This window comes from Hyperolius riggenbachi, chromosome 1 (assembly GCF_040937935.1).
Source record: "Hyperolius riggenbachi isolate aHypRig1 chromosome 1, aHypRig1.pri, whole genome shotgun sequence".
Classification (NCBI taxonomy): Eukaryota; Metazoa; Chordata; class Amphibia; order Anura; family Hyperoliidae; genus Hyperolius; species Hyperolius riggenbachi.
In genome coordinates, this window is record NC_090646.1 from 345,070,772 (window position 1) to 345,142,860 (window position 72,089).

At 44.0% G+C, this 72,089-nt stretch overlaps 1 protein-coding gene across 2 annotated transcripts; it reads left to right on the forward strand.

Annotated features, from left to right (window-relative positions):
- Positions 1-555: 555 nt before the first annotated feature.
- On the forward strand, positions 556-33,470 carry LOC137512291 (serine protease ami-like). Of its 2 annotated transcripts, none has more exons than XM_068234045.1 (5): positions 556-634; positions 6,548-6,704; positions 20,815-20,953; positions 28,019-28,276; positions 33,110-33,470. In XM_068234045.1, the coding sequence occupies exons 1-5, from the start codon at positions 583-585 to the stop codon at positions 33,299-33,301; spliced, it is 798 nt and encodes a 265-aa protein (XP_068090146.1). In that variant the 5' UTR covers positions 556-582; the 3' UTR covers positions 33,302-33,470. The 2 variants fall into 2 exon arrangements, with proteins under 2 accessions (XP_068090146.1, XP_068090147.1); XM_068234046.1 differs by having other exon boundaries at positions 567-634; positions 6,625-6,704.
- Positions 33,471-72,089: the final 38,619 nt, after the last annotated feature.

The window sequence follows — 72,089 nt, forward strand, 5'->3', positions numbered from 1 at the left end:
CAATAGTTCCACTGCCTTTATTATGATAGCCCAGTGTATTTATTACAGTCAGCAAACCTGCATTGAATTGGGAGTCAAGTAATAGAATGTTAGTTCGGTACTTCTTAAATTGAATTGGAATAGAGATTGCAATGACCAAATAGTATCACTTGTGCAACAGATCAGCCTACTGCCTGAAGTGTGTGTGGCCAATCTAATATACCCATAAGAAATTATACTGTGTATCCCACACTGTGATGCATCGTTGGAATCAGTTCAGCAATAGGACAGGGAGCCCAGGCCCTATTTGTGATTTACGTAATTTGAGTTTCCTTTTTTTCACTGAAAATCTATTCCTAATTTCCAACACTTTGCAGGACTGGCAACACCACATACCTATGCATGGCCCTTATGTGAACTTTCCTGATGCTAGGGAAATCGGTGACTGATAAACTATTGTTCTGCTTGTTTCCTGTTTATGTAGAATGAATTGTACAATCAGCACGGGGAGGTGTGAGATTGGGATGGGCCTTGTTGGGGCTGTTTTTAAATACTTGCACATGATTTGGAAGTGAGCCGAGTGAATCTGTGCCTGGTGTGACCATGTCCACTTTCCTGTCTGCTCTGGTAGTGGTGCTGAGTATCTCAGCATATGGTGAGTACCATTTAGAATAGGTCATTTTGTGCTAGTTTACATGTCTAGTATTGTAGATGTGTCTGCTTGTGTGATATACTGAAAATGATGTAGATTAGGCTGGATCTACACTTCACTTTTCTGTGTGCGGTTTATTGCATTAGTTGTCTGACAGTGCTGCATTATCGTCAATTGTTTTTCTGCATGTGAAAAACGCATTTAAATGTGAACTAGCCCGTTGATTAAAATTCGGTTGCAGTTTTCCTGTGCAGAAAATGCACTAAATGTTCTTTTTGAAGTTTTAAGGCAGAGTTGCAGAAATCTGTTATTTTGCTAATAAGCAGTTCCTTTTACAAACCCACCAACAAACAAAACACACATCTAGCAGCTAAGCAACAAATATATATATCTATTTCCAAAAAAAAGAGTAATTGAATTTGATCCTTTTAGCAGCTCGGCAGCACGGTGGCGTAGTGGTTAGCTCTCTCGCCTTGCAGCGCTGGGTCCCTGGTTCGAATCCCAGCCAGGGCACTATCTGCAAAGAGTTTGTATGTTCTCTCCGTGTCTGTGTGGGTTTCCTCCGGGCACTCCGGTTTCCTCCCACATCCCAAAAACATACGGATAAGTTAATTAGCTCCCCCTAAAAAATTGGCCTTAGACTACAATGCATACACTACATAATATATAGACATATGGCAATGGTAGGGATTAGATTGTGAGCTCCTTTGAGGGACAGTTAGTGACAAGATATATATATGAGGCACAGGACAAGACCCAGGCAGTGCAGGACATGCCCCATCCCCAAGGTTTCCGTGTAAGAGAAGGGTTTATTAAAATATTGGTATTTAATACTGATATTTTGCACTTTAATAGTAAAATATTGGTATTAAATAGGGAGCCCACATTTCCATGCATTCAATGTATGCTTCAGTTTAGGGTTACATTTAGTGTGAATCAACTACTCCACACAGTGAAGATCTGCCTGACTGGATAAGCTGGTGATTTTTGCTCTATACACTTGTGTGCTGATGCAAGTATTTTTAACAGGTGGACTATAAATGCTTCCAAAGTCTATTCAACTACAAAAAGGGTGTGATGTAAAATTACATTTTAAAACCCGATTTTAAAGAAACCTTAGAAGGTTTCAATGAACCCCCCAGCAGTGTAATTTATTGCAGTGTATTTTATTGAATCTAATAATCAGGGCAATAATCTCCAATAAGTTCTACTTCATTCATTTAGTTCACACTAGGGGCGTTTTCAACCTTTTTTTCAAGCGCAGGCAATTTTTAAAATCGCCCAAAAAACACTTGTTCAATGAATCTCTATTCGAAGATTCATATCAGCGCAGTTCGTGTGATGTGTGTTCAGCAAAGCTGTGCCTGTACCATTTTTGGGACGTTTTAGCTATAATGGAAGGTGTAGGAAGAGCGCTAAATGCTTACAAAGCGCTTTATGCTGCAACTGCGTTCGCGTTTTTAAGAATAAATACATTGTATGTATTATTTTCCGGGTCAAAGAGTTCACTTGCTGACTTGCGTCAGGGAGTGAGTTACAAAACCGCTCTGGAAAAGTTCTTAGAAAAGCACTTTTACCAGAAACACGGCGCGCAGTGGAGCGCCTGTAGGGGGAAAAAAACTGCACAAAAACGCAAAATGCTTGCGTTTGCGTTTTTGATTTTAGGTGCGAATGAGGTCTTATTCCTGCCCTTTAATAACAGGAGACTGGTTCCCATCATTCATCACTATGGCCTGGTTCACACTGTAAGGTCTTGTTCACATCATGAATCACAATCACTGACTCCTGTGTTTTGCAATTTTGTGCGCGATTTTTTTTATCTCCTCCCGGCGCTTACCTGCGAGTTAGAGATTTTAGGCTAAGCACTTTTGCAGAGCGATTCGTTTTTTTCACTTCCTGACGTCAGTGAGGAAGTGAACTCTTTCACCAATAAATGAATAAATACAATCTATTTATTCGTGAAAGTGCTGGGGAAATCGCTATACAAAGTGCTTTTTCAAGTACTTTGCAATTTCCCTATACAGTCCATTATAGGCAAATCGCCCCAAAAATGGTACAGGCAGCGCTTTGGTGAGCGGATCAGAATCGAACCGCTCATATGTAAACACTCTCGTAGGGAATCATTGCACAATCGCTTTTAAGGCGATTTTGAAAATCACCAGCGCTTAAAAAAAAACAAAAGCGCCAATAGTGTGAACAAGCCCTAATAGTTTTCTTAGCACTGCTGATTTGAAAAGCTCTTGCTAATGCAATTCTATGGGTTTTTTTAAAGATCACATGGCTCAAGTGAGAACAAACTCATAGCTTCACATTAGCAAGAGCTTTGCAAATCACAAGCGCTTTAGCAAAAAAAACTCTTGCAGTGTGAACCAGCCATGACAGTTACATGGCCTAAAAATGTCATATTAAAGTTACTTTGCAAAAGCAAACAAAAGATAAAGAAAAAACAGGGAAACTGAAGAGAGAAGCATATGGAGGCTGCCATATTTATTTCCTTTTAAAAAATACCAGTTGCCTGGCAGTCCTGCTGATCTATTTGGCTGCAGTAGTGTCTGAATCACACCAGAAGCCAGCTTGCAGCTAATCTTGTCAGATAGGACAATAGTTTCTACTACAAAATAGACCTAATCGAGTGGTAGCAATAGATGTAAACAAAGTAAGACTTATGCTGGGTACACTGGCGAACTGAGGGGGCTATTCCGGGTGTCTGGAACACCCCCCCCCCCCCCTGCACTGAGCTGTGTATTCAGCCAGGGAAGCCCACATAATATAAACAGCCTCATTCTCCCTCCCTTCTTACTTCTGGTGCCTCCATCCAGCTAATAGAATGAGAGAGGCAGCCAAGCTTCCCCCACAGCCTGCAGTGAGAGAATGTTGATTCTGGAGTCCCCCACTCTCCACATCACAGAAGTGTCAGACATGATGCAATTAGAGTGCAGGCAAGCTGGTAAATATGCACAGCACAATGCAGAGCTTGCCTGGACTCAGGGTCCATGGGCAAACATCTGTCTGGTCTCTCCCTATTGTTATAATGACTGCATGTGTGGATAAGGTGTTAAACAAGTTGAAAAGTTTTTGTCAGTCCCTAGACTCCATGAGGGCTTCTTTCTGACTTGTGTGAGAGACTGACAGGGACAGGAGTCCGATTACAGGCAAGCCTGTCTGATGTGGGACTGCAATACAGATAAGTTCTCTGCTCCATCTCAGGCTATTCTCAATTTCTCCACTCCTCCTCTCTCTGGGCTAGTGCAACGCCAAAATGACAATAGCAATCGCTAGCAATTTGTGAGTGTGATTTTGTGAAGCGATTTTCAGAGCGATTTTTGAATGAATCGCTCAAAAACATGCTACATGCAGTATACCTGCGATTTTGAAAAAGTCACAACGCTGCTGTGTTGTCCTCATAGGGTAACATTAGCCAAGCGCTTTTCAAATCACTGTTGATTTGAAAAACGCTCAGAAGCACTCTTGGTGTGCACCAGCCTCCGTCATTCACCTTTGTTTCCCTCTTCCCCTAGTGCTGCTGGCTGTGTCTTCTTGTCATACAGGAAAGCTAAATAAAAGTGCAATCCTGGTGAGGCAAAATATTATTATTTAGTATTTATATAGCGCCGCCATCTTCCGCAGATGCATATATCCCTACATCATATGGGTATCACTTGCGCTATGTGACACTATGTGGCATATACCACTGAATTGTCCAAACTAAATCTCCCGTTCCTCTCTCGGGGAGTTGTTCCAGCGCTGTACCCCATTCAAATTTGCTGCTACCAGAAGCCCTCAGAAACACTCGTGTCCTTGAGTACTTCCAAAGATAGGCAGCTCTGTAATACACTTATGTGCATGGGTAGTATGGAGCCACCGGTATTCGGAAGCACTCGAGGACATACCGTAGGTGCTTCTGGACCTTTCAGGAATCCCCCCCTTAAAAATCCTGCGTTTGCCCCTGGGGTACACACGATGCAATTTCCGCTCCGTTTGATGGGAAACGATTATTTCCGACATGTCCAAATGGCTCTAGATCGATAAAGCGCTCAATTTTGAACACCTATCATTAGAAAATTGATCGCTTTATCAATCGGGTGCACTTTGGACATGTACATATGATGTAACTTCCTGTTCGATCACCTATCGATGGGGCGGGAAATTGTATCATGTGTACCCAGCATTAGCCCTTCCAATCACTCACCCCAAATTTTGCAGTTGCAGAGAAGCAGGAAGCAAGTACTGAAGGTGTGGGGAGAATTGAGGATAGCATTTTGATTACTATACTTTATAAGGTTAGATATCCTTTAATTGTTTTTAATAACAGGTTGATATGACTGCAGCAGGCTGGAAAAAAAATTCTTCCTGTTCTGTACATAATGCTGACATCAACAGCGGAATGTGGTACCCATGCAGGCAAAACTCAGACAGCAGAAAGCAGCTAAGGGAAATAACTAACAGTGTAGGCGTAGTGTGGCAAGTGTGTCAGCTACTTCAAAATGCCCATAACACCTTATGTAGAGAAGCAGAAGTGTACCGATAGCACCTGCAACTACGTAAGGGCTCGGGGCTATCAGTGCTTGCTCCTCTTCCCTTGTGTGCAGAGTAGTCCAGTGGAGCATTATGTTCACTAGTTCCAACTGAGTGTCCTCTGCTGTTCATGGTATCCTGCATACTTGCCTCTGTCAGGTGACATGCTTTGGGAGCCGAAGGTATGTATGTAGAATAGACTGTGTGGCTTTAGGGAAGAGCAGAGGAAACTTTTGAAGTGCTGGTAAATATAATGCTCTGCTATGCTTCATGGGGGGAGAGGGTGTGAATGAAAGGGGCAGTGGCGGACAAAGCCAACAATGAGCCCCTGTGCAAAAATAAATGAAGCGGGCCCCATGTGAGTGGGTGTGGTCATAACAGATCATGGTTGGATCGAAATAATGCAGATAAGATAAAAGTACATGAACCTAGGTCACATTCTCTAGGCACTGTACTAATGTAGCACACATTTTAAACTTGTATATGACTGGGGTACAAGTTATGATCATGGTTTCTCTTGAGTTTCAGAGATAAGACAAGGAGAAAAGCTTAGAGGATAATCAGGCCCTAACTGGTCCAATGGCATGGGCCCTAGAGGACATGGGGCCCCCGGCTGCACAGCCTGCACGGGCCTATGTCCACCTCTGGAAAGGGGATATTACTGGCCAGATTTGCCTTGGGGGGAGGGAATGTGCTTCACTGGCCACATGTACCGGGGGGAAGGGGGGGGTAGGTAAATGTGGCCAGTGAAGCAATTCTGGTGTCTCCGACGCCTACTGCCCATCGTGTGTGTGTGTTGGTGGTGGGTTATTTATACCAACCTCACTTAGAGTTTATGGGGAGATTAAATGCTAAAAAGGAGGAGTGAGCCATGACATTTTCATTGGGGAGCCCCATAGTTATGCCCCTGAAATTAAGTCTTCAAAACTTTATTGCAATATATGCTGTAACTCCAAATGAGCAATTCTGAAATATGCCATCTAGTTTAGGCAACACTATAAGGTAAATGGAAAGTTTCACATTTGACTGGATCGTACTAATAGAATGTTAAATATTGTTAACTAACACCTTGTTCCTGACTGTAAAATACATGGGCTCATATTCTATGAACTTTTCTCCTTAGTTCTCCCCAAGAAGATGTATTCAAACCTTACCAATAAAATACCTTTAAAGGTCTCAGCATGCCAGAAATTACTCAAAATATGTTTGGTAGAACTTTTTTACATACTTTTTAGATAAGATGAAAAACGATCTCTTGGGAGAAAACTCAAGAGAAAAAGTTCATAGGATATGGGCCATAGTGTACTAGAATGAAAATTTGGGGGGATTTTATTGAATATGGAAACAATCTCAAATAAAGTTGTATGTAACTGAATGCTAATTCTTGTGCATTTCTTGAAGACTGCTATCCTCGAGGTCGGATCCTAGGTGGATCAGAGTCTGCTTCTCACAAAAGGGCTTACATGGTGTCATTGCAGGTGAATGGAGCTCATTCATGTGGCGGTTCCTTACTCAATGAGCAGTGGGTGCTTAGTGCAGCACACTGTGCTCCTAACAAGTAAGTTGACACATAAAAATAATCTATGGTGTGTAAGTACTCCTGGGTGACTAAAAGGAACTATAGTAAACAACCGCAGCAACAATTTACATGCAGGAATCCACACCCCTTATTAAGATTGTTAAGCTGATGTGTCCTGGACACACCTGGACAAGCTGAGGTTCAGGGCTTTATGAACATTGTAGAGACGCAAAGATGGTGGAATCTAAGAACTCATCCAGGCCATACATGTATTGCTCTTGTATATTTTTAGATTGGCCTAAATAAAAGCTACATTTTATTGAGAGATTACCATAATCATAAAATCAGCATCACAACTATTAGCTAACATGCTGCCACTAATAATACATTTAATTTAATCAGAACGCCATCCTTCATCTACCCCAACCTTTATTGCTGGCCACAAAGAATGGCAGAGCAGAGTTTCTCTAAGGCCCCTTTCTTGTAGTTGCTGTAATTGCAATAATACTTCTTGCGATAATACTGTGTTTTCACCCTTTCTGTTTGTTGCTGTCTCCTTTGGGTCTGGCTGCCGGGCCAGTAAAAAAGGGCGCACAGGGCTAGTGAACAAAAAGGGCGCCGCCATAGACTGCAATGCAAAATATCGGCAATTGGGCACCTGACAGGAAAAAAGGGCGCCCGAGAAATAGCGGTTGCAGGGATCGTGTTAACAAAAGTATTTGTTTACAGAATAAGGTTTATAACAAATATCGTTTACAAGTTCGTTTTGACTTTGTGTTATACTTATTTTCAGTTTTTAAATTTCGCTTATAGGAGCTTTTACTTATTTTCCCGTTTTTAAATTTCGCTTACAGGACTGTAACAAGTAAATTTTCGTTTACACTTATTTTTCATTTAAAATTTGTTTTCATACGTATAATGCTTGAATATCGTTTTCAACCTTATTCTATTAGAAATACATCGCTTTTGGTATTACAGTGGTTTGCAAAAGTTTTCAGCCCCCTTGAAGTTTTCCACATTTTGTCATATTACTGCCACAAACATGAATCAATTTTATTGGAATTCCACATGAAAGACCAATACAAAGTGGTGTACATGTGAGAAGTGGATCGAAAATCATACATCATTCCAAACATTTTTTACAAATAAATAACTGCAAAGTGGGGTGTGCGTAATTATTCAGCCCCCTGAGTCAATACTTTGTAGAACCACCTTTTGCTGCAATTACAGCTGCCAGTCTTTTAGGGTATGTCTCTACCAGCTTTGCACATCTAGAGACTGAAATCCTTGCCCATTCTTCTTTGCAAAACAGCTCCAGCTCAGTCAGATTAGATGGACGGCGTTTGTAAACAGCAGTTTTCAGATCTTGCCACAGATTCCCGATTGGATTTAGATCTGGACTTTGACTGGGCCATTCTAACACATAGATATGTTTTGTTTTAAACCATTCCATTGTTGCCCTGGCTTTATGTTTAGGGTCATTGTCCTGCTGGAAGGTGAACCTCCGCCCCAGTCTCAAGTCTTTTGCAGTCTCCAGGAGGTTTTCTTCCAAGTTTGCCCTGTATTTGGCTCCATCCATCTTCCCATCAACTCTGACCAGCTTACCTGTCCCTGCTAAAGAGATGCACCCCCCGAGCATGATGCTGCCACCACCATATTTGACAGTGGGGATGGTGTGTTCAGAGTGATGTGCAGTGTTAGTTTTCTGCCACACATAGCATTTTGCATTCTGGCCAAAAAGTTCCATTTTGTTCTCATCTGACCAGAGCACCTTCTTCCACATGGTTGCTGTGTTCCCCACATGGCTTGTGGCAAACTGCAAACGGGACTTATTATGCTTTCTGTTAACAATGCCTTTCTTCTTGCCACTCTTCCATAAAGGCCAACTTTGTACAGTGCATGACTAATAGTTGTCCTATGGACAGAGTCTCCCACCTGAGCTGTAGATCTCTGCAGCTCGTCCAGAGTCACCATGGGCCTCTTGACTGCATTTCTGATCATCGCTCTCCTTGTTCGGCCTGTGAGTTTAGGTGGATGGCCTTGTCTTGGTAGGTTTACAGTTGTGCCATACTCCTTCCATTTCTGAATGATCGCTTGAACCCGTAGGATGTTCAAGGCTTTGGAAATCTTTTTGTAGCCTAAGCCTGCTTTAAATTTCTCAATAACTTGATCCATGACCTGTCTTGGACCTGTCTTGTGTGTTCTTTGGACTTCACAGTGTTGTTGCTCCCAATATTATCTTAGACAACCTCTGAGGCCCTCACAGAGCAGCTGTATTTGTACTGACATTAGATTACACACAGGTGCACTCTATTTAGTCATTAGCACTCAAAAGGCAATGTCTATAGGCAACTGACTGCACTCAGATCAAAGGGGGCCGAATAATTATGCACACACCACTTTGCAGTTATTTATTTGTAAAAAATGTTTGGAATTATGTATGATTTTCGTTCCACTTCTCATGTGTACATCACTTTGCGTTGGTCTTTCATGTGGAATTCCAATAAAATTGATTCATGTTTGTGGCAGTAATGTGACAAAATGGGGAAAACTTCAAGGGGGCTGAATACTTTTGCAACCCACTGTAACTTAATTTTTCACACTTATAATGCGTCGATTATAGTTTTATTTAAGCGGAATATAACCCTGCATTTCAACTTTGCTCTAAAACATTATTTACAGTATATTATATGCAACCAGCATTTTTTTTTTACTTTTTACAATTGATGTATGTATCAACATACAGAATTTATCTTGGTATATACAAATACGAGATCATGCTGATTAAGGACATGTTGTAATGCATTTGGAGGATGTAATCATTCTTTTTTTATGATTTATGATTTTATCGATTGATTTTTATTGATTGAATTTTGTCTATTTTACTATGTCTATTGCTTTTATGTTGCATACATATATATACATTTTTTAGTCAATTAGATACTCCATGAGTATGTTTATTAATTTTTCAAATAATCACTTCTATTCATATGGATCTACTTTGTTTTCACCAACATGTAATGTGGGTTCCAGCCTTGAGAACCACATGCTCAGATAACAGTATCAATTGTACACCAGCAGGGGCCGACATCACTCTCCCCCTTAAATGTCTTTCTTTAATAAATGATACACGAAATTAGTAAATACATAAAACAACCCCCCTTTTTTCCCCCCCCCCCGACATAATAAGAACTCGATAGACTCATTCGCTAGTGGATATGCCAATGAGAACTGATGTCACAAATAAATACACCACCTTCGTGTGTTTATACGACACCCGTGCCCTCTACAAACATGGCCGCCAGCGTTACATAAGGGAACATAGGAGTCCCTCACCGCGCATGCGCATAAACCTGCTAATGTATCCCCACTCCCTCCCACAGCGCCATCTGACGTTCACTACGTGCCGTCAGCCCCGTACCACGACATCCCCGCCCACTCACATCCCATTGGCCACTTCATTTACCTCGCTCTTCACTTCCTTATCCCGCCCCGCCCCCTCCACGTCACTGCTCCACAGGCCGGCATCCCTATATCAATCAGGTCACTTCCCACGGACCAATACAGAGGTGCCAAGCTCCGTTTGGACCCCGTGCTGGTAAGTGACCTCCAAACAATCTTGCTCGCTCTTACTACAGTATGTATGGATCTCCGCACGCCTATACCTGCACCACAGGGTATACACAGATCCACGCAGCTGTATATGAAACCTGTCTGCCACCCTCCTTAACCCCTTCACCTCCTTTCCCTTTCACACTCCGCTACTCCTCACCATTTCAACCCCTACCTCAACCCGTCATCCCCCTTTTATTTCCCTTCCCCCATGCCGTCCAAATCATTTAGATAACCACTTAGGACGCCACATGTTCCCACCATTTAGTAAGAATAGTGAAATAGCACCACCCCCTAGCAGTTACACCATAATACCATATCACGCTGATTTAACACCACAGACCACATAAAACTATTATTGATATAATGTAAGCCCCATCTGATTGCAACAGGATATTCCCTATATATACCATGTGGATCATAACTATGTCAGTTTCTATACACTTGTTTAAGATCGTTTTGAGAATACTATGTGTAAAATTATTGCCACACACGCTGTTCCAATCACTGTTTTGTATCTCTGTCATTTCCAGTTGTTTGCTCCGGTTATTTACTGCCTGATGAAGCGGGATTTTGCCTGCGAAACGCGTTGCAACCTATACTAGGAGTATGTGATTAAAAAGATTGTTTTGACCATAACCGACAGTACCGTTGTCTGTGTTTGGGGTTGCTGGTCCACCACCGCTTCCCAAAAGTTTTTTAGACATTTTAGAACATTTTATCCTACTGGCGCCTCTGTATTTTCTTACTCATCAAGAATCCACCCTTGGTGGAAGGGTGGCATACCCTAATTTTCCTTCTATCCGCAGAGAGCGACGTTTTATTCCTGAGTGGGGACAGGCTTGTTCTCCCCACCTGCTCTTACAGTGGTTGCCTTGGCGGCAACCCTGGTTTGTGAGTATAATCTTTATACTTTTCATTTATTCCACTAATTCCGGTACGTACTGCACTATATTGGGCTCTCGGTTCTTTGTTTTTACATGTTTACAAGCTTGCTTGGCCGCGTCAACCCACGAATACACGGCGACCCCGACCTGATTGCAGCCCTAATCATCATGGATCCTCTTGAGGAACACATCGCATACAGGAATAATCTCCTGGCGCAATTTAAAAAGAAAACACAACCTACAATAGAATCTCCTGACAATCCTTCAACCACCAACATCATCTACAATATAGACTTAAGACCCACTTTCCAAAAACTCGAATCTACCCTGAAAGATGAATTCTTCAATTTAGCAGATATAGCCATGCAAGAAACATACATTAACGAAAAAATTTCTCCTGATGGCATACGGATAAAAACCTTATCTGCATTTCCGAAAGATGTCCCATTCACTACAGAATTTTACGAATACCTTGAGTGTTGCACACAAGGCATCATGGAAAGGATCATTAAAAAGAGAAAATCCATAGTCTTAGAACTCCAACCCACAATCATGGAGTGTAAAAACTTCCTAGCCCAATACAATTCAACCCCACAGTACCATCCCCTTTTATCCAATCTCACCATGAGACTCAAAAAATTTGAACAGGACACTACCGAAACCAAAATCAGAAAACTCAACCGGGACAGATTAGCTTATGCAGAACATAGGGAAAGAGAACGGAAACCGCGACCCACGCCCACTCCAACACCTCCACAAGCACCCCACACACTCCCAGCCGCCCCCCCACCACCATTAATGAGCCTCTCAATACCAAAACCTACACCTCACCAATACCCACCCTACCCACCCCCTCCCCTCTGCTACACTACTCCAAACACACTACCTCCACCACCACCCCAACCACTGAATCACGCTCCCCCAGCACTCACCAAGGACAAATTCTCCAATCAGATACCACCACCTCACAGTTTCAATTACAACAAATCTGCTACAGATCATGTAGCACCCAAAACGCAACGTTCTAAACCCCGCGCAAATTCCAAATTTAAGTCCAAACCGGTTCTTAACGCACATAACCCACATATTGAAGCAGAGTTGAACATTCCAAACAATCATACCCTTCCCTCCACATCCAGTTTCAATTTCAAGAAATGGGTCATCTGCAACACACAAACCAGCCACGAGCCCACCTTACAGAAACATGGTGCGGATGACAATTCCTCCCCTTCCCCCCCAGACCGCGTCGAGTACACCGACCCACTCACCAATGACTTAAGGATATCCCAAATCAGTACCTACTCTTCCGATCTAAACTCTTCCACATCACCAGATCCACTCACCACACCGGCCACCCCCTCAGCTTCCCATCTCTCACCAAATATTCCTCAGCAAAACATTACGAGCACATTAACAGAACCCACCATACCTAATCCAATCTACGACACCCTAAACCTTACAAGGTCTTCCTCTTTTTTAGACCTACCAGCCTCGTTATCGCACAATCCTTTATCGGCCCAATTACCCAGCCCCATCTCAGCCCGCACAATTATGCAACCTGTAAAGAAAACAAAACGCCCTTTGTCAGACTTAGGAAACGGGGATGCAGAGGGAAAAGAAAAAAGGAACAAACATTAACCAACTCCACCATGGGTAATACGGCCTCTACACAACCAGACACAAAAAGAAGCATCTACAATTTGTCCAATCATACTTTAACAAAACAAGAGTCCAACTTACTTCAAAAAGGTCTCTCGTTCTGCCCCACTAATCAATCCGACCTATTTGAACTGTTCAGTGATTTAAATACGTACATCCGCAAACTCACCCTCAAACGCCACTTTGCAATAAAAAAATTAAACGCTACACACCCCACAGAGCCCCTCAATCTGATCATCACAAGTGATGACTCGAGTCCTATAATAACAACATCCACAGCTGAAATAGAAGTTGAGAAATATATTAACACCAACCTTAAAGGTCGCTCACGCTTCTACCCCACAGCCTCCAAGGGCAATTTCCTAGATACATTTTATACCTTAGTCCTGAACGACCTACAAGAGCTCCTCACTCCAGACAGTATCCCCCCTTCCAATCTTACATTACCGGAAAAGTCAGCCCTTAAGGCTCTACGTAATAATCCCGACATAATCCTCAAACCCGCCGACAAAGGGGGAGGAATTGTCATCCTTAACCGAACTGACTATCTTAACGAATCCACTCGACTCCTCAGTGACCCCAAGCATTACATACAACTAGACACGGATCCCACCTTAGAGCTAAACAAAACGCTGAAATGTTTTGTCAACAATGCCCTAGTCAATAATATCATCACGAAAAACGAAAGGAATTTCATCATCAACCACCACCCCAAAACTCCGTTCTTTTACTACCTGCCTAAAATACACAAAGATATTCATAAACCACCCGGAAGACCCATCATTTCAGGCATCGACTCCGTTACTAGCAATCTCTCCAAATTTATAGACACACATTTACAACCCATTGTACAGTCCCTTCCTTCCTTCATAAAAGATTCCCAACACCTCATCAGTTTTCTGCGTTCCACTACATGGGAAAAAGAATATATCTGGTTGACCTGTGATGTGACCTCTCTATATACAAATATACCACATTCTTTCGGACTCACTGCCCTACAACACTACCTACAATCAAACCCACTCATGCCCAAAGCACAACAATCCTTCCTCATACACTGCACAGAGTTCATTTTGCACAATAATATTTTTACCTTTCAGGACAATATTTACCAACAGGTCAGTGGTGTGTCAATGGGGAGTTCGTTCTCCCCTTCCTATGCAAATCTGGCCATGGGATACCTGGAACAAATCAAGATGTATAGTAATAACCCATTTTCCAATAATATTATTTTTTACAAACGTTACATTGATGATTTAATCTTCATATGGAAAGGCCCCACAAATCTAATTCCCTCTTTCATCGATTTCCTAAATACCAATCCAGCAGGCTTACAGTTCACCTTTCACCACGATCCCAACTCCATAGAATTCCTAGACCTAGTTCTATACACAGATTCGACCCACATAAAAACCAAAACTTTCTTCAAACCCGTAGATGCAAACAATTATATCCACTACCACAGCTTTCATCACCGCTCCTGGACCAAGAACACCCCTTATAGTCAATACAGGAGGATTTTTCGCAATTGCACAGATGTACAGACATACAACACCCAATCAAAAATCCTCACAAGAAAATTCTCAGATCGCAAATACCCCAAAAAATTACTATTAGATGCACAACATAAAGCAAAAATCACCAACCCCCCGCCACCGGCTCCTAATATCCCAAACGACAGTACACCTCGTTTCATCACCAAATACAGTTCACAGCATCCATCCATACGCAAGATTCTAAATAAAAGATGGGAAATCCTCCTACAAGACCCCCACCTTCGTTCAATCATACCCCCCAAACCATCCATCACCTTTAGACGCGCCCCTAATCTTCGTGGCCTCCTAGCCCCTAGTAAATTACGCCAACCACACACACAACCCAATCACAATCCTACCAATTCATCCTTAGGATGCACTGCTTGCAACCATAGGAGATGTTCCGCTTGCAAATATATCCACCAGACCACATCATTTCACTCCCAGGTTACCAACATAGAGTACCAGATTAAAGACTGTATCTCCTGCGAATCAAAATTTATCATCTACATCATTTCATGCCCATGCCTGCTTCAGTATGTGGGTAGAACTACTCAACACGCAAGATCCAGAATAGGACAACACAAAAGAAATATTTTAAACAAATACCCTCTTCACAGTGTATCACGTCACTTCACATCACATCACAACAGCGATCCCGACCTTTTTCGAATCACATTGATAGAAACCATTCCACAAAACCGTTCAAATTCTTTTGAGCTCTTAAAGTCACGGGAAATGTACTGGATACAAATACTCAAATCCTTAACTCCAGGCGGTCTTAATGAACAGCTGGAGAAAATCTACTAATGTCATTTCCACAATTATTGAAGTCTCTCTTTTTATTCGTCCTCTCCTTTTTATCGTTTAACTTTTATGTATTTTACTCCAATTGATGTATGTATCAACATACAGAATTTATCTTGGTATATACAAATACGAGATCATGCTGATTAAGGACATGTTGTAATGCATTTGGAGGATGTAATCATTCTTTTTTTATGATTTATGATTTTATCGATTGATTTTTATTGATTGAATTTTGTCTATTTTACTATGTCTATTGCTTTTATGTTGCATACATATATATACATTTTTTAGTCAATTAGATACTCCATGAGTATGTTTATTAATTTTTCAAATAATCACTTCTATTCATATGGATCTACTTTGTTTTCACCAACATGTAATGTGGGTTCCAGCCTTGAGAACCACATGCTCAGATAACAGTATCAATTGTACACCAGCAGGGGCCGACATCACTCTCCCCCTTAAATGTCTTTCTTTAATAAATGATACACGAAATTAGTAAATACATAAAACAACCCCCCTTTTTTTCCCCCCCCCCGACATAATAAGAACTCGATAGACTCATTCGCTAGTGGATATGCCAATGAGAACTGATGTCACAAATAAATACACCACCTTCGTGTGTTTATACGACACCCGTGCCCTCTACAAACATGGCCGCCAGCGTTACATAAGGGAACATAGGAGTCCCTCACCGCGCATGCGCATAAACCTGCTAATGTATCCCCACTCCCTCCCACAGCGCCATCTGACGTTCACTACGTGCCGTCAGCCCCGTACCACGACATCCCCGCCCACTCACATCCCATTGGCCACTTCATTTACCTCGCTCTTCACTTCCTTATCCCGCCCCGCCCCCTCCACGTCACTGCTCCACAGGCCGGCATCCCTATATCAATCAGGTCACTTCCCACGGACCAATACAGAGGTGCCAAGCTCCGTTTGGACCCCGTGCTGGTAAGTGACCTCCAAACAATCTTGCTCGCTCTTACTACAGTATGTATGGATCTCCGCACGCCTATACCTGCACCACAGGGTATACACAGATCCACGCAGCTGTATATGAAACCTGTCTGCCACCCTCCTTAACCCCTTCACCTCCTTTCCCTTTCACACTCCGCTACTCCTCACCATTTCAACCCCTACCTCAACCCGTCATCCCCCTTTTATTTCCCTTCCCCCATGCCGTCCAAATCATTTAGATAACCACTTAGGACGCCACATGTTCCCACCATTTAGTAAGAATAGTGAAATAGCACCACCCCCTAGCAGTTACACCATAATACCATATCACGCTGATTTAACACCACAGACCACATAAAACTATTATTGATATAATGTAAGCCCCATCTGATTGCAACAGGATATTCCCTATATATACCATGTGGATCATAACTATGTCAGTTTCTATACACTTGTTTAAGATCGTTTTGAGAATACTATGTGTAAAATTATTGCCACACACGCTGTTCCAATCACTGTTTTGTATCTCTGTCATTTCCAGTTGTTTGCTCCGGTTATTTACTGCCTGATGAAGCGGGATTTTGCCTGCGAAACGCGTTGCAACCTATACTAGGAGTATGTGATTAAAAAGATTGTTTTGACCATAACCGACAGTACCGTTGTCTGTGTTTGGGGTTGCTGGTCCACCACCGCTTCCCAAAAGTTTTTTAGACATTTTAGAACATTTTATCCTACTGGCGCCTCTGTATTTTCTTACTCATCAAGAATCCACCCTTGGTGGAAGGGTGGCATACCCTAATTTTCCTTCTATCCGCAGAGAGCGACGTTTTATTCCTGAGTGGGGACAGGCTTGTTCTCCCCACCTGCTCTTACAGTGGTTGCCTTGGCGGCAACCCTGGTTTGTGAGTATAATCTTTATACTTTTCATTTATTCCACTAATTCCGGTACGTACTGCACTATATTGGGCTCTCGGTTCTTTGTTTTTAAATATATCACTTTTAATATTACCATTATTTTAAGAATTCTAATGTGTACGTGATTGTAAGGCTATTTATTCTATTATATATACCAGGCATGGGCAAACTTGGCCCTCCAGCTGTTACAGAACTACAAGTCCCACAATGCATTGCAGGAGTCTGACAGCCACAGTCATGACTCATAGAGGCAAATGCATTGTGGGACTTGTAGTTCCGTAACAGCTGGAGGGCCAAGTTTGCCCATGCCTGATATATACTGTATGTATGTGTATATATATATATATACACCTTTTTCTATTTATAATATTATTAATGTGTACGTGATTTTAAGGCTATTTATTCTACAGTATTACAAATATATAAATTATTCTATTCATGTTACTTATAGTGCAGTATTTTAAGGATTAAATATATTATTATTTAGATGTGTGTAAGGGTGTTTGTGCAGTGGGGATGGTTAGGGTTAGGCACCACCAGGGGGGTGGTTAGGGTTAGACACCACCAGGGGGGTGGTTAGGGTTAGGCACCACCAGGTGGGGTGGTTAGGGTTAGGCACCACCAGGGGGGTCTTAGGGTTAGGCACCACCAGGGGAGCTTTAGGATTAGGCACCACCAGGGGGGTCTTGGGGTTAGGCACCACCAGGGGGGTAGTTAACGTTAGGCACCACCAGACGGGTGGTTAGGGTTAGGCACCACCAGGGGGGTGGATAGGGTTAGGCACCACCAGGGGGGTCTAGGAGTTAGGGATAGGTACATGGACGGTTCTGTGTGAGAGTAGGGTTAGGTATAGTTACAGTACAATATACACCACCAGGGGGGTAGTTAAGGTTAGGCACCACCAGGGGGGTCTAGGGGTTAGGGATAGGTACAGGGAGGGTTCTGTGTGAGAGTAAGATTAGGTATAGTTACAGCACAATATATGTAATATATACAATTTATTAAATTATGTATATGTAAACAAAGAGGGGGTCTAGGGGTTAGGGATAGGGAGAGATCTGTGTGAGCCTACAGCTAGGTATAATTGCAGTAAAATATCTGTAAAATCTACCATTGTATTACAATGCTTAATACAAATGTAAATATCGTTTTTTGTTATAGACGCTATTTGACGTTTTATTCCAGAATTTGTTTGTTGTTAAAGGCGGTATTTTGCCGTTTAATTTCCGTTTATTTAACCTATTTAGCACTACAATTTCGTTTGCAAGCTATAAACGAAAATTATTGTTTTACATTCCAACCTATAATTACATTACAACCTATAATTTCGGCTATATCCCGCGCCCTTTTTTGATACACAATGTATTCATGTGATTACATTGGTTAGGTGTCCATGCCTGTGCTTTTCTTGCTTTAAGTGACACTTTTTAACTTGATAACTTTTGTCTGGTGCTGTAAAGTGACCTCTATAATCCACATCCAATGTGTTTTGATTCGTCCCTTAGGGCCCGTTTCCACTTGTGCGGTGCGGAATCGCTGCGGATCCTCCGCTGACGAAATCGCATGCGGGTGCGATTCCGCATGTGTATTTTACCGCAATTTTGCATGCGATTTCACATAGGTTAGTATTGATGCGATTTTAACCATGTCACTGCCTGTGTGATTTAACGTTACTTTCTATTCGAAATCGCATGCAAAATCGCGGTAAAATACGCATGCCAAAACCGCATGCGATTTCCCTAATAAATACATTAGCGGCGATTCGCATAGCGGTCTGCGGGGTCTACCGTGCAGATTTTTTCTGCACAGAAAAACGCTCAGAAATCCTGACAAGTGGAAACAGGCCCATCCACTTGTATTGTCTATGCGAATCTGCATGCAGGAAACGCATGCAGATTCGCTCTAGTGGAAACGGGCCCTGACAGTATATTGATTTGCATGACCTTCCTTAATTCCGTACGTAGTGGCTTTGCATGTTTTTTTGGTTTCTGATCACCATGGTGGCAGATGTGTGTGGCTGCCCCAACCCATATCCCTATGTGTTGACACATAGATGTTAACACATGCAAGTATGCCTTTGCTAATATGCTGACATGGCTTCTGACTGCACCTTTTTCTTGAAACCCTATGCTGCTGCCTGCTTCACTTGTCTGCCCATTAGATTTGTCACTCTTTGGTGCAGCCTGCATGCTATTTGTGTTTGGTCCACTGGTCTAGTTTTTATTGCATAGAGTACTTCCTTGATGCCAATATCTGGAAGATTTCTATGTGCTTCTGCTTGCATACTGTTGGGTTGACATTACCCTGCATGTACTCTGACATTCCCACAATCTGTGATCAGTTTCATAAGGTCGGAGCCTTAATACCCTAACCGGGCTATGGCTAAGGAACTATACTAGGGACTAATGGCTGTTATGGAGCAGTGCAATATGTTTATAGTGGCTGCTCTGTAGTTGCCTATTGATTTGATATATTTTGAATGTTTTGGTATATGTCTTGTATTATTATCTAAATGATTAAATAATTTGTCTGTATTCATGCAAGTACACTTACTGCATGCCCCTCTATTTCCCTCATCCCCTTCCCCATCGGTTTCTAATGACATTTAGGTGGTACAGTGAGTGATCAATGTATATGTTAAATAGGTATTGTCCACATTAGGATTGAGCAACCTCTTCCCATACCCTCTTCTTTTCTATTGGGGAGAATAACCCTAACTTCCTGTCTCTGAGACAGCTATTGGATTGGAGAGATAAACCTTAACTTCCTGTCTCTGAGACAGCCATTAGATTGGAGAGATAAACCCTGACTTCCTGTCTCTGAGAAAGCCTATAGATTGGAGAGATAATCCCTAATTTCCTGTCTCTGAGACCACCATTAGATTGGAGAGATTAACCTTAAAGCGGATCCGAGATGAAAAACGAACTATAACAAGTAACTTGTCTATACAGTATATCTTATCTAAAGTTTAGATAGTTTACACAGCAAATCTAGCTGCAAACAGCTTCAACAGAATATGATTATTTCTTCCTGTGATACAATGGCAGTAGCCACGTTGTTTGTAAACATTACACACAGGCAAGCTGATCTGCATCTCCAACACTCGGCCTGTGAAAACCTAATTTTCCCTCCCACCTCCCCTCTGCCTCTGAAATCTCTGGCTAGTAACACCTCCCCCTCCTGCCCAGACTGAGCTCCCATAAGCCCTTGCTACTGTCTGAAAATGCCAAGGCAGTCTGAAAAGATGTGGGCGAAGCTTGTTTAGTTTATAGGGAATTAGAGTATTAAAACAAAAAAGCATTTGGCTTGAGGGATGCCCTATAAACAATATGAAAGGAACACAATTATGCAATGAGTAAAAAATTATCTCGGATCCACTTTAACTTCTTGTCCTTGCTATCACCCCATGAACTGTGATGCTCCCTGTCACCTCCTTTCAACCAAAAAGATGGCTGCCCTCATGAGAGATTATATTACCTATCTATTTTAATTAACATAACTAATGTAACTTAATGACAGTATGTTTGTTTAGGCTGAAGTTCCTCTTTAAGGTTAAAAAAAAGCATCTTAGTTGAAGTTAAAAAAAAGCATTTTGTCTCCATTTTATAAGAACACCATTTGTAGAGCATTATTACCAACATAGGGCATACAACAAACCCTCCACAAAACTTTGGCCAGATAGGAGTAATTGTTAGTTAAATTATGACCATTATTGTCAAGTCAGTGCATCATAGAACTAAAATAACAATCAATATGTTTTTTTTGCAGTCCTAATCAGACGTTCCAGGCCATGTTAGGGTCCAACTCTCTTTCTGACCCTGATAGGTTACTTATTGACATTGTGAAACTGGTTGTTCATCCTCTGTACAATCAAACAACCAAGGAACATGACCTCCTTCTATTGAAGGTAAGATTAAGTCTAGTTTAAACCACTTCAGTTCAGAATGTGATATTGTGTAACTGTCGGGCATAAAATAAAAAATCAATTCTTTATTTTTATCTGGTAAACAAGTAATAAGGATGCTAACCAGGCAATCCAAAAGTTAAAATCACTATTACTTTTCTTGTTGATAAATGATCATTCCCCAGTTTACCTGACTCTTATTTGGTAAACACAAAATTTGGTACACAAAAAGGAAGTTGCAGGGCATGCTGGTTGTCCCTTTTTGCTTCTCTACTTCTCCTCAGACTTACCTAATGCAGCCTGATTGGCTAAAGTCTCTTTCCCTCCAGTTTTCCCCTCCCACACATCTGTTCCTCTCTGATTGGCCAATATTTCTCATGATGAGACAATGCACTTTCTATAGTGAAAAGGGGGGGGGGGGGAGGCATACACAATCAGGCAGATGAGAGTAAGGGAGTAAATGACATCAGGATTGGCTTCAAAATGTCCACAGTTAAAACAGGAAATGCTAAGAAGGATTTTCTATTTTTTAATGTAGAAAAATCGCTAAAATCACTAAAATGAAAACATAGACAGTGCAATACACATGTTATGTAAGTAGAGCAAGTATGTATCTACTTATATATGTGTTTTTTTTTCTGAGATAGTATGGCTGACAGTTCCTCTTTAAGAAACCCTATAGAATTAATTCTGGTTAAGTACAAATAAGTATGCAGAACACAGTGTTGCACATGTCACTCTATTGTACAACATAGGTGGCTTACCTGGGAAGGCATTTACCACCTTGATGCAGCAAAGACAGAAGCCAAATCATAGTTTGAACTTGTAGCTCTCATAATTAATAGGATCCAAGGTAAACCAAGGATCCAAGCACTACTCCAGAAAGACCTCCCTGTGTAGTCTTAATGGACTCCTTAACTGACAGGGATATGGAGGCTGACATATATATTTCCTTGTAAACAATATCCGTTGCTTGGCATCCTGCTGATCTTTCATACATATTCTGCTTGTCATCACACAGGGAAGCAGCTCTGTATCTCTACCCCTCAGCCTGTGAAAACTCCACCCCTTTCTCCTCCCCTCTCCACCCCCTTGCCTCTGAAATCTCTAGCTGGTAACACCTCCTCCACCTCCTTTGGGAAAAACCTCTTCCTCCCCAGACTGTGCTCCTATGAGCATTTGCTACACAGGGTTCAGAATGCCTAGGCCAGTGGTTCCCAACCTTTTTGAAGGTGTGACACATCACACCAAAAGCTCAAACCTCCGTGACACATCACATATGTACAATAAAAAAATACTAATAAAAACCACAAAATGAATGAAAGAGTGCATTATCCTGAATACACTTAAAAATAAAGGCTGGAACATTTCAGAAATATTAATAGGGATGGTTAGCCCCCCGCCCCCTCCCCCCCCCAAATTTGGAATGATTTTACAGCACCGACAATTTGCACCACGCGATTAAGCCGTTGTGCATCCCCCGAAAAAACGCCCTTAGACTCAGTTAAGGTAGCGAAGTGTTGGTGCTCTCCATGTAGGTAGCCAGGTGAAGGTGCCCTCAGTGTAGGTAGCACTGGCGTACCAATAGGGGATGCAACCCCCGCCGTCGCGGGGGGCCCGGGGCCTCCCTAGGGCCCGCTCAGGGACTTTTTGGGGGCAGGAGGGGTCGCAGCATAAGAGGAGAGCTGTGGCCGCAGATCGGTGAGGAGGGAGGAAATTCCCCCCCCCCCCCCTCACCTTGGGCTCTCCTCTTATCGCTCCCCTCCTGCAATCAATCATTGGTGGTGCTCGTGGCAGCCGCGGCGGCGGCAGGCAAGCTGAGCACATACCTCCTTCTGGCCTCCGATCACTAAGCGCTTCATAGAACTTCCCGTTTACACAGGAAGTTCCATAAAGCACTTAGTGATCGGAGACAGGCACACCGGCCAGAAGGAGGTATGTGCTCAGCTTGCCTGCCGCCGCCGCGGCTGCCACGAGCACCACCAATGATTGATTGCAGGAGGGGAGCGCTAAGAGGAGAGCCCGAGGTGAGGGAGGGGGGGGGGGGAATTTCCCCCCTCCCCACCGATCTGCGGCCACAGATCTCCTCTTATGCTGCGACCTCTCCTGCCCCCAAAAAGTCCCCGAGCGGGCCCTGGGGGGCGGAATTTTTATTTGCAGGGGGGGCCCGGGGCTTTCTAGGTACGCCCCTGGTAGGTAGCCAGCTATAGGTGCCCCCAGTACAGAAAGTCAGGTGTAGGTGCCCTCTGTATAGGTAGCCAAGCATAGGTGTCCCCAGTGTAGGAAGGAAGTCAGGTGTAGGTGCATCAGTATAGGTAGCCAGCTATAGGTGATCCCAGTATAGGAAGTCAGGTGTAGGTGCATCAGTATAAGTAGCCAGGCATAGGTGCCCCCAGTATAGGAAGTCAGGTGTAGGTGTATCAGTATAGGTAGCCAGCTATAGGTGATCCCAGTATAGGAAGTCAGGTGTAGGTGCATCAGTATAGGTAGCCAAGCATAGGTTTCCCCAGTGTAGGAAGTTAGGTGTAGGTGCCCTCAGTATAGGTAGCCAAGCATAGGTGCCCCCAGTATAGGAAGGAAGTCAGGTGTAGGTGCATCAGTATAATTAGCCAGGCATAGGTGCCTCCAGTATAGGAAGTCAGGTGTAGGTGCATCAGTATAGGCAGCCAACTATAGGTGATCCCAGTATAGGAAGTCAGGTGTAGGTGCATCAGTATAGGTAGCCAGCTATAGGTGATCCCAGTATAGGAAGTCAGGTGTAGGTGGACCCCGTATAGGTAGCCAGGCATAGATGCCTCAAGTATAGGTAATCAGGTGTAGGAGCCCTCAGTGGCATGTGTTGGCAGTGGAGGCTGACTCACCAGCTCCACTCGTTCTAGCGCTGACGTCACTCTTCTCTCCACGCCTCTGCTTTGACTGCAGTTAAAGCAGGGCTACAAGAAAATGGCCGCGGATGTCCGCATTCATGAACATTGACAGCCATTTTCTTGTAGTCCTGCTCTTACTACAGTCAGAGTGGAGGCGGGGAGAAGTGAGGAGAGACAGCGGGACAGCAAGCGGCGATACATACCATGAATGTGTTGCGACACACGGGTTGGGAATGTGTGGCCTAGGCACTGGAGGAGCTGTGGGGGAAGCTTGTTTAGTTTATAGGGAATTAGGGTATTAAAGCAAAAAAAAATATTTGGCTTGAGGAATAAACTATATGGAAGGGGCACAATTATGCAATGAGTAAAAGTTTATCTCGGATCCACTTTAAGGTGTCCTTTAAATATTGCCTTATTTCTAGGTGATGGTCCAGTAACTGGATTCATTTGCCAACTGAATAGACACTTGCAATTCATGACTATGCTGTGTCATTTTCTGCTTTAGACTCTTGATATGGCACTGTCTAGCCAGATACTTTATCACCCTAGCTTTGATCACCTACACTATTGGTGGAGTGAAGTGGGAGATCCAACTTCATATATTAAAACTGAATACTCTGGTCTACATATGGTCAATGATACACTAATAATTATGAATTGATGCAAACACAGTAAATGGTGATTTTGATTAGTCAGATTCCAAGATGCATAAACTTGCCTAAAATAAGAAAATAATTTACATCAACTCAATAAACTGGTCACAGTTTATTATGGATAGGTGTACTTACAAGTGGATATGCACCTGTCTTTTTGCTCCCTCCACTTTCCCCACTATTACCTTCCTTTCCCATATCAGCATAAACAGCTGTACACACATGCAAATTAAGTCACCTGAAGCGAAAGTTTAAAATAAAACACAGAATAGGGACACCAAGAGCCAGATATAGTGTAGTAAGTACTGGTAATAGGAATGAAAATGGTAGAGTAAATAAGCTATACTCACAAAGCTGGGTTGCTTCAAGGCAACCACTGAATAGACAGGTGGGGAGAATAGACCTGATCCCACTCAGGATTCAGAAGTCGCTCTCCGTAGATGAGGAAAAAAGGGGATAACACCCCTTCACCAAGGGGGGACTTGCTATAGCGTAGTATTGATACAGATGCGCAAATAGGATAACAATATCTAACATGTATAAAAGTTGAGGAGGTAGTGGTGAACTTGTGTCCTCCAAGCAGACACAAGAATTGCCAATATAGTAATCAATAGAACAAGTTTATTTACATAATCCAGCGGATAATGCAACACGTTTTGCAGGTGTGACCCCGCTTCTTCAGGCAATGAGTGTGGAGTACATAATACAGGTGAGAGACAGGTGGCTAAGTAAGACTTACATCAAAATCATAAAACAGAATATTAAAACATATCAAAATATATTGCTTATAGGTAAAGAGGTAAGTCCACCACTACCTCTTCAATTTTAAAACATTTTAGATATTTTTATCCTTTTGGCACCTTTGTATCCATACTACGAAAGTTTAAATCGTTTTTTTGTTGTGAAATGTGTATAGGTGTCTCCAAATGCCCACTAATAACTTATTAGTGACCAGACTAGTATAAGCTTTTGGTGTTTTTAAACGAACACTATCAAACCAAGTCTTATAAAATAACAATGTACGAATAACGTCTAAGTAGCTGTGTAAACATTTTCCTACTTTGCATGTTAAATATCAGAGGCAAAAGCTTTAATTCATTGTGTGTAGATTTTAGCTACGTTTCGAATGTCTCATTTGCAGAGGTAGATCTCTGCAGTCTAACATGCTAAGAATAGCGTAATATTAAAGCAGAGTAAGATGAAAAGCCTGTCAGGTGTCCGTTTTCACATACAAATGTTTATGTTGCCCATTCTGTAATACTACTTTTACTGACAATAAAGTTGAAAGTGAAAAAAAAATGTTTACATTGCACATACGTTACATTTCCTCTGCTCTCTGCAGACAATGCAGTCAGAGACACAGCAGCTGCAGTGCTCAGAGCTTTCTCTCACACACACAGGATTAACAAATACACTGTGAGGGAACTCCCCCTCCCCTCACGGTTTACACTGCCTTCAGATTAGAGCAGACTGCCCTCAGTTAAGAGTGAAAGGAATTTGATACAGTAAACAAAAGAGATAAGCAAATGAAATGTATACATCAGTATTTACCAGCACTTCAGGAGGACCTCTCTCAATCCCAAGTTAAATAAACATGTTAATCGATAGTGTTACTTTAAAATTAAGATACAACAGCTGTCTTTTTTATTTTAATGAAATTGGGTCATTAAATTCTCCATTGATCCCTATGATGGGTTAATCGTAAAGATCATTTTTTCTAAATGATTTCTACTACATACAAAATCATGTAAGATGAAACAGGAAGCAGAAGTAACACATGATCATGTGATGATCACCAAACAATCACATGTGAAGATGTTTACATTTCCTTCATCCAGATCTCTGTTAACATTTTCCATTTCTATTGATCATTTTACATGTTCTATTCTACCTAATTGAAATACCTCTAAATGTACATTTATACTTCATGCAAGCAGCTTAATAATGCCAGATAAAAATGCAATCAGTGCATTTTCAGTAGGAAGATGATGCTAAAGTGAAAAGAGTTTATGGTTTAAGGTTCGCCGAGGGCTTCTAACTGGCACACATAACAGCTTGTAGTTGAACTCAGATACATGGCAAAGATTGACCCATGTAGTGTGCTGCTGTGAAAAGTGGTGTGGCTTAAAGGGATCTGAGCACCTATGTCACAAATGATATAAAACAAACCTGACAATAAGAGAGGTTGGTATTTAGGGTGGGCCATTGTGCAAGGGGGTTGACAGACATTACTTACCTTTGGGGCGCTGCCTCCTTGCTTCTGTCTGCATTCAGTCCTCCATCTTCTTTAGGAAGACACAAAAGTGTTGCATTTTCAAAATTAATGGACCGATCGGGAATGTGCCTAAACCCCACTGCACTTCAAGCTGCGTCAGCAGCGGATCTGCCTGGAGAAGATGGAGGGGCACATACAGACAGAGCTAGGGAGCAGTCCCCATGAAGGTAAGTAATGCCTGTCAACCCCCCCAATGGACCACACTAGTTACTAACTTCCCTATGGTCAAGTACATTTATATATTTTGTGACATACAGTAACTGCTCAGATCTCTCTTTAAGCCATAATACTTTTCACAGCAGAATACTACATTGGTAAATCCCTATTCCCTATCCCACTGTCTGTATGTGCTCTTCCATCTTCTCCAGGCAGATCCGCTGCTGCAGCAGCTTAAAGTGCTGCGGGGGTGACGCACATTCCCTGTGATGTGAGTTTGAAATTGCAACACTTGAGGGTCTGCCCAGAGAAGATGGAGGACCAAATGCAGTCGGGAGCCAGAAAGCAGCCGCTCAAAGGTTTATCTCGTTAGATTGCTGACTGGACTGTCTTGCCTTGCTAGGGTAACCAGACTTGCTGAGCCAGCGGGCCTAACCAGGCTAGCAAGGCTTTCTTTGCTGTGGTACTTTGGCTAACTGCTATCAGTAGCGTAGCTACAGAGCCATGGGTCCCAATGCACATTTTGTTTTCACTGCCCACCCATCCCTTCCCTCACCATACTGAATCAAAAATAATCACAGATGCAGCGACCAAAACGGGCTTTCAAAGACAGACAGTTTATGAAAGGATTGTAAGCAGAGGTAAAGCAATTGTTAAAGTATACCTAAGATGGGGGAACAAGTTCTATTTTAGTTACCAGGGGCCTCTTTTAGCCCTCCAGCCTTATGCTGGGAATACACAATGATTGTTTTCAGCAGATTTACTTTCTGATCGTTTTTCCAAATGATTTTCTGATCGTTTTTCAGATCAGACCTGTCAGGAATGATCTATCGAGCCATCTGTCTGGCAAAAAAACTTGTGTATTCCCAGATGTATAGGTTCCTTGTCATGAGATGTAGTCTTTCAATGTTGCACCCTCTGCCACTGCTAGCTATGTAGCTAGGCTTTTATGCTTGCTATGCTGTGATCTTAAAAATAAACATTTATAAACCAATTCCGCAAATTAAAACATGTTTGTTGAGAAACATTTGTCACATTATTTGCTATGTCTAAATATTTGAGCACAGAGCTTATATCAACAATAAATTAACTATTTTTTCTCCTATTTGTCTCTCAGTTAGCAAACAATGTCACTGAAAGCAATAAAGTGAAGTTTGTAACATTACAATCTGAAGATGTAGACTTTGAGGCTGGTAGACTTTGCCTAGTAGCTGGCTGGGGTAAAATTAAAACTACAGGAAAGAAACCAGACAAGCTGTATGAAGTGATGGTACCAATAATCGACAGAAAAATATGCAATGGCAAGGGATACTACCAAGATGAAATCACTGAAAACATGATGTGTGCAGGAAGCCGTAAAGAAGATTCATGTGAGGTAAGTGTCTGCTTTTGCTTGCAGTAGACGTTCGGAGTACTGGAATGATGGGATGCAGGACTGGATTTAGCACTAGGCACACTAGACACAAGCCTAGAGATGCCAGTGTGCTGAGAGGTGGCTGTCACTGGTTTGCCAACCTGTGTTCACCATCTTGGGACTGCGTTGACATCAATGCCCTCAAAGCATAAAGAGCTGGATAGGCGGTGTGTATGTGACTGACTATCAAACCTGCCCATCCTGCTCTCTATGCTTTAATGGTGGTGACATCAGTGCAGTTCCAGGGTGGTGGGTGTAGGCATGCCAGGCATGGGAAGGGGTGGGGGCAGCCAGCCCGCTTGCGGAGTGGTTTGCCTGGGGGAGAAACCACGTTGCCGCCAGGAAGCATTTGCAGGTTCAGCAGAGGGCAGCATTTAGGGTGCCAAAGCTTCTGTGTCTATTGGCTCCCAATATGTAAATCTGACCCGGATGGAATGGGTTACATTTTCTTAAAGAAAACGTGCCCTGAAGGGACAACATATACACAGGGGCCCAAACACTTACAGTTGAATTGAATTATAGCACCAATGTGTAGTATTATGTTCCCTATAAAGATATCAGTAGTAGCACCATTGTTGATGTGATGTGACTGTCACAAGGAAGTATAAGAAAATGGTGGAGACGTTCATGTACAATCCCTATTGCTCACAGGAGAAACATTTCCTCTGTGGCCATCTATGCCTTAATACACCCTCAAGCCACACGGCACCACACCAGCTGTGCAGGGGAGATGGCTACATAGAGAATGATGTGGCTCTACAGTTCTGAATGGACCTGCTCAGCTGTCAATATGGGGAATACTGTAGGTCGCTGTATGGAGCTAACAAAGAGATCAGGAATAGGTGGGGGAGGAGATTGAGCTGGGATTCCATTGGTCACCCCTATCCCACCTTCAAATGACCCTGGAAGACTTGATTCATAAGAGGTGTGTGGAGTTGTATAATGTGACTGTAGCCCATCAAGAGATTTGCTGCAGGGCCACATGATATGTGGATACTCCCGTGCTTGGTGGGGCAGAGATGAGAGTGGAAGTAGTTAGGCTGGAGAATGATTGGCCTGAGTGATAAGATGCTCCTCTGCAAATAGTTCAGTTTTTTTCAATTACAGGCACTGTTTTGTGATTTGTGTTTTGCGAAAAAGCAATGGCCGCACATGTAAGTTTTTTCAGTGCTATCATCACATTGTATTTCAGATCATTTGCAAATCTGCATGTACAATTTTTTGTTGTAAATTCAGATGGTGGCTCTGCTTTTTTCTAAATGTGCGATTCTTGTGTAAATACAAGTCAATGGAAACACAGGAAAATCAAATTTTGTACAGAGAACCATATGTGAGTTTGATGTAAATTAGATGTATTTTTAAAGGAAACATCCAAGGAGTTAAAAAAAAATCCAGTTACCTGGGGCTTCTTCCAGCCCGTGGCAGCCGTCCTGTGCCCTCGCCGCAGCTCTGGAGGCTCCCGGTCTTCTCCGCTGCAGAACCCGACCTCGGCAGGTTGGGTTCCGGGTCGGCCTCTTCTGCGCTTCACCACGCTGGCCACGTGGTCCGGCCGACGTCATTAGGACGGTACTGTGCAGGCGCAGTAGTTCTGCGCCTGCGCAGTACCGTTCTGATGACGTCGGCCGGACCACATGACCCGCACCGTGGAGCGCAGAGGACGCCGACCCGGAACCCGACCTGGCTAGGTCGGGTTCTGCAGCGGAGAAGACCGGGAGCCCTCCAGAGCTGCAGCGAGGGACAGGATGGCTGCCACGGGCTGGAAGAAGCCCCGGGTAAGTGGATCTTTTTTTTTTAAACTCCTTGGACAATCCCTTTAATGTTAATTAGCTTTATTGGTAGTCATAAAAGATTTGCATTGTGATTTTTTGCATACAAATATATTTGAAATTCACAAAAGCACATAGGAAACTTCACCAATAAAATGAATGCAAACATTTTCAAATGCAGAAACATGTATGTAGAAAAAAAATCTCTGTATCCTCATAGCAGTTTACATTGCACTCTATGCAAAATACCAGTGCTGTTTGAGTTAAAGGGATACTTAAGCCACCTAAAAAAAATGTCACTTACCTGGGGCTTCTACCAGCCCCCTGCAGCCGTCCTGTACTCACACCGGTTCTCTATGATCCTCTGTTCCCCTGCCATGGCTTAGTTCCGGTTTCACTGACTGGGAGTTGGCTGGCAACTGCGCCTACGTGGCTCTGGCCATGCATATCCTTGCTCGCGTTCCCTTCCGCAACAGCGTTCTGCGGATGTGAACATGGGCAAAGATACGCATGGCCAGGACTGCGCAAGTTGGAGAAACCGAAACTAAGCTGTGGCTGGGGGAACAGAGGATCGTAAAGAACCGGTGTGGGCAGAGGACGTCTTTTTTTTTTTTTCTGTTGGCTTAAGTATCCCTTTAAATGAATACGTCAAAGCTAATCATGCAAGGAAACATATACTACTAGAGACCCCCAAAAGTGATCCTCTGGCATATTACATTTATCTCACAAGGTAAAGCTTCTTTCTATGCAGCCCTCCCACCACAGTTGCACTTCCTGTTGTCAATAATGGACACTCATTAACCAAAATATTAGTCTTAAAGGACTTGCGAGGCCAAAATCCGGCCCCCAAATGTAAAAAAGTTATCTACCTGTATGACTTTCTAAGGCACGGAGGACGCCGTCCGCGCCCTCCGTGCCGTTCCGCCGGGTCCCCGCCTCTCAATACGACCCCGAATGGCTCCCGACCCCACGGCCAGGGTCGGGCTCTGCTGCCTGTATAAAGATGGCCGCCGACCCTGGCCGCGGCTGCGCACTCCGCATGGCCGCTACTGCGGCTGCGCAGCACTAGGGCCAACCCCCCGATCCACGCAACAGGCTGTTTCCTGTAGCGTGGATCGGGGGGTTGGCCCTAGTGCTGCGCAGCCGCAGTAGCGGCCATGCGGAGTGCGCAGCCGCGGCCAGGGTCGGCGGCCATCTTTATACAGGCAGCAGAGCCCGACCCTGGCCGTGGGGTCGGGAGCCATTCGGGGTCGTATTGAGAGGCGGGGACCCGGCGGAATGGCGCGGACGGCGTCCTCCGTGCCTTAGAAAGTCATACAGGTAGATAACTTTTTTTACATTTGGGGGCCGGATTTTGGCCTCGGAAGTCCTTTAACACAGATTTATGTTTCAGCAATGCACTAAATACTTTAAAACAAACCTGAAAACAAACTTAATTTTAAAGCTTACCTGAAGTGAAAATGTAATAACCATAAATACCTCAGTAGTGGGAAGCCTTTGGGTAGTCTGGAGGCTTCCCTGATCCTCTTACATCCCAATGTTCCCGTGCTGGGTCACTCTAATTATAATTGACAAGGGCTTATCCAATATGGTGGCCACGCACAAAGTGCTTGTGCACATAGCAAGCAAAAGAGCTGTGGGCGTGCAACTTCGTTCTACTTGCACATGCTCAGTAGATTGAAGTCACTCATGCACTGCTTTTGTCCTCCATGCATGAGTACTTAGTTCTACTGACTATGCACTGAGCATGCCCAGTACGGAGAAGCTTGTTCAAGTATAGGAGCATGGCAACAAGAAGAAGATGGTCTGGGCCAGCACAAGGGGACTAGAAGAGGATCTGGGAACTACAGTGGTTAGTATCGAGTTGTTAACCTCTGCCTTGCCATGTCTTTGTTTTACAGCGAACCTGAACCCAGAACCTCCTCTCTGTTCTAAAAGATACGCAAAAGCATAAAAACCTTTAAAAAAACATGCCTTTGTTACAGCTGATACAAATCCTAAAATATATCTACACTGTTTCTACTTCCTGATTCATGGAAGTAGACATATTTTTAACATCCTGTGCTTTCAAATGAGCTTATCTGCCATCTCTGCCATGGCAGTCATGTGACACAGGGTAGAGATTAAATTACAACTTGTGATTATACACAAATGAGGGGAAATTAGACAGGCTAACCTCTCTAAATACATACAGGGTGCATTTCTCTATATTTTCCTTGTGTCCTGTGCAAGAGTTCAGGGTTACTTTAACCACTTAAGTACCAGCAATCTCTGCCCCCTTAAGGACCAGAGAGCACTGGTACAAGAAATGGCAGAACACTGACGAATCGCCACACATACCCGGCGCAATCGCCGTCACTGCCGCACGTTGGGATTCTGGGACACCCACTCTGCCGTCTCTATGAAGGCAGAATTCCTGTGAGCCAGTCAAGAGCTGCTTTCATTGGCTCCTGACCCTGTCTTTCAATGTAAGCCAATGGGAGTTGCTTCCATTGAAAGACAGGGCCAGGAGCCAATGAAATTGGCTTCTGACCCACTCACAGGGCTCTGTGACTACTAACTACTAACAGGGATCACACAATTCTTATGTACAGGATTTGTTAGATTCAAGAAAATCAAGAATCTTTTTTGGATTTGGATTCAAAGAAATTTGGGATTCATCCTATCTCTAGTTTTAAGGAAGACATTAAGATTGCACTAGATGGAGAGAGAGTGCACAAAAGTGGAGAGAAATGCAGCATGCAGTGTGCAGCCTAGGCGGGATGCTACAATGGGCTTCTTATGACAAACTGCATGCCTGTACAATTTTGAAGGCATAGACCAAATGCTTGCACTTATAAAGGTTCATAAAAGGAGCAGGAGAGGATAACATATTTATCAAGGTAGTGTACTGTAGCTACTGTACATCACTGCTTCCAATAATTTCTCTAACAAAACTGCCATCTTGCTTTATTATGCAAGCCTAGTTTAGCAGGTCTGTTTTTTTTACAAAGGTGATACTCTTAAACCATTACCTTTTGCTTGACAGGGAGATTCCGGGGGACCTTTACTGTGCACTCATGTACAAGAGGCTGTGGTGTCTTCTGGATTCCGTGTCTGTGGAAACGTTAAGCGGCCAGGCATCTATACCCGTGTCTATCCCTACATACCCTGGATCCATGGCACCATGCATAATGCCACAGTGTCTGCCAAAGAACATAATAAAGAAGAGAAAATCTAATTCAACCTCACACAATAAAGCCACACACTACATCCTTTTTTGTTTTATGCATGAATGTATTGTTGTGTTTAGAACATGAGTAATATATCTACCTACCGTGTGATGACAAAACTGAAAATAGAACATAGGTGGAATCAGTAAAATACTAATAAAGCTCTCAGCAGTCTTATCTGTATTGCTTATAGTAAAATTTAATCCACAGTGCTATTTGCAAAGTATTAAAACTTCTTTATTGTTAAAGCAACAAGCAAAATGTGTCTCCTGGGTCCTTAACCCTTTTTAAACCATCTACAATTAACATACATACAATTCACTACAGCGAATGAATATTAAATGGAAAGAGAAAATGTTGGGCCCAAAACAAAAACATGCGCTAGTTCAAAACTTAAAAATGATAAAAAATTAAAAATGATTAAATCAACTGTGAAAAAAATGAGCTTTCCACAACTATTAGGACAGTCTCCTGTCAAAAAACTGGAGGCATCCAGTCTATCAGAGGCAAGAGTAGTAATTCCATAAAATTGCATTGGTAATTGATGTATATGCATGCAGTCTCTTTGAATCCAAATGATACAGCCGCTATAGTAGATCCTGTGACATGTATGCAGTTCAAAGACGGCTGCTTAATCCTGCATAATCAAATTGCAGATCAGCTATAAACTGGGTCAACATTCATACATTACCCGTCCAGAGAGAATGGCTGGTTAGGTGACAGGTATCTGTGTCTCAATCCTCCACAAGAAGACGGCCGTTCCAACAAGCAGGGAGAGACTAGCGTTCGCGCAGCCCCAGGTATCTAGCGTTGCGCACGAATACTGAAGTGCCCGCTGATAGGGTACAGAATTGTGCTGTTCAAAGTGACGTCACTTCACACAAAGTAATGAATGGCTGACGTTTCAAGGGGTCCGCCCCTCTTCTTCAGAGCTGTCTGTTTCTGTGGAAACCTTAAGCGGCCAGGCATCTATAACCGTGTCTATCCCTACATACCCTGGATCCATGGCACCATGCATAATGCCACAGTGTCTGCACAAGAACATAATGCAGAAGAGAAAATCTAATTCAACCTCACACAATAAAGCCACACACTACATCCTTTTTTGTTTTATGCATGAATGTATTGTTGTGTTTACAACATGAGTAATATATCTACCTACCGTGTGATGACAAAACTGAAATTAGAACATAGGTGAAATCAGTAAAATACTAATAAAGCTCTCATCAATCTCCTCTGTATTGCTACCTATTCCTTCTTACAGTCACATTTCCACACTAGGTTTTCCAGGAAGCTGTGTAGACTATCATGAATTGTTTTAGATTTTCTTTAGTCAATACAAGGAAGAAAAAAGCAAAAAATGTCTGGCACTGTAGTTTAATGCAAAAAGCAGCAGGTGTACATGCATATCAGTGGATGGTACACATGAATATGTCCAAAAACTGGTGGTACTTATCGTGCTCTGGTTGGAGTGGGGAGGCACTGTGGGCGCCAGTGGATGCACGACCTTACGACCGTTTCACAATGGGGTGAGCCTTGCTTCTTCGGAGGCCAAACGTGCACAGTGTGCTGGACGGAGAAGGCCATTAAAATAGCCTTCTTCCGTGTAAGGTCCCGCCCATCCTTCCTGCATGACGTGGGGCCAGGCCATAGGATGAAACTAAAAGTGTGTCATCACTAGCGGTCGCCATGGCAACACTCCCCTGCTCCAACCAGAGCACGATAAGTACCACCAGTTTTTGGACATGTTCATGTGTACCATCCACTGATATGCATGTACACCTGCTGCTTTTTGCATTAAGCTACAGTGCCAGACATTTTTTTCTTTTTTCTTCCTTGTATTGATGCAATGTTTGGACTTTTGTCATGAGCACGTAGTTTTGATTGGAGTTGCTAATCACAGCCACAGCCACCACATCTGCAGTCTACTGAGTGCCTGCCTATTTCTCTTCTAGTTTGCTCCACTGAATTGTTGTTTTCTTTGGCATTGAGCACCAGACATGTCTAATATAGACGAAGATCTTTCTCCAGAGGAGTTAGAGTCTGCAGACGAGGCTGTCAAAGTGCAGGGCGATCACGTTACTGCAGGGAGGTCGGACATTACTGTTTTTTTCACCTATACCAGTGGTCCTAATTGTTCTAATTCTACTGTGGGCACCAAGGTGCTGGAGCAGAACCTAGAGAGACTCTGTGAGAGAGAGGTGGGAGTCTTCTGGACAGTCACCACCCTTGAGAAATGTAAGGGGGAAGGTTTGGTGGCCAGGGGATTCAGAAGATATCAAGAGCCTTCTGAATACAGACACGATCCTAAGTTTCTGGAGACCTGGAAGCAGGAGTTCCTGGAACATTCAGCACGTTTACAGAACATAGTGCTGGACAGAAGTAAAGTTGAGCTTAACCTTATTACATCTGCCATCTCAGAACGCAAGTTAGAGTATAAGAATTTGGTGTCTGAGAATTCATATAAAGCTACATTGGAAAAGATTGACAAAAAATTGGTACCTTTACAAGATAACATCAAAGCTCGTAAGCTTAAAGTGACTCTGTAACAAAAATTACAACGTTTTTTCTACCATCCTACAAGTTCCTAAACCTATTCTAATCTGTTCTGGCTCACTGCAGCACTTTGTACTATCACGGTCTCTGTAATAAATCAATGTATCTTTCCCCTGTCAGACTTGTCGGCCTGTGTCTGGAAGGCTGGCAACTCTTCCGTGCTGGTCTGTTCCTCTATGCACACTCCAGTGTGTGTTTTATTTACATAAGCCAGCAGCTTCTCTGCTATTTTATCAGTGATAGAAGAGAGCTGGATAAAAATCCTCCTCTGTTAGGCTGTGAAAGTAGCTGGCTGACACATACTGAGGAATTACAAACACAGGCACAGGCAGAGCTGTCTGCAGGAAGCCTGTAATGTTCAGTGCATGAGAGAAGAAGGGGACAGAAGGTAAACACACAAATGATCTTTTGAGATTCAAAAGGAAAGCTGTATACAGCCTGCTTGTGTATGGATGTATTTTCTATGTGTGGACATATTGTACATCAATCTACTTCCTGTTTTGGTGGCCATTTTGTTTGTTTATAAACAAACTTTTTAAAACTGTTTTTGACTACTTTTAATGCGGCGGGGAGCGGCGAAATTGTGACAGAGGGTAATAGGAGATGTCCCCTAACACACTGGTATGTTTACTTTTGTGCGATTTTAACAATACAGATTCTCTTTAAGAAGTATTTACGTGATAGAGAAGATTACAAATTTGGTAGAATCTTCACCTGGGGAACATACATCAACCAGGGACCGAGGGGTAGACCTCGCTCTCCAAGAAGACCTAAGGGATACTGGACAACTGAATCAGAGTCCAGTGGAGAGGACTTACCAAATAAAACATCTAGACAAAAAACACGTAAACCTCAGAAACAGCCTAAACCGCAAAAACCTAAAAAGTCACAACAGGCCCCTTTAGAAAACGAATCCGGCGAGGAAGAGGAAAAAACAGGAGAAAAGCAAGTCTCTTGGGAGGACAAAAAGAGGGGGAGCAAGAAGAGGAAGACAAGACTTTAGCAATGCCTTCTAATAATAAGACCGATCTGGTGAATCTCACTTCTGAGATCTTACCAGAAGGAGTGAAAGACCTTTTGAACAAGGGCCTGAACTATTCTCTATCCACACAATTTGACTATTCCAGCTTTAAGGTGGACTTATACAAGGGGGTTAGGAAGCTAAATATCCGGCATCATTTTGAAAAAAAGAAAAAAAGAAACTAGAAGAACAAAATGTAGATAACAATGCACAATCGGCAGGAAAGCCAACAGTAGGAGCCCTTGGTTTCAGCGTGTCAAAAAGCTGGAATGACAAGGACCTAGAGACTATCTCGGCCTTGAATGAACTATTAATGGAGTCAGTTCTGACTGATGTGTCGTTACATGACCATAAGAATTTCCAACCTTGTAAATCTACCATGCCCTTTCCCACGCAAGCTGGCTCGGCCATTGATATCTTTGAACAACAAGTTGATAGAGAAGTCAAAGCCCTTGTATACCCTCAGTCACGACCTAACCTTACCTGTGCTGAATCAAAAGCTCTCAAATTGTTAAAGAATCGCCCAGATCTTACTATAAGAAAAGCGGACAAAGGGGGCTCAGTTGTTATATTATCCACCATAGATTATAAAGAAGAGGCATTACGTCAGCTTTCAGATACCTCCACTTACAAGCCCCTTAAAGGAGACCCCACTGTGGGGTACCAGTCCGCCCTAAGATCTCTTTTAAGACAGGGGGTAGAATTAGGTTTTCTCACTCCTAGACTAGCTAAAGATCTCTTACCGGAGTTCCCAGTTAACCCAGTCTGGTATTATTTGCCAAAAATCCACAAGTCCCTGACCGACCCTCCAGGCCGACCCATTGTATCGGGCCTGGGGTCGGTCACGGAAAGACTATCTAGGTACCGGGACTACATCCTCAGATCTCTCCTGTCCCATGTCCCATCCCACCTTAGCGACACCCTCGATGTTCTAGAGGGCTTGGGGTCCACATCGTGGTGCGATGGAGACCTGCTGGTCACCATTGATGTTACAAGCCTTTACAGCAGAATACCACACTTAGAGGGTCTTAAAGCTGTCAGAATGTATCTTGACAGAGGTGATAAAGACCCCCTTTTCAATGAATATATATGTGACTGCTTGGCTTTCATTTTAACTCATAACGCCTTTATGTTTGGCGACACTTGGTACCAGCAGGTCTCTGGTACAGCGATGGGGACTCCTGTCGCTTGTACCTATGCAAACCTTTTTCTTGGGGCCTGGGAGGAGAGGCACATCCACGCCTTGGACAATCCCTTCAGGTCGAACCTGAGGATGTGGTCCAGGTATGTGGATGATGTCTTGGCCTTTTGGTCAGGAGATAGTGTATCTCTGTCCAAATTCTTGGAATTTATCAACACTAATAATGTTAATATGTTGTTTACTATGGAACATTCTGCAGAAAGTATATATTTCCTAGATTTGGAAATAATGATCAAAGGAGGTACTGTTGTAACAAAGGGCTATCGTAAATCGACGGCCTCCAATACAATTTTACATTCAGACAGTTATCATCCCCGGCACATCATGAAGTCTCTCCCATATGGCCAGTTCCTGCGTCTACACAGGAACAATGCCAGTTTGGATGACTTCATAGAACAGGCCATGGAGTTGAAATCCTGCTTGCTTTTGAGAGGTTATAATGCTGAAGATCTTGAATTTGCTATGAACGAGGCCTTAAAGAAAGATAGATCCGACTTAATTAAAAGGAGGGGGTACAATCCAAAATGGTCGAATAAAGGCTTAGGGGTCTTCATTTTTAATTTCTCACCAATGGAGAGAGAAATTAAGAAAGTGGTAACTAGGAATTGGCCCATCTTGCTTCAAGATTCAGTACTTAAGGACTGCCTACCACCTAAACCTTTGGTTGCCTTTAAAAGAGCACCTACTATTGGCGACTTCCTTGTCCATAGCGACTTTCATGAGAATCTATGCCGCACATGGCTGGACGGCATGGCTACCACAGGCAACCATCGGTGTGGGGCATGCAAGGCATGCCAGCACATGAAGACTGGCAAATATTCCCAGTTAGGTCCTATTTAATTTGAAGTTCCTTTTTTTGCTACCTGTAGCCCAATTTCTTATTTTTCCTGGACAAAATGGTCAAAAAATCTGGACACCCCAAGGTTTGGACGGACAGGGGGTGGAGTCAGGGGGCGGAGTCATTAGTGGGCTTTTTTTAGGAAACTTGTTAATTTTGAGAGGAGGGAAACATAGCTGAAGCAGGTGATTACTGCATAAGGCTCATGTGAAACAGTCCTACTGAACTGACACACAGTGCCGTCCCTCAGAGGTCTGCCACTTACACAATGCTGCCCTGCAGTGGTCTGTGACACACAATGCTGTCCTGCAGAGGTCTGCCACACACAATGCTGTCCTGCAGAGGTCTGCCACACACAATGCTGTCGTGCAGAGGTCTGCCACTCACAGTGCTGTCCTGCAGAGGTCTGCCACTCACAGTGCTGTCCAGCAGAGGTCTGCCACACACAATGCTGCCCCGCAGAGAGGTCTGCCACACACAATGCTGTCGTGCAGAGGTCTGCCACTCACAGTGCTGTCCTGCAGAGGTCTGCCACTCACAGTGCTGTCCAGCAGAGGTCTGCCACACACAATGCTGCCCCGCAGAGCAGTGGCGTACCTAGGGCATTTGACACCCGGTGCTAGGTATTGAAAGACACCCCCCCACCCACGGTCCACCACCTGCGGCGCGCAAAGCGCGCCGCGTTGAAAAAATGGGCGTGGCTATGACCGGATGGGGCGGAGCTAATTTAAAAGTGCACCCAAGTTTTAGTCAACCTTTCTTTAGAAAATTCACATCATTGCGCAGCTTTTCTCCAGAAAATACACAAAATGTCAGAAGCTTTCAACATAAAATACACGTAATGCGAGAACATTTCACCAGACATTACACGTTATGTGAGCAGATTTCACAAGAAAATACATTCAATCATGTCGGCAGATTTGACCAGAAAAAAATCATTCAATCTTGCGGTAGATTTGACCAGAACATACACAATGTCAGCACCAGATTTCACCACAAAATACACAATATCGGTAGTTAAACTGACCACAAAATACACAATGACGGTAGTCTGCAGTCTACTGAGACATCTGCAGTCTACTGAGTGCCTGCCTATTTCTCTTCTAGTTTGCTCCACTGAATTGTTGTTTTCTTTGGCATTGAGCACCAGACATGTCTAATATAGACGAAGATCTTTCTCCAGAGGAGTTAGAGTCTGCAGACGAGGCTGTCAAAGTGCAGGGCGATCACGTTACTGCAGGGAGGTCGGACATTACTGTTTTTTTCACCTATACCAGTGGTCCTAATTGTTCTAATTCTACTGTGGGCACCAAGGTGCTGGAGCAGAACCTAGAGAGACTCTGTGAGAGAGAGGTGGGAGTCTTCTGGACAGTCACCACCCTTGAGAAATGTAAGGGGGAAGGTTTGGTGGCCAGGGGATTCAGAAGATATCAAGAGCCTTCTGAATACAGACACGATCCTAAGTTTCTGGAGACCTGGAAGCAGGAGTTCCTGGAACATTCAGCACGTTTACAGAACATAGTGCTGGACAGAAGTAAAGTTGAGCTTAACCTTATTACATCTGCCATCTCAGAACGCAAGTTAGAGTATAAGAATTTGGTGTCTGAGAATTCATATAAAGCTACATTGGAAAAGATTGACAAAAAATTGGTACCTTTACAAGATAACATCAAAGCTCGTAAGCTTAAAGTGACTCTGTAACAAAAATTACAACGTTTTTTCTACCATCCTACAAGTTCCTAAACCTATTCTAATCTGTTCTGGCTCACTGCAGCACTTTGTACTATCACGGTCTCTGTAATAAATCAATGTATCTTTCCCCTGTCAGACTTGTCGGCCTGTGTCTGGAAGGCTGGCAACTCTTCCGTGCTGGTCTGTTCCTCTATGCACACTCCAGTGTGTGTTTTATTTACATAAGCCAGCAGCTTCTCTGCTATTTTATCAGTGATAGAAGAGAGCTGGATAAAAATCCTCCTCTGTTAGGCTGTGAAAGTAGCTGGCTGACACATACTGAGGAATTACAAACACAGGCACAGGCAGAGCTGTCTGCAGGAAGCCTGTAATGTTCAGTGCATGAGAGAAGAAGGGGACAGAAGGTAAACACACAAATGATCTTTTGAGATTCAAAAGGAAAGCTGTATACAGCCTGCTTGTGTATGGATGTATTTTCTATGTGTGGACATATTGTACATCAATCTACTTCCTGTTTTGGTGGCCATTTTGTTTGTTTATAAACAAACTTTTTAAAACTGTTTTTGACTACTTTTAATGCGGCGGGGAGCGGCGAAATTGTGACAGAGGGTAATAGGAGATGTCCCCTAACACACTGGTATGTTTACTTTTGTGCGATTTTAACAATACAGATTCTCTTTAAGAAGTATTTACGTGATAGAGAAGATTACAAATTTGGTAGAATCTTCACCTGGGGAACATACATCAACCAGGGACCGAGGGGTAGACCTCGCTCTCCAAGAAGACCTAAGGGATACTGGACAACTGAATCAGAGTCCAGTGGAGAGGACTTACCAAATAAAACATCTAGACAAAAAACACGTAAACCTCAGAAACAGCCTAAACCGCAAAAACCTAAAAAGTCACAACAGGCCCCTTTAGAAAACGAATCCGGCGAGGAAGAGGAAAAAACAGGAGAAAAGCAAGTCTCTTGGGAGGACAAAAAGAGGGGGAGCAAGAAGAGGAAGACAAGACTTTAGCAATGCCTTCTAATAATAAGACCGATCTGGTGAATCTCACTTCTGAGATCTTACCAGAAGGAGTGAAAGACCTTTTGAACAAGGGCCTGAACTATTCTCTATCCACACAATTTGACTATTCCAGCTTTAAGGTGGACTTATACAAGGGGGTTAGGAAGCTAAATATCCGGCATCATTTTGAAAAAAAGAAAAAAAGAAACTAGAAGAACAAAATGTAGATAACAATGCACAATCGGCAGGAAAGCCAACAGTAGGAGCCCTTGGTTTCAGCGTGTCAAAAAGCTGGAATGACAAGGACCTAGAGACTATCTCGGCCTTGAATGAACTATTAATGGAGTCAGTTCTGACTGATGTGTCGTTACATGACCATAAGAATTTCCAACCTTGTAAATCTACCATGCCCTTTCCCACGCAAGCTGGCTCGGCCATTGATATCTTTGAACAACAAGTTGATAGAGAAGTCAAAGCCCTTGTATACCCTCAGTCACGACCTAACCTTACCTGTGCTGAATCAAAAGCTCTCAAATTGTTAAAGAATCGCCCAGATCTTACTATAAGAAAAGCGGACAAAGGGGGCTCAGTTGTTATATTATCCACCATAGATTATAAAGAAGAGGCATTACGTCAGCTTTCAGATACCTCCACTTACAAGCCCCTTAAAGGAGACCCCACTGTGGGGTACCAGTCCGCCCTAAGATCTCTTTTAAGACAGGGGGTAGAATTAGGTTTTCTCACCCCTAGACTAGCTAAAGATCTCTTACCGGAGTTCCCAGTTAACCCAGTCTGGTATTATTTGCCAAAAATCCACAAGTCCCTGACCGACCCTCCAGGCCGACCCATTGTATCGGGCCTGGGGTCGGTCACGGAAAGACTATCTAGGTACCGGGACTACATCCTCAGATCTCTCCTGTCCCATGTCCCATCCCACCTTAGCGACACCCTCGATGTTCTAGAGGGCTTGGGGTCCACATCGTGGTGCGATGGAGACCTGCTGGTCACCATTGATGTTACAAGCCTTTACAGCAGAATACCACACTTAGAGGGTCTTAAAGCTGTCAGAATGTATCTTGACAGAGGTGATAAAGACCCCCTTTTCAATGAATATATATGTGACTGCTTGGCTTTCATTTTAACTCATAACGCCTTTATGTTTGGCGACACTTGGTACCAGCAGGTCTCTGGTACAGCGATGGGGACTCCTGTCGCTTGTACCTATGCAAACCTTTTTCTTGGGGCCTGGGAGGAGAGGCACATCCACGCCTTGGACAATCCCTTCAGGTCGAACCTGAGGATGTGGTCCAGGTATGTGGATGATGTCTTGGCCTTTTGGTCAGGAGATAGTGTATCTCTGTCCAAATTCTTGGAATTTATCAACACTAATAATGTTAATATGTTGTTTACTATGGAACATTCTGCAGAAAGTATATATTTCCTAGATTTGGAAATAATGATCAAAGGAGGTACTGTTGTAACAAAGGGCTATCGTAAATCGACGGCCTCCAATACAATTTTACATTCAGACAGTTATCATCCCCGGCACATCATGAAGTCTCTCCCATATGGCCAGTTCCTGCGTCTACACAGGAACAATGCCAGTTTGGATGACTTCATAGAACAGGCCATGGAGTTGAAATCCTGCTTGCTTTTGAGAGGTTATAATGCTGAAGATCTTGAATTTGCTATGAACGAGGCCTTAAAGAAAGATAGATCCGACTTAATTAAAAGGAGGGGGTACAATCCCAAATGGTCGAATAAAGGCTTAGGGGTCTTCATTTTTAATTTCTCACCAATGGAGAGAGAAATTAAGAAAGTGGTAACTAGGAATTGGCCCATCTTGCTTCAAGATTCAGTACTTAAGGACTGCCTACCACCTAAACCTTTGGTTGCCTTTAAAAGAGCACCTACTATTGGCGACTTCCTTGTCCATAGCGACTTTCATGAGAATCTATGCCGCACATGGCTGGACGGCATGGCTACCACAGGCAACCATCGGTGTGGGGCATGCAAGGCATGCCAGCACATGAAGACTGGCAAATATTCCCAGTTAGGTCCTATTTAATTTGAAGTTCCTTTTTTTGCTACCTGTAGCCCAATTTCTTATTTTTCCTGGACAAAATGGTCAAAAAATCTGGACACCCCAAGGTTTGGACGGACAGGGGGTGGAGTCAGGGGGCGGAGTCATTAGTGGGCTTTTTTTAGGAAACTTGTTAATTTTGAGAGGAGGGAAACATAGCTGAAGCAGGTGATTACTGCATAAGGCTCATGTGAAACAGTCCTACTGAACTGACACACAGTGCCGTCCCTCAGAGGTCTGCCACTTACACAATGCTGCCCTGCAGTGGTCTGTGACACACAATGCTGTCCTGCAGAGGTCTGCCACACACAATGCTGTCCTGCAGAGGTCTGCCACACACAATGCTGTCGTGCAGAGGTCTGCCACTCACAGTGCTGTCCTGCAGAGGTCTGCCACTCACAGTGCTGTCCAGCAGAGGTCTGCCACACACAATGCTGCCCCGCAGAGAGGTCTGCCACACACAATGCTGTCGTGCAGAGGTCTGCCACTCACAGTGCTGTCCTGCAGAGGTCTGCCACTCACAGTGCTGTCCAGCAGAGGTCTGCCACACACAATGCTGCCCCGCAGAGCAGTGGCGTACCTAGGGCATTTGACACCCGGTGCTAGGTATTGAAAGACACCCCCCCACCCACGGTCCACCACCTGCGGCGCGCGAAGCGCGCCGCGTTGAAAAAATGGGCGTGGCTATGACCGGATGGGGCGGAGCTAATTTAAAAGTGCACCCAAGTTTTAGTCAACCTTTCTTTAGAAAATTCACATCATTGCGCAGCTTTTCTCCAGAAAATACACAAAATGTCAGAAGCTTTCAACATAAAATACACGTAATGCGAGAACATTTCACCAGACATTACACGTTATGTGAGCAGATTTCACAAGAAAATACATTCAATCATGTCGGCAGATTTGACCAGAAAAAAATCATTCAATCTTGCGGTAGATTTGACCAGAACATACACAATGTCAGCACCAGATTTCACCACAAAATACACAATATCGGTAGTTAAACTGACCACAAAATACACAATGACGGTAGTTAAACTGACCACAAAATACACGGCGGTAGTTAAACTGACCACAAAATACACAATGACGGTAGTTAAACTGACCACAAAATACACAATGGCGGTAGTTAAACTGACCACAAAATACACAATGTCGGTAGCAGATCTGACCACAAAATACACAATATCGGTAGCAGATTTGAGTGTTGGCAAGCTGATAGCCTGGTGGGTAGGTGGTTAAGGGTGAGCAGCCTGATTGCCTAGTGGGTAGGTGGGCAGCCTGCTGGGTAGCAGTGGTGGGTAGGGGGGCAGCAGTGGTGGGTAGGTGGGCAGCCTGCTGAGTAGCCTGGTGGGTAGGTGGGCAGCAGTGGTGGGTAGGTGGGTAGCATGGTGGGTAGCCTGGTGGGTAGGGGGGCAGCAGTGGTGGGTAGGTGGGCAGCCTGCTGGGTAGCAGTGGTGGGTAGGTGGGCAGCAGTGGTGGGTAGGTGGGCAGCCTGCTGGGTAGCCTGGTGGTTAGGTGGGCAGCCTGCTGGGTAGCAGTGGTGGGTAGGTGGGCAGCCTGCTGGGTAGCCTGGTGGGTAGGTGGGCAGCCTGCTGGGTAGCCTGGTGGGTAGGTGGGCAGCAGTGGTGGGTAGGTGGGCAGCAGTGGTGGGTAGGTGGGCAGCAGTGGTGCATAGGTGGGTAGCAGTGGTGGGTAGGTGGGCAGCCTGCTGGGTAGCCTGGTGGGTAGGTGGGCAGCCTGCTGGGTAGCCTGGTGGGTAGGTGGGCAGCAGTGGTGGGTAGGTGGGCAGCAGTGGTGGGTAGGTGGGCAGCAGCGGTGGGTAGCCTGCTGGGTAGCCTGGTGGGTAGGTGGGCAGCAGTGGTGGGTAGGTGGGCAGCAGCGGTGGGTAGCCTGGTGGGTAGGTGGGCAGCAGTGGTGGGTAGGTGGGCAGCAGCGGTGGGTAGGTGGGCAGCAGTGGTGGGTAGGTGGGCAGCAGCGGTGGGTAGCCTGCTGGGTAGCCTGCTGGGTAGGTGGGCAGCAGTGGTGGGTAGGTGGGCAGCAGCGGTGGGTAGCCTGGTGGGTAGGTGGGCAGCAGTGGTGGGTAGGTGGGCAGCAGCGGTGGGTAGCCTGGTGGGTAGGTGGGCAGCAGCGGTGGGTAGGTGGGCAGCAGCGGTGGGTAGCCTGGTGGGTAGGTGGGCAGCAGCGGTGGGTAGGTGGGCAGCAGCAGTGGGTAGCCTGGTGGGTAGGTGGGCAGCAGTGGTGGGTAGGTGGGCAGCAGCGGTGGGTAGCCTGGTGGGTAGGTGGGCAGCAGTGGTGGGTAGGTGGGCAGCAGCGGTGGGTAGCCTGGTGGGTAGGTGGGCAGCAGCGGTGGGTAGGTGGGCAGCAGCGGTGGGTAGCCTGGTGGGTAGGTGGGCAGCAGCGGTGGGTAGGTGGGCAGCAGCGGTGGGTAGCCTGGTGGGTAGGTGGGCAGCAGTGGTAGGTAGGTGGTGGGCAGCAGCGGTGGGTAGGTGGGCAGCAGCGGTGGGTGGCCAGGCCGGTGCACCTGTAAAAGAAAAAAACCCATTCACTTACCTGCAGATGAAACCTCTCTTCCGAGTCCCAGGCAGCCTCCGCAGCTCCTCTTGAATGTCCCGCGCCGTCTCCTGCTGCGTCATCAGTGCAGGGCTACGGGAAGATGGCCACCGAAGCCCGCACTGGAGACAAAAATAGACGGCAAGATGGCGTCGGCGGCCATCTTGCCGTCTATTTTTGTCTCCAGTGCGGGCTTCGGCGGCCATCTTCCCGTAGCCCTGCTCGGGTAAACTGAGGGCGGCTATCAGCCGCCCTGTCAGTGCCCGTTCTGCCCTTGGAGGGGAAGCGCCGAAGGAGGGGACCCAGGTGAGGGAGATGTGGGGGGGTATTTCCCCCCTCCCCGCCGACGCTGCCACCCCTCCTTCAGCGCTGCTTCCCCTCCTGTGTCATCAAGGCTTCTGGGGAGGCCTTGATGACACCCCCCCTGGAGCTGACACCCGGAGCGGAGCGCTCCTGGCCGCCCCATGGTAGGGACGCCACTGCCGCAGAGGTCTGCCACACACAATGCTGCCCCGCAGAGAGGTCTGCCACACACAATGCTGCCCCGCAGAGAGGTCTGCCACACACAATGCTGCCCCGCAGAGGTCTGCCACTCACAGTGCTGCCCTGCAGAGGTCTGCTACACACCTTGCTGCCCTGCAGAGGTCTGCCACACACCGTGCTGCCCTGTAGAGGTCTGCCACACACCGTGCTGCCCTGCAGAGGTCTGCCACACACCGTGCTGCCCTGCAGAGGTCTGCCACACACCGTGCTGCCCTGCAGAGGTCAGCCACACACAATGCTGCCCCGCAGAGAGGTCTGCCACACACAATGCTGCCCCGCAGAGAGGTCTGCCACACACAATGCTGCCCCGCAGAGGTCTGCCACTCACAGTGCTGCCCTGCAGAGGTCTGCTACATACCTTGCTGCCCTGCAGAGGTCTGCCACACACCGTGCTGCCCTGTAGAGGTCTGCCACACACCGTGCTGCCCTGCAGAGGTCTGCCACACACCGTGCTGCCCTGCAGAGGTCTGCCACACACCGTGCTGCCCTGCAGAGGTCTGCCACACACCGTGCTGCCCTGCAGAGGTCTGCCACACACAGTGCTGCCCTGCAGAGGTCTGCCACACACAATGCTGCTCCGCAGAGAGGTCTGCCACACACAATGCTGCCCCGCAGAGAGGTCTGCCACACACAATGCTGCCCCGCAGAGGTCTGCCACTCACAGTGCTGCCCTGCAGAGGTCTGCTACATACCTTGCTGCCCTGCAGAGGTCTGCCACACACCGTGCTGCCCTGTAGAGGTCTGCCACACACCGTGCTGCTCTGCAGAGGTCTGCCACACACCGTGCTGCCCTGCAGAGGTCTGCCGCACACCGTGCTGCCCTGCAGAGGTCTGCCACTTACACAATGCTGCCCTGCAGTGGTCTGTGACACACAATGCTGCCCTGCAAAAGGTCTGCTGCACACAGTGACCACAAGAAGCTATATGGAGGGTGAGAGGAGAGGTGGATGATAGCACATGGGACAGAGAGGCGAGGCCACTCCTGGAGGAAAAGGGAGAAACATATAGTAAGGGAGGATGATTTTGCATTGGAATAGGGCACAAACGGTGAGACAACTGCAGAAACTAAGACAGGTGGATTCAATAATGTCCCACTATTTTCAGTAGTGTGGTTCTGATTGTAGGAAGACCACAACACTATGATCAGAGGATCAGATACAGGCACTCAAATCCCAGCCTTTGCAGCACATAGAGGGTAACTGCTTGCCACATCTAGCTGGGGGGAGACGGACACAGCAGAAGGAGAGGTGATGTGACTGCACAGCTCTGCACTTTTAAGTTCAGAGACACAGCATGCTGTTTCAGATACAGCATGTCACTGAGCCTGCACTGCTTGTCTCTCAGCTGCTGCCGATCTGAATGTAAACAACTGTGCATAGCTGAGCTCTATCACCTCTCATGCTGTCTGTCCGTTCCTCCACCCATCTGGAATGTTGCAAGGAGCTAGTTTTCTGTAGTCTTTATAATATAGAGTGGTGCTGCTGGTTATCTGCTGCTGCTGTCTGGGGGAGAGCAACTGAGGAGGACAGAGGGTGAATCAGCCATTAATCAGCATCTCTGACCTGACTGGGACCATGATTGATCACTCCTGAAGTCCTGGACCCACGTGGTGCACACTGTTCTGGACGGGATTGTGGGGGGCGGGCTCTCTCTGCTTCTTCTCTCTGGCTCTCTCTCTCATTGGCTGGAGAGAGGCAGAAGCACCACAAAAGCACTGCTGATTGGAGGGCGGGGGGGGGGGGGGGGGGTTGGAAATAGAAACCTGGGGCTTCTTACTGAGCTGCCCATGTGCTGTGTGTAGCTGCAGTTATCGGGTCTGTTTACATTTTAGACGGACGCCTTCTTAGAAGTACGGACAAGTATGGACAGGGGAAATTCCCTGTCTGTAGTACGGACTGCCCGTACTTTTACGGACGGTTGGCAACCCTGGTAGGACCAGCTATGTCGTCTATGCCTTATGGTGTCCTTGCCAACGTTTTTACGTTGGCAAGACAACCAGAATGGTCAAAGACAGAATTTTGGAACATGTCCGATTATTACCAAAGGGTAAAGGCTGTCCCAGAGTAGTGGAGCACATGACTGCTGCCCACGGCTCTGACCCTAACCTTTTATCATTTGCCTGCGTGGACCATTGTAAGCTTCCACGCAGAGGGGGCAATAGGAAAAAATTGCTCCTTCAACTTGAATCAAAGTGGATTTTCAGGACTGACGCTATGGGCCCTTTAGGCCTAAACGATAACGCTGATTTGGCTTGTTATCTTGATCCTTAATGGCTCTTTTCTTCCTTCTGCATCCTCTCGGCCGGCATTACTTCTATCTTTCCCCTGTGTATGCATGACCGTTCTGATATCCGGCTTTTGTATACTTTGCATGTATTTTTTACTTTTTCTGTAAATTATATATTTTCATGGAACTAATGGATTTTCCATTCTTCAATTTTTGCAAATGTTTTTCTATATTCTACCATTACGGTCATGCAGTCTTTGCATGGGTGGGTGTACCCCCCAGGGTACTTTTATCCTTGGAGTGGTCTTACTGTTCCATCTTTCTCCTTACCTCTACTCTCTAATGGCCTCTATTTCTAGGACCCGTGTCCCGCTTACTGCCCTCTTTCCCACACCCCCTCTTTTCCACCTTCTTTTCACTTTCACTGGTTCACGTTCACTCTCTTCTTCTTCCCCCTTCCTTCCCCTCATTTTTCACTCACCTCTCTCTTGCCCTACCTTTGACCTGAGGCCACCCTGACATGTGCTGTTTACAGCACATGAGAGGATCTAACCTATTATCACGCTGTCAGCCCATGAGCTATGAATGTGTGGGTAATATACCCAACCTTTGGCGTGAAATGGAGCAGCTAATCTAGTTTATTTTCATGCCTATTATGGTCGCCCTTGTGCGTCTCGAGCTGCGGGTTACATGTGTTGTTTCCTGCGACCCGAGTTATAGCACAGGGCGATTTGGCATGACTAAGCTACATTATTGTGGAGGTTGCCTGGCGACCGTGATGCGTTTACTCGCACCCGCCCCGTATCCGCTGATTGGCTGACAGCTTGGGCCGCCGCCTCTTGCGCGGTTAGGAGGCGGTATAGGTCGCCATGGCAACACTCCCCTGCTCCATTAGAGTATGCGTCTTCTGCACACGTGGCGACGCTGCGCGCCGCCCGTGATGACGCACTTTTAGTTTCATCCTATGGCCTGGCCCCACGTCATGCAGGACGGATAGGCGGGACCTTACACGGAAGAAGGCTATTTTAATGGTCTTCTCCGTCCAGCACACTGTGCACGTTTGGCCTCCGAAGAAGCAAGGCTCACCCCATTGTGAAACGGTCGTAAGGCCGTGCATCCACTGGCGCCCACAGTGCCTCCCCACTCCAACCAGAGCACGATAAGTACCACCAGTTTTTGGACATGTTTATGCGTACCATTCACTGATATGCATGTACACCTGCTGCTTTTTGCATTAAACTACAGTGCCAGACATTTTTTGCTTTTTTCTTCCTTGTATTGATGCAATGTTTGGACTTTTGTCGTGAGCACGTAGTTTTGATTGGAGTTGCTAATCACAGCCACAGCCACCACATCTGCAGTCTACTGAGTGCCTGCCTATTTCTCTTCTAGTTTGCTCCACTAGATTTTTTTTAGAAATAAAAGCCAATAACACATCGTTATGGAAAAGAAGCAAATTATCTTGGTGTACATAATAGATTGTATTCAAATATTATAGTGAAGATTATATATATATATATATATATATATATATATATATATATATATATATCTATATCTGCCTACCATATTTGCATTTTGTGTGTTTAGGGGCGGACTGACAAATCATGAGGCCCCCGGGCAATAGGAGATTATGGGGCCCCATACACCCGCAAGTCATGCCTGCCCATCCTCAAGCCCCACCCACATAACCTACACTTACAAAACCTACAAAATTTCTCTTCACTATGTTCAAAATACATGTAGTTTTCTTCAGTAAAGGGTAGCCCATATAGTTGCCACTAGTGTAGGTTAGATAGGTAGGTGCCCCCAGTATAGGTTAGATAGGTAGGTGCCCTCAGTATAGGTTAGATAGGTAGGTGCCCCGAGTATAGGTTCGATAGGTAGGTGCCCCCAGTATAAGTTAGATAGGTAGGTGCCTCCAGTATAGGTTAGATAGGTAGTTGCCCCGAGTATAGGCACAGCGGCGGGCATAGCGTAGTTACAAACTTACCTTCTGCAATCCACGCACGTAGTCTCCAGCTTCTTTCTACTTCCTCCCCCGGCGACCATCGCATTGGTAGCAGGGGGTGCTGTTACCAATGAAACGGATGCCGGGGGAGGAAGTAGGAAGAAGCTGGAGGCTGCGTGTGGGGATTGTGGAAGGTGAGTTTGTATCTATGCTATGCCCGCTCCCCCAGCCGCTTCGCCCAGCACCCCCCCTCCTGCCACTCAATCTGGCGCCACAGGCAATTGCACTATTCGCCCGGGGCTAGAAATGGCCCCCTACTGACCACGGGCCCTCGGTACATGCTCGAGTGCCTGAATGGTCAGTCCGCCCCTATGTGTAATATGTTCTTTGTACACAAGCCCATAAAGCACGAGCATGAAAATGAGGCACCAAGAAATGTGGGCGCCCAATTTAAAATTTGCCTAACCTTTTAGCCTTAACCCTTCCCCCACGGCTAACCTTAACCACCCACCCCCACTGCTAACCTTAACCCTCACCCTCCCACCGCTAGCCTTAACCACCCATCCCCACACCTAACCTTAAACCCCCCCCCCCCCCGCCACACACACACACACACACACCTAACCGTAAAATCCTCCACACGGATGCTTAAACGCCCTTTACCGGGGTCCTGGGTAAAACTGAACACGCCCCTTCTATCCCCCACCTAGTAGTATTATGTGGTCTTTGTGCATCTCTCCTTCCCCCCCCCCCATAGAAGTATTAGGTAGCCTTTACTTCCCATACCTCCACATAGCAGTGTTAGGTGCCCTTTGTCCCCTCCCCTCCAGATAACAGTGCCCTTGCCAAACCTCCCCCCCCCCCCCCACACACACACACGCACTAAGCCAGATAGCAGTTTTGGGTGGCCTCTGTGCCCCTCCCTCAATATAGTGGTATTGGGTGGCCTTTGTCTCTTTCCCATACCCCCCTCCCCCCCCCCTCCCCCCGATAGTGATACTAGAGTAGTCTCTGTCTCTTCCCTATTAAATTTCCAGGGTTTTTCCTGAGTCACATACACTTTTATAACTATGGCCAAAAAAGAAAAACTGACTTGAAATATACTATACTAAATATACTTGAAGTTTCTCAAATAAGCACCTAAAGATGTTTCCGCATACACTTATAGTCCCTCATATGCTCTTGAACTGTGCTGCAATAGTAATAGGAGAAATGTGGACCTATAAGGGTCTCCACATCTTTGCCTTAAATTAAATACCAGTGTGCCTCCTTGAACAAATTAGACTAAACTTACAGAGAAGACAAAGAGATTCATTCTAGGCTTTGTTTGGTCAAAAATTACAAAAATATTTTGTGTATATCCATATTGAGTGAACTGTCATACAGAAAATAATTTAAAACCATTCTAAAATCATTGGAATAGACTGCAGGTCGACCTCACCCATGCCTCATGTTCACACAGCCCTCCATCCACACAACAGATCCCTAACAGACCGGTCATGAAACTAGTAACCAGCAGGCCCTGGAATATTGGGTACTTTCCCTTTGAACAGATAATGCCTTTGATATTCACACTGCAGTTTTGGCAGTGGGGGCTGCCATGGCTTTGGTGTCTGGTCCACGAACCATACGCTCACACGCAACTGACTTGTGGGGATCAGCGTTGGCCTTCAGGGACTCCCCCCACCTATGCATTTCACCCAAATATTGGGTTTTGTCAGATGTACTCTGGAACTTCTGTATAATGCTGTTGGGAAGCGGCTGCAGGGGACCATCCTAAAGTGTGTGTGATGTCAGCATTTCTTTTTAATTATGCCAGCCATTCTTCCTTTGTTTATTAACAAATGAGCTTCCAGCCTCCATTACTGTTGTAAAAAGAGACATTTTTTAACATGTAATTACTTGGGTAAAAGCCACACCCCTAGAGCACCTTAAAGAGAAACTCCAACCTAGAATTGAACTTTATCCCAATCAGTAGCTAATACCCCCTTTTACATGAGAAATATAATGATTTTCACAAACAGACCATCAGGGGGCGCTGTATGACTGATTTTGTGCTGAAACCCCTCCCAGAAGAAGCTCTGGGTACCACGGTACTCTGGGCAAACTGCCACAATGTAACAATGTTCACAGACAGGAAATGGCTGTTTACAGCTGTCTGTAAAGCCAAAACAGCTAGGAGCAGCTACATAACTTGCCCACAGTAACAATGTCACCATGTAATACATGTCAGAATGTGAATCTGGGAGAGGAAAGATTTTACAATGAGCAAACACTGACTAAATCATTTATACATAATTATGGTAAAAAATGAAGCACTATTTTTACTACATTATTTTCACTGGAGTTCCTCTTTAAGTCAAGCCCCACCTCATCTTTAGTGGAACCATGTAGGTCTTAGGCGTTCCTCTTCAATTAAAAAGTTTATGAATATAGGCTCCTTTCCTTTGAGGAACTACTTGCAATACTTTATATATTTCAAAGAAGATGTGTAACGATGGGTGTCAACACGCAGAGAGAATCTGATTACTGGTGATCTGCAGAATCACCCGCAATGCAAATATACACCATATTATGGATGATCTGCAGTATCACCAATAATCCGGGTATGTCTAACCTCTGGACACCAGTATAATGTGAGTGTTTGGTGTAACAGTACAACTCTGAGCATAGACCACCAGGGACCCCGGTGGCCTGAGTGACTTGAGGAATACTCCCCTGACTGTGGGGAATATTCCTGTAGCCTGTGGACTCCCTAGGAGAGGGACCCAGGCTGGGTTGCAGGAAGCCCTGCTGCTAATATGAACAGACTTGCCCTAATTAGGTGTGAGGGCCTATCCTCTATGCCCTGGAACCGGGCTAAGGCAAATAAACATACAATACAATCCTAGCTCTGGGTGTGAGGTCCGTGATCACAACACCCTGGAACTAGCCTACCGAATACCCTAGTCTTGGGTGTGAGGTCCGTGATCACAAAACCCCGGAACTAGTCTAGAGCATAACATAGAATTGACACAGTATCCTAGTCTTGGGTGTGAGGTCCGTAGTCACAACACCCCGGAAATAGTCTAGAGCATAACATAGGAATGACACAGTATCCTAGTCTTGGGTGTGAGGTCCGTAGTCACAACACCCTGGAACTGGTCTAAAGCATAACATAGAACTGACACAGTATCCTAGTCTTGGGTGTGAGGTCCGTAGTCACAACACCCTGGAACTGGTCTAAAGCATAACAGTAAAGCCACAAGAGTAATCTAGCTCAGTGTGAATCCCCAGGTCCACCTGGCTCTTAACACACTGTAGGATCTGACTGTGGTCTGTGTGCCAACACATAAGCATTCGCAATAGCAGACAACGTGAGACTAAAGGACAAGCAGCTATATAGTGCAGCACAGATCAGCGCCGCCCAGTCCCCTTCAGCCAACCGCCGTTCATTCTGGGATCAGCTGACCAGTAGAGTCAGCTGACCCCTTTCTGCTTCCCATAAAGCTTCTGCCTCTCGGCGCACGCGCGCGTATTCCTCAGCCTATGTGCACAGGAAGGTTGAACCACATCAGACACATGTCGCCGCGCAGAAACCGCCGGGCTGAACGCGGAACTAGCCGCCGCGCCGTCAGAGCACGCGGCGGCTTTTCCGCAATTCTTCACAAGATGTAACTAGCACAAGGACTAAAAGGACTTCAAATCTTCAGTACAGAACAACAACAAAAAGAGTTTCCATACGTATGGAAGAAACATTATAACTGAATATAAAGCAAAGTAGTAGCGGCAATAGACTGCTGCACGAGCCATTGTTTGGGATATCAGACACAAAGCCCCACATGCAATAAACTTTTCTTCTGAGTTTTTTCCTAAAATTTTCTGTCTTCTGTAAAAAAAAAAAAAAAAAAAACCCTTTTCAGCAACTGGCAATTAAAAAACTAAATAGCAGATTAAAAAGTAACATCAACAAACTTATTTTGAGTATTTTCTTGCTTGCTTGAGGCTTTAAAAGAATTTTATAGATAAGGTTTAAAATTATCTCCTCAAACTCAAGAGTAAAAATAATTGAATAGGGACTTGAAGAGGAACTCAAGTGAAAATAATGTAATAAAAAAGTGCTTCATTTTACAATAATTATGTATAAAGGATTTAGTCAGTGTTTGCCTATTGCAAAATCTTTTAAATCCCTGATTTACATTCTGAAATTTATTACATGGTGACATTTTTACTGTTGGCAGGTGATGTAGCTGCTGCATGCTTTTTTGGCAGTTGGAAACTGCTGTGAACAGCTATTTCCCACAATGCAACAAGGCTCACAGACAGGAAACTGCCAGGAGTACCACAGTCCTCAGAGTTTTTTGTGGGAGGGGTTTCACCACAATATCAGTCATACAGCGCCCCCTGATGGTCTGTTTGTGAAAAGGAATAGATTTCTCATGTAAAAGGGGGTATTAGCCACTGATTGGGATAAAGTTCAATTGTTGGTCGGAGTTTCTCTTTAAGAGAATGGATATGCTGTAATATTTGAAACAGCAGCTTGAGCAGCAGTCTGTCTCTAGCACTACTTTGCTTTATATTCAGTAATAATTTACCTGCTTTATATGGTGCTTTAATGTAATATCATCAACATATATGGAGACACAATTTTTTCTTTGCTATTTTGTATTGAAGATTAGAAGAATTTCTTTCACTGCTTGTGCTGGCTGCATCTACTTCAATGTCAATACATCTTTAGTTACACACGTCATGAAAAATTAATGAGGAACATTTCAGCTGGTGTATTATTTCATCGGTTCTATTCCTTCATATTAGCCTTTAGTAAAGCAATACAATAGCTTTGAGGTTGAACATAGAGTTTAGCACAGTAAAAACTATTTTCAGTAAATAAATGTATTTATTCATTCAGATCTGTACATTAGATCAAAAAATGGACAGCTTTCTTCAAAGAGGGGCATGAATACAAGCAAAATCTAAAAGCAGTAATCCAGGTATGCACTGTAGATTGAGATATACGAGGACTGATACAACTAAGAATGTCTGTGGCTAAAAGTGCATCATCATTATTATTATTTATTGTATTTATAAAGCGCCATCATCTATTCTGCTTGTCAGTATTCCGACTTTCCAGAATGTCGGTTTTTCAAGTTTCTAGAATGTTGGGTTTTGCAACTTCTTGTAATGTCGGAATTCTGACTTTCTAGAATGACAGTATTCCGACTTTCTAGAATGTTGATATTCTGACTTTCTGGTATTCTGACTTTCTGACATTCCAGAATGTTGGTTTTCTGGCTTTTGGAATGTCATTATTCCAACTTTGTGAAATGTCGGTATACCAACTTTCAGGAATGCAAATTTTCAGACTTTTCAGAATGTTGAGTTTTCTGAAATTCTGGAATGTTGCTTTTTCTGACTCTCTGAAATGTTGTTATTCATGTATCCACATGCTCTGTTTTGTTGTTTGTAACCCTATTTATTGTCCAGCGCAAAATAATAAGTTAGTGCTTTATAAATAATATATATATATATATTATATATATCAAGTTTTCTGACTTTCTGTAGCATTGGGTTTTTCAACTTTCTGGGTTTTCCGACTTTTGGGAATATCAATATTCTGACTTTCTGAGTTGTTGGTATTTTGACATTTCGAAATGATGATCCCGAAATGTTGTGTTTTCCAACTTTTCAGAGTGTCAGTATTCCAACTTTCCAGAATGCTGGTATGCTGATTTTATGGAATGCTGTTTTTCTGACTGATGGGTATTCTAACTTTCTGGAATATCATTCTGGAATGTCATTATTCTAACATTCCAAAATGTCAGTATTCTGACTTTTTGGAATTGCCGGTCTTCTGAGTTTCGGAATTGTTGAGTTTTATGAAATTTCATAATGTTGCTTATCTACGTGTCTTGTTACGTTGATTGTAACCTTGTTTATTGTCCAGCACAGCATAGTAAGTTAGCGCTTTATAAATAAAAAATAATTTTGTTATATATTAGGTTTCTAATGTTCTGGAGTGTTTGGTTTTCTGACTTGTTGGTATGCTGACTTTCCGGAATATTTGTTTTTCCAAATCCTGGAATGTTAAGGGCACTATCTGCAAAGAGTTTGTATGTTCTCTCCGTGTCTGCGTGGGTTTCCTCCGGGCACTCCGGTTTCCTCCCACATTCCAAAAACATACAGATAAGTTAATTGGCTCCCCCTAAAAATTGGCCCTAGACTACAGTACTTACACTACATAATATAGACATATGGCAATGGTAGGGATTAGATTATGAGCTCCTTTGAGGGACAGTTAGTGACAAGACAATATATATATATATATACACTGTACAGCGCTGCGTAATATGTCGGCGCTATATAATACAATACAATACAATAACATTTCTATAGCGCTTTTCTCCCATAGGACTCAAAGCGCTTAGGCTCTCTCAGATTCAGTAATTAGTAGGATGAAGTATTCACACAACAAAAGTTATATTTCTGCAAATGCCAAACTGAACAGGTGGGTTTTCAGTCTGGATTTAAACACGTCCAGGGATGGAGCTGTCCTGATCTGTTGAGGTAAGGAGTTCCAAAACGTAGGGGCAGCATGACAGAAGGCTCTGGGACCAAACGTTTCCAAGTGGACTCTGGGTATGACTAGATTATTAGAACCTGTTGATCTGAGAATGCGGGGATTGCTACGTAGCTGCAACATATCTTTCATGTATCCAGGGCCTAGATTATTCAGGGATTTAAATGTCAGTAGGCCGATCTTGAATAGGACCCTCCATTCTATAGGTAGCCAGTGAAGGGAGTGCAGGACTGGCGTTATGTGGCAGTGACGGTGTTGGTTGGTTAGCAGTCTGGCAGCAGTATTCTGTATCAGCTGTAGATGGTACAAGGCCTTTTTTGGAAGGCCAGTGTAGAGAGCATTGCAGTAGTCCAGTCGGGATGTGATGAAGGCGTGGACTAAGGTTGGCAGATCTTCTGGGGGGATGAGGTGCTTGATATTTGCAATGTTCTTCAGGTGAAAATAGGATGATTTCACCACAGCAGAGATTTGAGTTCTGAAGTTTAAATCCCAATCAATTAGAACTCCCAGGCTATGCACATGATCAGAGCTGCGTAGATCCGTGCCTCCTATTCCCAGTGGTGAAGACTGCAAGTTAAGTTGTTTTGTTATCATGCTCTGCCCTTCAATTAGTGTTGGGCGAACAGTGTTCGCCACTGTTCGGGTTCTGCAGAACATCACCCTGTTCGGGTGATGTTCGGGTTCGGCCGAACACCTGATGGTGTTCGGCCAAACTGTTCGGCCATATGGCCGAACTAAGAGCGCATGGCCGAACGTTACCCGAACGTTCGGCTAGCGCTGTGATTGGCCGAACGGGTCACGTGTAGTGTTGGGCGAACATCTAGATGTTCGGGTTCGGGCCGAACATGGCCGAACTCTGAACATAATGGAAGTCAATGGGGACCCGAACTTTCGTGCTTTGTAAAGCCTCCTTACATGCTACATACCCCAAATTTACAGGGTATGTGCACCTTGGGAGTGGGTACAAGAGGAAAAAAATTTTTAGCAAAAAGAGCTTATAGTTTTTGAGAAAATCGATTTTAAAGTTTCAAAGGGAAAACTGTCTTTTAAATGCGGGAAATGTCTGTTTTCTTTGCACAGGTAACATGCTTTTTGTTGGCATGCAGTCATAAATGTAATACATATAAGAGGTTCCAGGAAAAGGCTAACCCAGCAGCAGCACACGTGATGGAACAAGAGGAGGGTGGCGCAGGAGGAGAAGGCCACGCTTTGAGACACAACAACCCAGGCCTTGCATGAGGACAAGAAGCGTGCGGATAGCAATTTGCATTTTGTCGCCATGCAGTCATAAATGTAATACAGATGAGAGGTTCAATAAACAGGGACCGGAAACGCTAACCCATCACAGATGTTCATTGTTCATGTTACTTGGTTGGGGTCCGGGAGTGTTGCGTAGTCGTTTCCAATCCAGGATTGATTCATTTTAATTTGAGTCAGACGGTCTGCATTTTCTGTGGAGAGGCGGATACGCCGCCGATCTGTGACGATGCCTCCGGCAGCACTGAAACAGCGTTCCGACATAACGCTGGCTGCCGGGCAAGCCAGCACCTCTATTGCGTACATTGCCAGTTTGTGCCAGGTGTCTAGCTTCGATACCCAATAGTTGAAGGGTGCAGATGGATTGTTCAACACAGCTACGCCATCTGACATGTAGTCCTTGACCATCTTCTCCAGGCGATCGGTGTTGGAGGTGGATCTGCACGCTTGCTGTTCTGTGTGCTGCTGCATGGGTGTCAGAAAATTTTCCCACTCCAAGGACACTGCCGATACCATTCCCTTTTGGGCACTAGCTGCGGCTTGTGTTGTTTGCTGCCCTCCTGGTCGTCCTGGGTTTGCGGAAGTCAGTCTGTCGGCGTACAACTGGCTAGAGGAGGGGGAGGATGTCAATCTCCTCTCTAAAGTCTCCACAAGGGCCTGCTGGTATTCTTCCATTTTGACCTGTCTGGCTCTTTCTTCAAGCAGTTTTGGAACATTGTGTTTGTACCGTGGATCCAGAAGGGTATAAACCCAGTAATTGGTGTTGTCCAGAATGCGCACAATGCGTGGGTCGCGTTCAATGCAGTCCTAGGCCGAAGAGGTCATAGCCTAGGGTCACAAAACCTGTTTATTGGGCAATTTCAATGGTGGCGAGTCTGACGTACATAAATCGCAGCAATGGCCGTTAGCAACGTCTGAATCTCACGAAATGTCTCATGCAGGTAGAAGACATATTGTTAGACTTGGGCTCCAAAGATGGGTTCCCTACATCTCTGCAAACCAGAGTTACAGGGCTCCAAATTTGGTAAAATCCCCCATAGGCTTTCATTGGGCCTCCTATTTACAGTTCCAAAATCTCACATCTTTTCAAAGGGCAATTACTCAGCAGTGGCAAATTTTCTAGCATTGTAGGGACCCTTAGGGGGAACATGACTGGTGAGTTTCGGGCCCCTAGGCCGAAGAGGTCATAGCCTAGGGTCACAAAAACCTGTTTATTGGGGCTATTTCAATGGTAGTGATGGTGACGTACATAAATCGCAGCAATGGCCGTTAGCAAAGTCTGAATCTCACGAAATGTCTCATGCAGGTAGAAGACATATTGTTAGACTTGGATTCCAAAGATGGGGTCCCTACATCTCTGCAAACCAGAGTTACAGGGGTCCAAAATTGGTAAAATCCCCCATAGGATTTCATTGGCTCCCTATTTCACTTTCCAAAATCTCACATCTTTTCAAAGGGCAATGGCTCAGCAGTACCAAATTTTCTAGCATTGTAGGGACCCTTAGGGGGAACATGACTGGTGAGTTTCGGGCCCCTAGGCCGAAGAGGTCATAGCCTAGGGTCACAAAAACCTGTTTATTGGGGCTATTTCAATGGTAGTGATGGTGACGTACATAAATCGCAGCAATGGCCGTTAGCAAAGTCTGAATCTCACGAAATGTCTCATGCAGGTAGAAGACATATTGTTAGACTTGGATTCCAAAGATGGGGTCCCTACATCTCTGCAAACCAGAGTTACAGGGGTCCAAAATTGGTAAAATCCCCCATAGGATTTCATTGGCTCCCTATTTCACTTTCCAAAATCTCACATCTTTTCAAAGGGCAATGGCTCAGCAGTACCAAATTTTCTAGCATTGTAGGGACCCTTAGGGGGAACATGACTGGTGAGTTTCGGGCCCCTAGGCCGAAGAGGTCATAGCCTAGGGTCACAAAAACCTGTTTATTGGGGCTATTTCAATGGTAGTGATGGTGACGTACATAAATCGCAGCAATGGCCGTTAGCAAAGTCTGAATCTCACGAAATGTCTCATGCAGGTAGAAGACATATTGTTAGACTTGGATTCCAAAGATGGGGTCCCTACATCTCTGCAAACCAGAGTTACAGGGGTCCAAAATTGGTAAAATCCCCCATAGGATTTCATTGGCTCCCTATTTCACTTTCCAAAATCTCACATCTTTTCAAAGGGCAATGGCTCAGCAGTACCAAATTTTCTAGCATTGTAGGGACCCTTAGGGGGAACATGACTGGTGAGTTTCGGGCCCCTAGGCCGAAGAGGTCATAGCCTAGGGTCACAAAAACCTGTTTATTGGGGCTATTTCAATGGTAATGATGGTGACGTACATAAATCGCAGCAATGGCCGTTAGCAAAGTCTGAATCTCACGAAATGTGTCATGCATGTAGAAGACATATTGTTAGACTTGGATTCCAAAGATGGGGTCCCTACATCTCTGCAAACCAGAGTTACAGGGGTCCAAAATTGGTAAAATCCCCCATAGGATTTCATTGGCTCCCTATTTCACTTTCCAAAATCTCACATCTTTTCAAAGGGCAATGGCTCAGCAGTACCAAATTTTCTAGCATTGTAGGGACCCTTAGGGGGAACATGACTGGTGAGTTTCGGGCCCCTAGGCCGAAGAGGTCATAGCCTAGGGTCACAAAAACCTGTTTATTGGGGCTATTTCAATGGTAGTGATGGTGACGTACATAAATCGCAGCAATGGCCGTTAGCAAAGTCTGAATCTCACGAAATGTCTCATGCAGGTAGAAGACATATTGTTAGACTTGGATTCCAAAGATGGGGTCCCTACATCTCTGCAAACCAGAGTTACAGGGGTCCAAAATTGGTAAAATCCCCCATAGGATTTCATTGGCTCCCTATTTCACTTTCCAAAATCTCACATCTTTTCAAAGGGCAATGGCTCAGCAGTACCAAATTTTCTAGCATTGTAGGGACCCTTAGGGGGAACATGACTGGTGAGTTTCGGGCCCCTAGGCCGAAGAGGTCATAGCCTAGGGTCACAAAAACCTGTTTATTGGGGCTATTTCAATGGTAGTGATGGTGACGTACATAAATCGCAGCAATGGCCGTTAGCAAAGTCTGAATCTCACGAAATGTCTCATGCAGGTAGAAGACATATTGTTAGACTTGGATTCCAAAGATGGGGTCCCTACATCTCTGCAAACCAGAGTTACAGGGGTCCAAAATTGGTAAAATCCCCCATAGGATTTCATTGGCTCCCTATTTCACTTTCCAAAATCTCACATCTTTTCAAAGGGCAATGGCTCAGCAGTACCAAATTTTCTAGCATTGTAGGGACCCTTAGGGGGAACATGACTGGTGAGTTTCGGGCCCCTAGGCCGAAGAGGTCATAGCCTAGGGTCACAAAAACCTGTTTATTGGGGCTATTTCAATGGTAGTGATGGTGACGTACATAAATCGCAGCAATGGCCGTTAGCAAAGTCTGAATCTCACGAAATGTCTCATGCAGGTAGAAGACATATTGTTAGACTTGGATTCCAAAGATGGGGTCCCTACATCTCTGCAAACCAGAGTTACAGGGGTCCAAAATTGGTAAAATCCCCCATAGGATTTCATTGGCTCCCTATTTCACTTTCCAAAATCTCACATCTTTTCAAAGGGCAATGGCTCAGCAGTACCAAATTTTCTAGCATTGTAGGGACCCTTAGGGGGAACATGACTGGTGAGTTTCGGGCCCCTAGGCCGAAGAGGTCATAGCCTAGGGTCACAAAAACCTGTTTATTGGGGCTATTTCAATGGTAATGATGGTGACGTACATAAATCGCAGCAATGGCCGTTAGCAAAGTCTGAATCTCACGAAATGTGTCATGCATGTAGAAGACATATTGTTAGACTTGGATTCCAAAGATGGGGTCCCTACATCTCTGCAAACCAGAGTTACAGGGGTCCAAAATTGGTAAAATCCCCCATAGGATTTCATTGGCTCCCTATTTCACTTTCCAAAATCTCACATCTTTTCAAAGGGCAATGGCTCAGCAGTACCAAATTTTCTAGCATTGTAGGGACCCTTAGGGGGAACATGACTGGTGAGTTTCGGGCCCCTAGGCCGAAGAGGTCATAGCCTAGGGTCACAAAAACCTGTTTATTGGGGCTATTTCAATGGTAGTGATGGTGACGTACATAAATCGCAGCAATGGCCGTTAGCAAAGTCTGAATCTCACGAAATGTGTCATGCATGTAGAAGACATATTGTTAGACTTGGATTCCAAAGATGGGGTCCCTACATCTCTGCAAACCAGAGTTACAGGGGTCCAAAATTGGTAAAATCCCCATAGGATTTCATTGGCTCCCTATTTCACTTTCCAAAATCTCACATCTTTTCAAAGGGCAATGGCTCAGCAGTACCAAATTTTCTAGCATTGTAGGGACCCTTAGGGGGATCATGACTGGTGAGTTTTGCCACTGCTGAGCCATTGCCCTTTGAAATGGTGTGAGATTTTGGAACGGTAAATAGGAGGCCCAATGAAAGCCTATGGGGGATTTTACCAATTTTGGACCCCTGTAACTCTGGTTTGCAGAGATGTAGGGACCCCATCTTTGGAATCTGAGACCAACAATATGTCTTCTACCTGCATGAGACATTTCGTGAGATTCAGACGTTGCTAACGGCCATGGCTGAGATTTATGTACGCCACCATCACTACCATTGAAATACCCCAAATAAACAGGTTTTTGTGACCCTAGGCTATGACCTCTTCGGCCTAGGGGCCCGAAACTCACCAGTCATGTTCCCCCTAAGGGTCCCTACAATGCTAGAAAATTTGGTACTGCTGAGCCATTGCCCTTTGAAAAGATGTGAGATTTTGGAAAGTGAAATAGGGAGCCAATGAAATCCTATGGGGGATTTTACCAATTTTGGACCCCTGTAACTCTGGTTTGCAGAGATGTAGGGACCCCATCTTTGGAGCCCAAGTCTAACAATATGTCTTCTACCTGCATGAGACATTTCGTGAGATTCAGACGTTGCTAACGGCCATTGCTGCGATTTATGTACGTCAGACTCGCCACCATTGAAATTGCCCAATAAACAGGTTTTGTGACCCTAGGCTATGACCTCTTCGGCCTAGGACTGCATTGAACACGACCCACGCATTGTGCGCATTCTGGACAACACCAATTACTGGGTTTATACCCTTCTGGATCCACGGTACAAACACAATGTTCCAAAACTGCTTGAAGAAAGAGCCAGACAGGTCAAAATGGAAGAATACCAGCAGGCCCTTGTGGAGACTTTAGAGAGGAGATTGACATCCTCCCCCTCCTCTAGCCAGTTGTACGCCGACAGACTGACTTCCGCAAACCCAGGACGACCAGGAGGGCAGCAAACAACACAAGCCGCAGCTAGTGCCCAAAAGGGAATGGTATCGGCAGTGTCCTTGGAGTGGGAAAATTTTCTGACACCCATGCAGCAGCACACAGAACAGCAAGCGTGCAGATCCACCTCCAACACCGATCGCCTGGAGAAGATGGTCAAGGACTACATGTCAGATGGCGTAGCTGTGTTGAACAATCCATCTGCACCCTTCAACTATTGGGTATCGAAGCTAGACACCTGGCACAAACTGGCAATGTACGCAATAGAGGTGCTGGCTTGCCCGGCAGCCAGCGTTATGTCGGAACGCTGTTTCAGTGCTGCCGGAGGCATCGTCACAGATCGGCGGCGTATCCGCCTCTCCACAGAAAATGCAGACCGTCTGACTCAAATTAAAATGAATCAATCCTGGATTGGAAACGACTACGCAACACTCCCGGACCCCAACCAAGTAACATGAACAATGAACATCTGTGATGGGTTAGCGTTTCCGGTCCCTGTTTATTGAACCTCTCATCTGTATTACATTTATGACTGCATGGCGACAAAATGCAAATTGCTATCCGCACGCTTCTTGTCCTCATGCAAGGCCTGGGTTGTTGTGTCTCAAAGCGTGGCCTTCTCCTCCTGCGCCACCCTCCTCTTGTTCCATCACGTGTGCTGCTGCTGGGTTAGCCTTTTCCTGGAACCTCTTATATGTATTACATTTATGACTGCATGCCAACAAAAAGCATGTTACCTGTGCAAAGAAAACAGACATTTCCCGCATTTAAAAGACAGTTTTCCCTTTGAAACTTTAAAATCGATTTTCTCAAAAACTATAAGCTCTTTTTGCTAAATTTTTTTTCCTCTTGTACCCACTCCCAAGGTGCACATACCCTGTAAATTTGGGGTATGTAGCATGTAAGGAGGCTTTACAAAGCACAAAAGTTCGGGTCCCCATTGACTTCCATTATGTTCGGAGTTCGGGTCGAACACCCGAACATCGCGGCCATGTTCGGCCTGTTCGGCCCGAACCCGAACATCTAGATGTTCGCCCAACACTACCTCCAATCAGGAGGACTTCAGTTTTGTTTGCATTTAGTTTCAGCCAGTTGTCATTCATCCATTCCTGTAGTTCACGTAAGCAGGCGTTTATAGTTAGAGTTGGGTCTGTCACACCAGGCTTGAAGGAAAGATATAGTTGGGTGTCGTCTGCATAGCAGTGGTATGTCAGGCCATGTTTTTGGATTAGTTTTCCCAGCGGTAACATGTAAATAGTGAAAAGCAGGGGAGAGAGGATTGAGCCCTGGGGCACCCCATACTTAAGTGATACAGGGGTGGACAGGAAGGGACTTATAGACACTTTGTGGGTTCTGCCACTCAAGAAGGATTGGAACCACTGAAGAACTATGCCATCAATGTCGCAGTATTCCTGTAGCCTGTTTATCAAGATGTCATGGTCAACTGTATCAAAGGCTGCAGAAAGGTCTAGCAGTATGAGGATCGAGCACTCTCCTCTGTCTCTTGCCATGAGCAGGTGGTTGCATATTTGGATGAGGGCAGTTTCAGTGCTGTGGTGTTTCCTGAAGCCAGACTGGAATGGGTCATAACTGTTGTTTTGTAGGATTTTGGCTTCTAGCTGGAGGTAGACAGCTTTTTCAATTAGCTTGCCCAGAAAGGGGAGTTTAGAGACAGGTCTGTAGCTGGTCATTGCATCTGGGTCCAGCGAGGGTTTTTTGAGGAGAAGCCTGATGATTGCTTCCTTCAGTAAAGCAGGAAATATCCCTGATTTTAAGGAACAGTTAATAATTTTTAGGAATACCGGTACGAACAGGTTGGGGCAGTTCAACATGAACTGTGTTGGGCCAGGATCCAGGTCACAGGTAGTTAGGCGGACGTGAAGGAGGATGCTTGATGTGACTTCTTCATCAATTTCTTTGAAGTTTGACCAAGGTGTTACATTGTCTTTGCTAATGGTCTTCGGCGCTATATTAGGCTCAGATGCTCTAAGTTGGATGGCGGACCTTATAGCGGAGACTTTGTCTGTGAAGAAATGGGCAAATTGGTCACAGAGGTCCTTTGAAGACTCGATATTAAGTTTTTGACATGCCGGGTTGCAGAGTTTTTCCACTGTGCGGAACAGTTGGGCTGGTTTGTTAACTGCATTTGCAATCTCTTGTGATAGAAAGGACGATTTTTTTCCCGTGATTACCTTTTGGTAGCTCTTCAAGTGGAGGATTAAGGCATGTTTGTCTTCTGGGGACTGAGATTTGTGCCACAGTCTCTCAAGTTTTCGGCCTTGTCTTTTCAGCTCTTTTATAGCGTTATCAAACCACTGTGCATGATGGTGTGGAGTAAGATATTTGGTGCGCAGAGGAGCAATGGTCTCAAAGGTGGAGGACACACATTTGTTGTATTTAAACACCAGAGTATCAGGGTCCAAGCTGGAGTCAGTCAATTCATCAAAGCTAAAGTTATCTCGGATATGTTGAGGTGTTAGCCCTTTTAAGCGGCGATATTTTATTTGATTCTTGACCTGGTGTTTGACAGCTGGTATTGAGAGGGAGAAGTGGATAGTGTGATGGTCTGACCAGGCAACAGGATTAATTTCCACATTGGCTATTGACAGCCCAGTATGGAATATAAGGTCCAGAGTGTGACCTTTCCTGTGAGTAGCAGAGCTGATTGATTGGAGGAAGCCCAGATCATGTAAGGCATGAGATAGCTCTATTCCAAATTTTGAAGAGGAGTCATCCACCCATGTATTGAAATCTCCAAGAACAATCCATCTGGGGTGTTCCAGTGTTAGGTTGCATAGGAGGTCTACAAGTTCCTTAAGGAAGTCTGAGTATTTTTCTGGTGGGCGGAAGATCAGCAATATGTTAGTGTTTTTCTCAGCTGAAAGTTGCACCCCCAAGCATTCAAACGAGTTGGTAGGACCTACAGTAAGTGGTCTGATTTTCAAAGCTGATCTAAAGCAAAGTGCAACCCCTCCTCCCCTGCGTTCTTTCCTGTTGCAGTATATCACGGAATAGTTTGTTGGCACGGCGGCCTCCAGGGTGGGGCCAACTGGTTCAGAAAGCCAGGTTTCAGTCAGGCAGGCCAGATCAGAAGACTCTGAAAGGATATGTAGGTATATATGTGTGTATATATATATATATATATATATATATATATATATATATATATATATATATATATATATAGTATAGTATATAGATCAATTTCATATACAAGCATACATGTATCTGATCAATGTGATATTAATGTGTCTATAGAAGAATCAGCCACCCACACACATCTGTGCAGGAAGAGCTGGCTGCATGGAATAGAGAATAGCCAAATTCTTCTTGCTGGGCAAAACCCATAAGTGCCCCAAATGGGGACACCTGGAAAGTCATAAATAACATGTTTTCCCCGTGATCATTGAACTGTGTTAATTCTCGTAAATCACATGACTTTCTGTAATTATGGTGACATATGATGATATACTGCGCATGAGCAAAACCCTGTATTGAGTAGGATATAAGGAAAGCAGCTGAAGTAAAAAGCTAGCATAATTTGTGCTCACATGTGTCTGTGTGTTCTGTTAACCATTTTATGTCCTGGCGCCAGGAAATGAAGTAGTCTAAAGCATCTGATATCTGACATGAACTAAAATAGATACGACTCCTTTCAGCTGAGGGCTCGCCGCGGATGGTCTTCTTCAGAGTTCATGTAAGTAATATGACTATACTTCTCTTTTTATTTTTTTTAAAGAGAGAGGTGTCTATATTATTTATGTGAAATTTCTGTTGATACCAAAACGAATCCGGTTTTGGAGTTTGTGTTTTTTGATAGTATAATTTTAATTATATAGATTATAAGGTTTTTAGAAGGCCTTAGTTTAATAAAAAAAAAATTATTAGGAAGAAGGTAGACTTTTGGTAAGTCTATTACACTTCTCTTAGTAGGTCTAAGGGAAATATAGATTTTTTGGGAAAAATCTAGCAAATTTGAAGTCTGATCAACTTCAATAAATATTTTCTTTTGGCAAGAAAATAGAGTTCATTTGGGAAATGAACAGGGCACCATATGGTATGGATTTCTGGGTACTTGTAGTTCTTCTTAGGTTTTGAATGGGTTTATTATAGGTTATTTTTGTTAGGTTTTTATAATGTCAGATAAGATTCAGATGTTTTAGATTATTTGTCTGTGTTTGTTTTGTAAATAATAATCTGTTTTATTAGTAAGGTTAAAGGAAAGAAAAAAAGTTATTCAATTCTAAGAAACAGTTTGGGTTTAGTGAGGTTGTAGAGCGATAAAATCCCTAGACAAAGTTTGTTTTGTTCTCATGAGATGAGAATTATAGATAGAATTATTGATAAATATTAGTTATTGATAAAAATAGTGTTGATAAATTTGAAAAATATATAAATTATAATTTATCTAGATAAGAATTGTCTATTGGTACGGCAATATCTTATATTTGACACATAGATTTAATAGAGGGCCAATAAATTACAGTATAAAACTGAAATTAGATCAATGGGTCAAAATATTGTCATAATGTTTCCTATCCCAATCCCTAATATAGATGAAACTTATGTACCTATCTACTTATGTGCCAGAATATCTGGAAGAAAAATATTTTGTTCATCTTTGGGTAGAATATAATATATTATATTAGTCTTGGGCTGTCATTCCCTTGGGGGGGGGGGGGGAGAAAGGAATAATAGTTCAATCCATATACAATTGGTTAAAGAACTATGTCTAACGGTGATTAGAATTATATATGTCCAAGTCTGTCTTGTTTGTGTGTAAATCTTGACTAGTAATGTGTGTTTTATGTCTGTTCTCCGTCTATGGGTTGCGCCAGCGATGTTATAAGATCCTTACTGTATTTCTGATGATTAGTAAAATTAATATTGGGGACACTCATGGAATTCAGATGAGAGCGGTCACTTACTAAAATCGCTAGTATAAATTCTATGTACGTACAAACTGGTTTCAGATACCATCTTTGGAAAAATCTGTTATACTGAGTTTTTGTAGATGACCGACCATTAAAATTATCTGAATTATGTATGTGTCATTTGATATAAGCCTTTCTGTAAGAGAAACATTTCAGAAATATAGTAATGTTCCTGCAAACTTGGGTATAGTTATAGAATAACATGTATCATATTGTATTCGTATATATTGTGTGCAAACTGACATATATGTGTGTAAATTGAGAGATTGTATTGAATACATGCTTGTGATATGTATGGTAGAGAGGTGATATCCGCTGGGACGTATCAATAGGGGGTACAGAGGTAGTGGCCACACCAGGGCCCTTGGTTCAGAGGGGCCCCAAGGGGTCCAATCTCTATCACAGTATTAACTCTCTATTGGTCCTGTAGTGGTAATATTCACTTCTATAGATGTTTTGAACAGTAACAATCCTTAACACACTGTTCCCAATCCCCTTCTTGCACCCCTGACACTGTGTTTGTCCTTTGCAAGTTTTAATGTACTGTATCAATTGCTATGTATAGAGTTCTTGGGGGGGCCCCATGTAAAACCTACACCAGGGCCCACAGCTCCTTAGTTACGTCACTGGACACTCGTGAAAGTTTGTGTTGAAACTATGGGTAATGATTTTTAGATAAATGCAGATGTAATTTTGAAATAATCAGAAATACTTAAGTTGTTTTATTAAATAGTGTTAGAATTTCCCTTTAAATTTGAAAGGGTTAAAGATGAGGACATGTCATTTTTAACGCCCGCCAACATCTGTGTGGGTTCCTCTTCTGAAGTAGTCAGTGACAGGAAAGTAAGAATATTCTGGTAGTGAATATAATGTTTGTATAAAGTTATATTGTATATAATACTTTTTAACAGAAGTCTATAACTCTGATATAATGGTCGCTCTTGAGTTTAAGAGTAGGTAGGATAGTGGCAGAGTCTGGAAAGGGTTAAATGTCATTTTTTAAAAGTGGGGGTTTTTTTCTCTCTGGTAAAATTATGCCACCAGAAGTAAAATGAGGAACTAACTTACTGTATCATTTCTTTCTTGCTGGAGAGAAAAAAAATGCATCTAGAAGCCTTTCTGAATATACAGTATATCTGTATGCGTGTATGCATACATATGTATGTATGTATATACGTATATAGGAGTAGAAAGGAATTTTATGAGTTATATTATTAGACTATTTGGAATAGTGAAATATTTATCTAAACGACATCTTAGGTTTTTCCCTTAGTTAGATGCTAGAGATTAGTAAATAAATAAATAGGGACATAATAAGTTTTGTCCCTATCTTTCCTTAATATACCTGCTTCTGTGTTCACTACACACGTCGCAGTCTTTAAATAAGTCCAAAAGTCTAGTATAGGTTCCCATATTGCAGAATAGATTTTTGGAATTTTTATATCGTGTCCAAATGAGGTTCTGATATTTTTTTATAGGTAGTATAGTGAGATCATATATCATAGTTTGGGGTCAATTTGGAAGGGAGCCGGTTGATTTGTCTGTGTTTTTTTTTGGGTGAGGAAACTGGAGTGCCTGGGGGAAACCCATGCAGAACATTGCAAGGCGAGAGCACTGGCTACTACGTCACCGTGTTGCCTTAAGTTTTATAGTGTAAAGTGAATTGAGTTTTTAGTACAACCATAATTCCCTTGATTTAAAGTGGATTAATTAAGTAATGGCATTTGTCACCCAGACTTATACAAGTGAGTAGAGTTAAATCATTTCCCCATGTCATGGTAGTTTGTCATAAGTTTGTTAGAATAATGTTCATATTTGAACAGAATTTATATAGCTTGTAACTTTGAAGCATATAGATTCAAATGATTTACTCAATAGTTCTCCATGGATAAGTTCCTTCTTGAATATTGTATCATAGTTGGTAGGCTGTATTTTTTATATAAATCGCAGCAGAGAAGGCATTTAATGTTGTTTGCAACTCATTTGAAATGTTACTAGCTCTTGTAACTAAGTTGTGTCTGATTTAATCCTTCACTGGCCTGGTCAACCAGTTGAAGAAATTTTCTCAGCCTCTTCGCCATCTAGAGGTTGATAAGAAAACTGCTCCTCCTCCAAGCCACACTGATAAAGCACAGTTATTGTAACTTCAATATTTCTAAATGCCATGCAACTATTGAAAAAATAATGCATTGTATACTGTTTGTACTTATATTTTAGTGGATATTGTGAAACTGTGACAGCCATATTCATTTGGGAAAATTTATGGAAAACATTGAGGACATATTAAATAGTCAGGACAGGTATACAGTTTTAGGTCAATTAAGATCGCATGTGTAGTTCTGGGTCACACTTGCTGTTTATTTCATATCGCCCTTTAGATTATGGGAATTCTTTCCCAATAGTGGGGTTTTTGACCTTAATAACCCCTCTTCCTGTTAATAAATCCATCTCCTTTAAATTAATATTTCCTCTCCGGGTGTCACAACATCTTTGTGTGTATGTAAATAATGACATATATTAGCAGAGAGTTGTTTAAGGCTCTGACTCTAAGTCACTCGTGTTTTTAGTGAGAATATATGTTTTTTTTAAGCCCAAAACCCTTACAATTGCAGGGATCTAGATAATGAAATTAAATGTAAATTAAATTAAATCCTTACACTCAGCATAGGAAAATAAGAACATTTTTTTCATCTTTAGGGAAAATAGTTTATTTTAGTTTGCTTGAACTTTTTAACAAACTGTAAAGCTATTTGATGTTGTCATACTATAGATTTTTCACTGTTCTGAAGAAAGATAAAATCTCCAGGAAAAAAAAAAAACACTGTTTAATTTTATAGTGTACTGATTAGAAACTTTATCTCTGTTTAGTAAGGAGACCTTAGTCTAGTCTCTCTAGTGCTGTTTCTGTGTGTCTCGGGGACAACCATAGCTGTAGTACCTTAAGCGCACTATGGGGAAAAGGACACTATAGATGTTCTTTGTATGTCTGTAGCTTTAAACTCGGAAGGGGATCCAACCCT

Excerpts from the sequence above, each read along its gene's own strand:
- LOC137512291 (XM_068234045.1), top strand. The coding sequence starts at position 583 with ATGTCCACTTTCCTGTCTGCTCTGGTAGTGGTGCTGAGTATCTCAGCA. Across the intron at positions 6,705-20,814 it reads GCACACTGTGCTCCTAACAA|TCCTAATCAGACGTTCCAGG; the intron begins GTAAGTTGACAC and ends TTTTTTTTGCAG. Across the intron at positions 28,277-33,109 it reads GTAAAGAAGATTCATGTGAG|GGAGATTCCGGGGGACCTTT; the intron begins GTAAGTGTCTGC and ends TTTGCTTGACAG.